This window comes from Lepisma saccharinum, chromosome 12 (assembly GCF_977018435.1).
Source record: "Lepisma saccharinum chromosome 12, izLepSacc3.1, whole genome shotgun sequence".
NCBI classification, from domain to species: domain Eukaryota; kingdom Metazoa; phylum Arthropoda; class Insecta; order Zygentoma; family Lepismatidae; genus Lepisma; species Lepisma saccharinum.
In genome coordinates, this window is record NC_139240.1 from 19697441 (window position 1) to 19769529 (window position 72089).

Below are 72089 nucleotides of genomic sequence, written 5' to 3' on the forward strand. Positions count from 1 at the left end.
TCTTGCACCTTTCGCCACAAACATTGGTTAAAGTGATAATTACAACCACTGATCTGAGTCTCAGGAAATACTTTCTTCAGAGACGCTATTGCTGCTGCTTCGAAATCCATTTTCATAAATTTCGGGTTCCATCCATCTACATTCGCCTTTACGAAAATGATTTTTTTCATATGTAGTCTGACTGCTGCTCCTGAAAGTACCGTCTATGAAACACGTCGTGTGTTCCGCTAAAGTCTGTCTTCCCTTAGCACTGCAGAATATTAGTTCTCTCTCTTCAACGCGATTATCTGCAAATAAGAAACTTGATCCGTCATCCATCTTCAGAATATCGTCTGGTATTGCTATTTCTTCAGCTGTTGAAGGATCTGGCGGTGCTTTCCCATTCTCCCTCCTTTCACGCTGCAGTGTTCTTTGAATAGATTGATATGTGGGTAATTCCATTTCGAAGTCGTAGCCCCTGGAAAACAGAGTTTCACATTCCTCTCTGTAAATTCTACTTATTGGAGTATTTTCCTCTCTCACCCGTTTCTTCATCGCACAAACCTTTTCTCTCACTTCAGCCGCAGCTTCATCAGGCATGCATATACGCGTATGATCACCTTCATTCAGCAATTGATTTTCACTTGTGGTCAATAGTCTCCCTCTACATATCAGCCCCTTCTTTTTCAAACAAAGCCACGCTAAGACGAACACCTGCGGGCCTTGAAGACTTGTGTGCAGAACTGCACGTACGCAAATGTCGCTAATGCTGGTAAACAAATTAGAAATCGTAGGGGAAAATCCAAGCAGTGTCGCTTATGACGATAAAAACAAAACAGTTTTTGCCTTAGTGTCGCAAATAACGGTGTCGGGAATGTCGGAACTCCAAGTAAGTCTACATCATCTGCATATGCTAACAGCTGAGTCACACCGTTTAATTTTAGTCCTTCGTTAGTTTCTTTTACCTTCCTAACAGCGTGTTCTAAGGCAAAATTAAAGAGCAATGGAGATAATGCATCTCCTTGTTTTAACCCATCATGAATTGTAAATTTGTCAGACACATTAATACCCACACGAATTTTACTTATCATATTAACGAGCTTCTTAGGTATTCCAAACTCTACTAATATATACCTATTATATAATTTATATCTTTTGACTGAATCATATACTTTTGGTAAACATATTAACAAACATAGAAATGTGTTACACTTGAGTAAAGTAATGGAACAAGTGCATGTATACATTCGTAGAGACCTTCTCAACAACATGAGATGTAATAAATCAATTTGATGTTCGTATGGTCGTAAATTTTTTTGTTTGATTTTTATTTTTATTTGCATTATTTTACTTTGCTTCTTGTGACACTCTTGGCTAATTTGCGAAGATGGGGATGAGGGATGATATGATGAATTGACACACACAAACATCTATGCCCAGGCCAGGATTCGAACCCGGGACCCCTGGCGTCGTAGCGCGATGTATGGTCGTGAATTATACGAGGGTCACTATTTATATTTTGAGCCTAACAATGAAAAAACAGGAATTGGGCATTGAAAACTGCTTTATTGTTTTTCGAAGTATTCTCCTTTATGGTCAATACACTTTTGCATTCGTTCGAACCATTTGTCAAAGCAGTTTTTCCAATCTTCTTGAGACACCTCCATAATATGGTTTTTGAACGCATCAACGGCGTCTTCCGCCGACGAAAATCGTTGTCCACGCAATTTATTCTTGACATTCGGGAACAAGAAGAAGTCATTGGGTGCCAAATCAGGACTGTACGGCGGATGACCCATCAATTCGATTTTTTGACTGTTCATAAAGTCTGTTAGACGAGATGTGTGACAGCTGGAATTGTCTTGATGATGAATGATCCGACGGCGTTTGTTTGTTTTCAGTATTTGACCGAAGACCTCTGGCAAACAAATTGTTGTGTACCATTCAGAGTTGACCGTTCTACGTTCCTCTAAAGGCACAGTTGACACATGACCAGTTTTCCCGAAAAAACAGGCGACCATTTGTTTCGATGTGCTTCGAGCGCGAACAACTTTTGTTGGATTGGGTTCATCTTGAGACTCCCATACAGTCGACTGCTGTTTACGTTCCGGCTCATATGCATATATCCATGATTCGTCACCTGTTACAATCTTATATACATCTTTTGAAGCACCACGATTGTATTTACTGAGCATTTGTTTGCACTAATTGACGAGCGTCTTTTTGAGTTTTTGTCAAATTGTGTGGGGTCCAACGAGAACATACCTTTCTCACAGCTAAATGATCAATCATGTAATATTTTATATATCCTGGTGGAACTAATGCCTATGGTTGCCTCAATCTCACAGTATGCCACATGACGATCTTGCAGTATTAGGTTTTGCACAGCATCAATGTTTTCTTGAACAACAACTGATTTTGGACGACCTTCGCGAATCTCGTCGGAGAGCGAATGGCGGCCACGATTAAATTCGTTATACCAGCGTTTCACAGTGGCAAAGGATGGGGCTTCATCGCCAAATGTGGAAGTAAGTTGATTGATGCACTCTTGTCTTGATAATCCACGTCGAAAATCGTAAAAAATCATCGCACGAAAATGTTCACGAGTTAATTCCATTTTATTGTTGTCGCGCAATCTCCAATACAACACAAATGAAGCTATTGACAAAACATTTGAAGTACGTTATGATCAATAATGCCAGACGATTCCGTGCAAACGTCAAATCGCGCCTAACTTCAATCAGTGTTGCCAAGGCTCAAAATATAAATAGTGACCCTCGTATAATCATCTATGATACAGTTAATCGATCAGTGATCACAATGGTTGAAATCAGTAAAACTGTTCATTCTAGCAGCAGCATTAGCACTTGAATATTGTGAATAAAATAGTAAAAGAACTTCAAGTTTAAAATTCATGATAAAATAATTGTCTACATCATATACAACACAGTATCAATGTTAACATGTTGAAAGTACTATTATATTTCTAGAAATAATTGTACATGGATCCGAATCTGTTTTAATACAAATGTTCGTGTAAAATACGAGCTATCATTTTGAAACAGCAGCAATATTTTGTAAAAACCTTTTCTTCAAGGTCGTATTTAGGAGGGTTTATGGGGTCCAGACCCCCTACGAAAGGCTTAATAAATTCCAATATTAAATTATGAAAATATACTTGTTAGCAAATGTAAAATATGCCTGTTTCCCCTTGTATATCCGATGGTTATCTATTTATTTCCGTCGAACTTACTGGAAGGCAAGGATTGGATTGAGATAGCACTGCTTGAAATTGAAAGTACCAAAGAAGATAAATGCACACTACTGCTTATAATAATTTGCATAAAATATTAATCAGGAACTTTGCTTTTTGTCGATTGAATAACATTCTAAAACTATTCAATTCTTTATCTCTATGACATTAATTTCCTTGTCAGGACAGTTGTGTTTACACAAATTTTGCCGATCTTAACTACACGTAAGATAGATAATAAACATTCTTAAATTGTATTTTTACCTATTCATGTAATTATAATAAAACAGTAGTATTAACTAATTTACATATTATTATCAATATACCAATAAATTATACGTATTAACGTATTCATTTATATATTTATATTGTTACTATCATTGTTATTAGTAGAGCCCGGAAGTTCAGGCATTTATTTTCGTTAAAATAGGCAGGCGAAAAGGCATTTATAATGTGGAAAATAGGCACTAAAAATGAAAAAAAGGCAAAATAAACCGAAAAAAGGCACATTTGGAAGTCACATACTTTTATCTATAATTTCTGGCAAAATGTTAAAATCTAAATTGGGAAGAGCATTTCAATTTTCTCCGTCTTGATTGCTCATAACTACAAGGTGTTTTTTAAAGTTCTCAACATTCATTGATAGTCGTCTGTCAGAGAGAATGTTTATCATAATAGAAAATGATCTTTCTACTTTGACAGAAGTTATTGGAGCATACATAAAACAAGCTAATGTAGCTGGACTCATTTTGGTAACAGCATTTTCACCTTTTAGAATATCACAAATTGTTTTCAATTGTTTCAAGTCCTCATTTGCACTTTTCCGCAACAGCTGACCCCTTTTCTCCTGGCACTTCCATCATATGCTGCATAGATTCCTCAATAGATTTTCATGGATGCTATAATTGTAATTGTCTCTGGCAATGCACCATAATGTGCAAAAATAAACTTGAATAGCACAGGAGTTTTTCCACTGAAGCCGCTTCATTTTCTGGAAGAGCATCTATCACCTCACTATTTTTTTCAAGGTCGTTAGCAATATATAGCTGCTGATATCCAGGTTACCTATCTGGTCAAGACTGGTTGCGGAGGTAAACTAAGCTCAGATGCAACTTCCTTAAATTTTCGGGTTTGAGAGGGAGATTTCAGAAATATCTTCTTTGTGTTCGAAATCAACCTGTCCACTTCAGCAGTCAATCATGCACAAGGAAATGTTAACCGAAAGGCAATATCCTAACTGAGCATGAAATACATTTTTCTCACACTTTTCTCCTTCAGCAATGTTGAAAGATGTACGAGTTCAATATTACTTAAATAAGACGAAAATTACTCACATAATAAACGGAAGAAAAATAAATGCCAACAACGTTTTTTCGGAGAAAAATAATTTATATACACATTTTTTTAAAAAAGAAATGGTCAAATTTCATTGAAAAAGGCAAAAAAGGCATTATAATTAAAAATAGGCAGTGGGGTCCCAAATAGGCAAAATAGGCAAAATGAAAAGGCTTCTAAAACATTCGAAACAACGCAAGAAACGTATATCCGGAAAAAAATTATCAATATATGCAGTAGATAAAAAGAGGTATTTTGCCAAACTTCCGGGCTCTAGTTATTAGTATTGGTATTAGTAGTAGTAATTTTGAGACACGTGCCTGCTTTACTTTCTTCCAGAAATCATAAACACCAGAAGCTTACTGGGCAAAGGCTATCGCTTTGGGAGGTACACCTACTACAAGGACGAGCTGATGACGTGGGACCAGGCGTTGGTAGTCTGTGCTTTGCAGGGCAGCCATCTTGCCATCGTGGACTCCAAGGGGGAGGAAAAAACGCTGAGCAACATCATTAACAAGATCGGCCTCCCTGCGGGCATCCCCCACCCGACGGTGAACATTGGGTTCCACGACAGGAATAGGGATGGCATCTTCGAGACTATTTTCGGTAAGCTCTTCTGGTACGACTGGAGGCTAGTCTAAGATAGTAACATTGATTCTTCGAGGATTTTTCCTTCTTAATCTGAAAGAGGCTATTGTGTGGTTTAACGATGGTCCGCCATCTTGGACGAGGTGCCCATCCCTCTTGTCACCCGAAAACTCAATCCTCCAAACTCAATCCTAACTATCCGAGGAGGTACCAAAAAACCGGAATTTTGTCACCTTGTTTTATTTTGACCGTACATGTACATGTAGGCAGTGGCGTAGCGTTTATAGTACGCCCATACACCCGGCGTTCCCTGATTTAAAATTTCAAAAATACGTAAATGCTGAATATAAAGTAAATCTTGAGTAATTTCATATATGTTTGACGTTCATGGCATTATAATAGCTATTTTTCGCGATCCGCTTGCAACGCTCCACTAACAACACTCGTTCCAGCATTTTTTTCAATGCCTTTCCTGCCTGGACGCCGGGTAGGTTCGGCGTAAAGGACTCTATATTCCTTGCTGCCTTTCTGGAGGGAAAGCTTGGATCTCTACAGCACGCGCGCAAATGCTCTCTCGTACGCCAGGCTATGGAGCAGAGGGCTACGTGATTGGTTCATGTGACCCTCCCTGCCTTCTGAAGCAGACGACAACGGTAGAATTCCTACCCGCTTCTTCGCGCACGTGCCACTCGTGCTATGTGATGCTACCATACACAATATTGACTGACGTAACTTTACCAAACTCAAATATACCATTTATTAATGACCACTTTATTGTATAATTTATCGCACGAACAGCGATGTATATTAAAAACTAAAACATCAACAAAGTTTTTGTCAAATAAGTTGGTGAAGTCCTCGTGGTAGAAGTTCAGCCTGTGGATGCTCTACCACTTAACCCGAAAAACTATTCATTTTTTATTATTATTATTTCGTTAGTATCTAACTGCTTCATATTGTGTCAATGGAAATGTTTAGCATTCATTTGAAAACTCTTAACATCGAATGGTCTGTGGACAAAATTATTTTAAAATGTTTATCACCATTCCAAGATGCAATAAACAGTGGTCTGAATTACTAATCGGCACTGTTACGTCAGTAGAGTGTACGATAGTTTGATCATCCACCAACCTCCGTGTCAGAGTGTTTTGCACAGCGCGCCAAGACGACAGAGTTCCCTGGTTCGAATCCCGGCGTTAGCACGTGTGTTCTTTATGAGTGTCCCTTCATCAACTTCATAAATATCATCACTCATATTCATATTCGCCATTAACCAAAAGTGGTAGAAAAGCGAAGTAAAATAAACCAAATCAATCAGTAGTTGGATCGCCCACAACAATGACGTTTACTGTTGTTCAGAGGCGCTTGTGATTGAGGTAGGTTTTCTAATGACTTGCGTCATACCGAAAAGTATAAAACACCAGAGTTCAAAACATTTTCTAGCTAAAACATGCATGGATGATGTTTTATTGAAAACCCAACTGACTTCAGGCAAATAAACAATACCTGTGGCGACTAATTACATAAGTAAATTATTAAGCAAAGAAAGGCCGACCCTTCCTTTGGACTTGGCGTTCCCACCCGAAATGCCCATTCTACGCCACTGGTTGTAGGTACATTAAGGTAAGCATGTCTACTCTAGTCACCTTCAAAGTATTGCACATGTGCTTTAACGCAATTGTCCCAACGTTTTTCCCACTGTTGATACAGTTTCGAAACTTCTTTGCGCAATATTCTTCAAGGTTTTGTCCGTAATGTCTTTGACCTCATTGACGTCATGGAATCGTTTCCCTTTCATATTCCTCTTCATCCGCGGGAACAAAAAAAGTCACAGGGCGATAAATCGGGTGAGTACGGGGGATGGGGCACAAGCACCATGTTGTTCGTTGCCAAGAACTGTCGCACTGACATGGCCGTGTGGGCTGGGGCGTTGTCATGGTGCAGTAACCACATTCCACTTCTCCACAGTTCTGGACGCTTCCGTCGCACATTTTCACCCAATCTTCTAAAGACATTGCTGGTTCACTGTCTGGCTGGATGCTTGTTTTGGTTCAGGATCGTACCCATAGCACCAGGAACTCATCCCCAGTCACAATTCGTTTGAGAAAATTTGGGTCCTTGTGCAGTTTAGCCTTCAAGTCGCGACAAACATTCACTCGATTCTTTCTCTGCTCCTCTGACAGCAAGCGAGGCACAAATTTAGCAGACACCCGTCTCATCTTCAAATCGTCAGTTAAAATGCGCTGGCAGGTACTCCAGGACAACTCCACTTCTTCAGAAATTTGCTCGATGGTCTTTCGACGATCTTCATTAATGGCATCTCTAACTTTTCCAATGTTTTCTTCATTTCTGCCTGTCGAAAGACGGCCAGGCCTTGGCAAGTCTTCAGTTGACATGTCGCCATCTTTGAACCGCGAAAACCACTTGTAGACTTGTGTCTTTCCCAAAGCAGCTTCATTAAAATCTTGGCAAAACATAACAACGGCCTCAGCAGCCGTTTTTCCCAACAAGAAACAAAATTTAACACAGGTCCTTTGCTCCTTGTGGTCCGCTATCTCAACAATCACTCAAAAATCGCCAGACTCTTGCCGCAACACCACAAACAATGCAACACTACGAACGAACAGCTCAACACAGAATAATGCCAACTTCCAGATTGATGCAAGATATCCCATACTAATGACACCTAGCGGCACAAGCCGTAAACTACATCGGTAATCCGCGAACATTATTATTCCGTTTTTTTTTTGTTTTTTTTTTTTGGGTACCTCCTCGTATTCCACTTTCCCCCAAAACCACAAATCCAACCATCCGCCAGCGAGAGATGCGCCGTTTGCTGTTTCACAGTCAAATGACTTGACGATTAATACCAAAGAAATAATCAAAATATTATACTTAAAAAAATGGTTCAAGTATTTCACAAACAACCTGTACTATATTTCACAGCAGAACATCAATTATTTCAACCTAGAAATCCAGCTGAGCACATGAGGATGTTGCATTCTGAGGAATCACCAACTAGTATATATAATTTATATATATATATATATATATATAGGCTATATATATAATGTGTGTGTGTGTGTATGTATGTGTGTGTGTGTGTGTGTGTGTGTGTGTGTTTGCCACAAACTTTAGGCCCCCCCTGTATCTCTGAATTACATTAAGACCGGACTTTATACTGGTAACACATATCTTACGACAAGAATGTACTTGAGCTGAATTTGTACTGAAAGAAATCTTATCACCCCTTTTTGTGATTATTCTTGTATTTCCCTTTACATATATCAAGCTGGAATACACATGTGCAGATTTCTTTAACCTGGGTGGTAACAGGAATTCAACGTCCTTATTGATGCAGATTCACTATTTCTGAAATTTCTTTCCCCCCAATTTTGCCCAAAGATGCATCACTTCCAAGCACACACATGGGCAGCCATCTACTGAAAGATAACAAAGAAAATTATGCAAGTCAACATAGGACAACTTATGTTTAAATTAGGTGTCTGCATAAAGAAGTGATACTTGCACATTCATGATGTTTATTATCGGTGCATACAAAGTAAATTTAAATTAAGCTTCCACACTCTCGACCAGAACCAATGGTCCTGTTACTTAAATTGCAATCCACAAAACCAACATGGTTTGCGCAGAAGTCTACATAAATACAAAGATTATTTGAGCTTAAATGAAATTATGACAGGCTTGATCTAATTTACAGGATCTATATTCATACAGTCCTCTCCAGTTTTTACAAATAACAAATGTTCCCTTCTTTTGTTCTTATTCAAACATCATTTGATTTCTGAAAATGCCAGAAATAATATTTCAATAACTAGTTTCTTCCTGTGTAATCAATACACCAAACTATGACATGTATCTGATGTCAGATAGTATAATAGTCAAATAGTATTCGCGTCGGTTGTGAAAGTAAAATTACAGTATCACAGTACAAAATTTAGACATACGAAATATTTATTTAAAACCATAATAATTAGTAGACTCTTCACTCAACAAATTAAATATTCGCAAAAACCATATATATAGCTGTATTGGTCGAATCTTGATCTTCGTAAGCTCCCTTGAATAAACAATCGAACATCTATTGTCTTTCTTCTTCTACTACTTCCTACTTCAGCTGCCAGTGTGCTCCTCAATTCTGATTGGTAGTTCTATGGTATTAACGATGGATTTAGAGACTGTTTCTAATTCTGTCGGGAACTGAATAAGAGAAAGCGGTCACATGATCGTTCGGTAACGAATTTAGAAGCCGATGGCAAAGTGAGGACGTACCTAACTGCCGTGTGAGACTGGCTTAAGAGTAGAAAATACCTATAGGCATGAATATTCTCAGGATGTTTTACAGGGAGGGACAAGAAAGCAATTTCTAAGAACAATGCTGCCTCCAAACATTATTCAAGTTTGAATCCATGCAAGGAGGACTGTCGTATGCTGATTGAACTCGAACGCCAGACCTGATTATTAAATGTTGTTGGTTTTTAGTCTGTGCGTTCATCCTGTCAAACATGTCCAATATGATATAGCCGTCCTGTGCGACTCAACTTTGTATCTTCATATCACAATGTAAGTTATTGTGCTGATTATGTTACTGTGTTCCTAAATTATACATTTACGTTCGTGTTGCTAATACTGTTTTATTCCTGACTCCATTTCTTGTGTAATTGAAGAACTGAAAGAACCCGAAACTCAACAATGGCGACGAGGATCTTGGAACATACTTACTTCTCGTAATTCTACATTTCTCGTTATTGTTCTTCAAGTTGTCTGTTGGAGGTAAGAATCTCTATATACAATGCAGAGGTTGTCTCAATTTTCCGAATTCTGCAGGGAGCAGGAAGGTATTAAGCAATATTTTGATAGATTCGAGCATTTCTGCAAAGGTTCAGACATTCCAGATGAAAAGGCTAAGCATATTCTATTAGCAGCAATAGGGCACAGAACGTATGCTGATTTATATAATCTCATACAACCAAAATCTATATCAGAACTCAGTCTTACCCAAATTCAACAAATGTTGATCCGCCATTATGAGCCCAAGAAAAATCTCGTGCTTGAAAGGCATAAGTTCTTTCTTATTAAACAGAAAGAAAATCAGAACATTCCGGATTTCATTGTGCAAATCAAAGAACAAGCTTCAAAATGTGATTTTGGTGATCTCATCCACTCAATGTGTCGCGACGTATTTATTCTTGGTATGAGAAGTGTGCGCGTTAGAAACAGACTGTTATCAGATCCTGATTTGACCTTGAAAAAAGCAATAGATACGGCCATGTATCTCGATGAGCTAGAATTAAATGAGGGAATTATTAATCAAAGTCGCTCAAAGAATGCTGTGGAATATTCTGAAACTCCAACTGAAGTCACTTCGCAAATACAAAACAGGTACAAGGACAAATTCCTAATGAACATCAGACAAAATAGAACTGATTCAAGGTATATTGGTAACAAATCAAACAATGATTCTGGTAAACCGTGTGGTAATTGTAATTCTTTTCATCCTAACTGGAAATGCCCAGCTTTTGGGGCTACTTGCAGATATTGTAAAAAGAAAAATCATTTCTTGACTGCCTGCAAGAAGAGAGAATTTAACAATTCTAGTAAAAGCAAATTGGTTTCTGGCACTAACATTGTGCTTAACACGGGTATCAATGAAAGATCTATTGATATGCAAGATAATTCGAAACCTTCCATTGTACCTAACAATCACAGCAATTTCAAACATATGGTCCGAGAATCATCCATTGATTTTTCAGATTTTAATGTGCCGTGCATTCCCATAGATCACAAATTTGCAGATGATCAAGAAGAAAAATCTAAGAGCGAATTTGTTGATTACAGCGCCGCTAGTGTCCAATGTAATGCTCTGTGTCCAAAAATTTTCACTACCTTCATCACTAAAGAGAGTGAATCTGTTTGGCAAACACAGGGATCGTTGTTTGTCGACTTACAAGTCAAGAATTCTAAGATTCCATTCCTAGTGGATACAGGTTCTGTTTATACTTTAATTGATAGCAGACAATTTGAGTCTTCATTGCGAGGTTGCACTATATTCAATTTTCCTATCGTCTTGAAAGCAGCAAATGGCAACAATCTTGGTGTATTAGGAAAAGTTAATGTTGAAGTTATATTTCGAGGAATGAAACATAACTTAGATATGATTGTTGTTAAGACAAAATTGAATCGTTCGATTATGGGTTTGTCTTGGATTGATGTTTTCATGCCTGAATGGCGAAACATCTTTGTTTCACATACTCTTCAGACGGTTTCAAATACTCTTGAATCGTCATCAATAAAGGAACTGGTTGCGAATCTAAAGAAAGATTTCCCTATACCTTTTGATGGTGACATGTCCAAGTCGATCAAGCGTTTTGAGATAGATTTGCCATTAAAGGACGATGCTACACCAGTATTCAAGAGATATTATGACGTCCCGTACTCGCTAAAGGAACCAGTCAAAGATGAATTACAGAAGTTGGTTAGCGATGGAGTCATTGAATCGATCAAATCATCATCGTGGGCTTCTCCTCTTGTTGTTGTTCGTAAGGGAAACGGTGAATTAAGATTATGTGTATCCTACAAGAACACTGTTAATCCGCAACTCAGGAAGATGGCATCCGTTACCTAGAATAGAGGATCTTTTCAACAAGATGGTTGGTTGTTGTTGGTTCGTTTCATTTGACCTTCGAAGGGCTTACCTTCAGTTACGCCTATCTCTTCAGGCTCAGAAGGTTCTTGTCTTCAACACGGAATTCGGGTTATTCAGACAGTTGAAGCTTCCCTTCGGAGTAAACTCTGCCAGTGCAATTTTTCAAGCCGCGATGGAGCAGATATTGATGGGTGTAGACAAGGTTTCCATTTTCCAAGACGACATTTTAGTGGGAGGAGTTACTCTTGAGGAGTGCTATGATAACGCACGAAAGGTGCTAAATCTTTTCTCCGATTATGGCGTCCGCATAAATGAACAAAAGTCTGTGTTCTTTGTACAAAATGTGAAGTATCTGGGACATTCTCTTTCACAGGAGGGAATTCGTCCTCTGAAAGAAAACATTGATAAAATAATTCAATGTAAGCCACCCACTAATGTCGGCGAATTGAAGTCATTTCTCGGTATGGTCACGTATTACGCTTCGTAACTGCCAAACCTAGCTGACTGTGTTGCCAGTTTATATGATTTGTTGAAGAATGGGGTGCGCTGGTCATGGACAGATGTTCATCAGAAGGAATTCCAGAATGTCAAGGATCTGCTATCTAAGGACTTAGTACGCACAGTATATGATCCTGATAAAGACTTATACCTCATGTCGGATGCATCTCCTACCGCTACGGGAGCAGCCATAATGCACAAGATAAACGGAGTCCTAAAGCCTATCATGTGTATGGCCGGTACTTTATCCGCTGCGGAAAGGAACTACACTCAATTGGAAAGGGAATCACTTGCATTAGTCCGTGGAGTCAAATACTTTCACAAGTATCTTATTGGACGACATTTTGTCACGTTCACCGACTCGAAACCTTTATCTCACCTGTTGGATCCTAGAAGTAACTTGCCTGCTTTAGCCATCAGCAGAATCAACAGATGGAAGTTAGTATTGGAAGAATATAACTTCAGAACTGTTTACACGCCGCATGTTGAGTTGGCTGGTGCTCTATCTAGAATTTGTGTTGCAGATGATCCAGTTCATGATTATCATGATGATTTCGCATGTCAGTTGACAGCTGAGCCAGTTGTCCTTAATCTTATTGAATCTTCGGTGTTGACACGCATTTCGCTGGAATCACAACGTGATCCTGAGCTTTCTAAAGTCTTCGAATATGTTCAAAGGAGATGGCCACAATCCATAGGGAGAACAAAAAGTCATCCTATCAGGAAAATATTCGACAGGCGATATGATGTCCACATACAGAAGGGATGTATTTTCGTGGGCGAAAGACTAGTTGTACCTGAATCTTGTATACAAAGTGTCCTGTCTCTGTTACACAAATTCCACCAGGGAACATGCAAAATGAAGGAAATAGCTCGTTCATCGTTCTTCTGGAACACGATGAATGAAGATATTGAAAGGGTTACATCTTCGTGTGACACATGTTTGCGATACAATAACAGGCCCAATGTACCAGGTACCACATTCGAAACGTGGCCTATTGCATCGCAGCCTTTTGAGCGTGTTCATCTTGATTTCTTCCATTTCTCAGACATGGATTTCTTGTTGCTAGTTGACGCTTACTCTCATTGGATATATGTGTGGAGAGTGAAGAATATGCGATTTGACACCATGATTGGTTACTTAGAGGAATTTGCCTCATGCTTTGGATATCCGAAAACATATGTTACAGATAATGGCCAACCATTTGCATCTTCAGACTTCAATTCTTATTGCTCAAAGAAGAACATCAAGCTTCTTCACTCAGCTCCGTACACCCCTCAATCAAATGGTCTAGCTGAAAGGAATGTTGGGGTAGTGAAGAATTTACTACAAAAGAACTTTTCGAATCGTTCATACATCACGTTGAGAGAGATGGACAAGTTCGTTCTTGAGCTTTTAGGCAGATTAAGGAATACTCCAGTGCACGGATGTAGTCCAGCAGAACGTTTGCTCAAGTTTCGGCCAAGAACGGACATTTCCGCTTTTGACGCACCAAATGGTTTCGACAATCAGCCTGTTAGTCCCGTTCCGTTTATGCCGGGGGAAAAGGTGCTTGTTGAACAACGCAAGAAACAATTCAGCCATGGATCCAAATACAAAATCGGAGAAATTGTTAAATTGATGGGCCGGAAGATGGCGAAGGTGATTGTGGACAATGACACGATTGTTGTTCATCTCTCGAAGATCAAGAAGTATCCCGACAAGGTCGGAAAAGACATCCTTGTCCGAAAAAACCCAGTGCTTGTTGGAGAGGAAGATTATCTCCCAGTGCCTGCTTATCAGGATCCAGTGGTACCTCCGAATGCGGCCTGCGACAATCAACCGGTTAGGATATCATAAAGACCAAGACGACCGCCTGACCGATATGGGCAAACTACATGAAACGGGAGTCTCTTCAACCTAAGGGGGGAGAGTGTCGTATGCTGATTGAATTCGAACGCCAGACCTGATTATTAAATGTTGTTGGTTTTTAGTCTGTGCGTTCATCCTGTCAAACATGTCCAATATGATATAGCCGTCCTGTGCGACGCAACTTTGTATCTTCTTATCACAATGTAAGTTATTGTGCTGATTATGTTACTGTGTTCCTAAATTATACATTTACGTTCGTGTTGCTAATACTGTTTTATTCCTGACTCCATTTCTTGTGTAATTGAAGAACTGAAAGAACCCGAAACTCAACAAGGACTTGAGTCTAATGCATTTTACTTTCTTCCGCAGGGGACGACATATACACTCCGTACAACTCCTTCCATCCTGGGGAACCCAACAACTTCCTCGGCAAAGAAGAATGTGGCTCCGTTCTCCCGAGCGGCAAGCTGAACGACATCCGGTGCAACATCAAGAACCCTTTCATCTGCGAGAGGTACGGTTACGTTCCCGAGTCCCTGGTGGGACATGTCTATGCAACGAGCTAGGACCAGCAATAAAGTGTCAGCAGTGAATTAAATAGATGTATGCTCTTGTAGGCTGGGACATCTTCTGTTTCGGCCATTCTGTACTTTGCCCACGAAATATACATATATCTTTCTGTTCTTGTCTAATTTTCCATTGTAGCGTCGTTGCCTTGTAATCAAGGGGTCCCGGGTTCGATACCCGGTGGAGGCACATACTGGTTCGGATCCCACTTTAAACTGTAGGTCCAGTCCCGATTAGCCTTACTGTGCTTAAAGTGGACTTAAAATGCTAACTCAAACCAATTTTCCATTGTTTCGTGACTTCAGGATAAGATAACTTTAATTGGTGAATGCAGTACTGGCGATTGGGTGCCAAAACTGGAGAGGTGGGGTGTAAGGGATGACCTTCCACATAGTACACCCAATTGTCAACCTCAGTTCCACGTAGTACAGCCTGGACTGCATTTTGCAGACGAACGATGCTCTGGCGATTGGCACTATGCCAGTATAATTTTGTGTGTGTTGGTCCTTGTGTGTGCTGAGTGCCCCTTTACAGCCTCAGATTTTAACTAAACTCAGAATATTTTAATATTTTAGTAACACGACACTGCAATTATGCTATTTCAGTTATGGTAATGGGCTGGACCCCGTATAATGTGACGGGTGCAAAATAGCCTAAGTGCTGACGCACCCAAAATTTTCAATTGAAATTCAAAAACTGGAGAGGGGTCAAGCACAGTTTACTTTCTCTTTGTAGACAATGCGTAGCATTAAGAGGCCATTGTTACGGGGCAAAAAGTGGCCGGGTAAAGCCCCCCTAATCACTGCCAATGATCAATGTAATGATTATTAAAAATTAGCATGTGAGGTGCCTTTTGAAAAGGTACTGAAAGGTGAGCTTTTCTTCTGGTGCTAACGAGGCTCTGGGGCTTGGATCCACAACCATCCTCTGTTTGATGTGCCCATGTTTTCCTGTTGTCTTTTCCTGTCACCATTCATCCTCACCGTCCCGATTAGCCAAAAGTGGAAGAAAAGCGACTTAACATAAGGAAGTCAATTAAAAACGGCGATGTATGCGTCAGAACTGAAGGTGACTTCACCCTTCACCAACAAGCTCTTTAGCAAAACTAGTCACTCGCATAGAAGAAGCGTTCCCTAGACCGACACACAGCTGAGATGATGACTCTCGGTTAGTCAAGGACAGCTGATCGGTGGTGCAGAACCACTGGACAGATTGGTAGCTATTAGGGATGGCCAGAAAATCCGAATACAGATATCCGGAATTTATATTATTCGATATTTGATATATCTCATTCCTCTGGCCTCCAGGTGATATTTCTCGTACTGATGTTCCCCCATACTCACTTCGGAGTCGCGACAAATGCGGACATCGACATATGCGGACAAGAGGAAATTCCGCGACAAAAGCGGACAATGCTTCGCTATAGGGCCGCAGACGTAAGAGCGAAACGTCACTCAAATTTTAACATGCGACATAAGCGGACAACACCTGCATGTGTCAATGTTGCAAACATATATTTATGTTAACTGATTTCCATCACACTTCTTCCTGGCTTTGGACAGACAAAATGATTACCATTATACTGACAAACATTTTGGCGTGTTTAAAATCAGCTTTTTGTCTCGTCATATTCAACACAAAATTGTTTCGTCAATAAAATAATGAACTATTTACAAATTCATCATAAAATGTTTCGTCACTTCAAAGTTTGTTTTTCACACATCTAATTTTTGAATATAAGAAATTGCTTTCAAGCATGATCTGATGTCGCCTGTTTGGTCATACTTTGCAACAATTCTTCCAATCCTGTCAACCAGCTTAACGTACTTTCTCTTCCTCTTCTTGCCGTCCATGGCCAATTCCATTCTATGTACATATAATTTGTGGCCTCAGCTTCTGTCTTCAAACACTGAACGACGTCTTTTTCTTTAGGTTTTGAATGAAAAAAAATGGTTAATTTTGTTGTGCCAACCCTCTACAGCATTGGTAGTTCTGTGTCTCCTTTAACATGTCCAAAGCGATATAGGTATATCTGCATTTTCTACCCATTGATCGACAAAATAGTCAAAACATTTCGTGAGATTCTCATTACACGGAGCTGTGGAGTGAATCTCGACGAAACCTTCTTGTACGTGTTCTGGCCGTAGAAAGGCAAGGGCTGCACACATCCTAACGTGAACACTGACGTCTTGATCTTCGCGGTAGTCGGTACTGAGTCCTAGTTCCTGCACTTTCCTCCACAAGCTTTTCTTCATATGGAAGTGGCAACCATTGACATCTGTGAGAGGGAACACTTGTCGAATAGCCGATATGGCTGCTGATTCGTAGTCAATATTGATCTTCGGTGGCTTCCACTCAGGAATGAGTTCCAAGATAAGACGAAACATACGGACGTAAGTTTCCTTTCTCTTGTTCGGCAAAAGGGCAAACGCCACTGGATAAACGTTTGTTTCTTCCTGCGTACTTTCGAAGTCCGCATGTATTGTATAGATCTGTTCAAATTGCTTGCTGCAGCTCTTGAACGTTCCATCCATGAAAAATACCGTCGATTGCTTCAGACTTTCTCTACCTTTCTCGCCACTAAAAATTAAAATTCTTTCATCCGAGGAGTCAACACTCCAAAGAAAGCTGCTGCCATCAGTCATTCTCAAACATTCATCCTCAAGAACAACTTCGTCGCGCGTTGTCGGTTCCTTCTGGTTACCTCTAGCAGCGCACCTGTTCCTCTGCAAGGTTCTCCTAATGTGGAGAGGTGATGGAATTTCAGTAACGAAGTCGTAACCTCTTTCAATCATGCCCAGGAAATAACTCCTTTTGTATTTTCACGATGTTTCCTATAAGCATATCCCATGTGATGTGCTGATGGCTTCCCCTTGTTAGTGTTGATAACTTCCATTGCAATAGAAGCTGAGTCTACAACTGACTGATCCTCGCGAATACGCGAGCAAGTTGTTTGTGACCTTGGCATGTGCAGGTGTTGTCCGCTTATGTCTTAGGTGAAAATTTGAGTATCGTCTCCGTTCTTCCCTCTCCCCCTTCCACTGTCCGCTTTTGGCGCGGAATTTCCTCTGTCGGCATATGTCACTGTCCGCATTTGTCGTGAAATCCTCACTTCTCCTACTGCGATTCCAGTAAGACACCCTCCTCCTCTTAGTCGTCTCGAATTTATCATCATGGTGATGAACTTTTAACTGAAAAATGTACAACAAGTATAGGCTTTTAAACTTCCTACCAATCCCAATTAGTAACTTTGTCAACTTTATTTCCTTAACCTAATAACTCTTGTATCCCATTCCATACAAATTACACTAAGAAAGTGTTTAATTTCAGATTACTAACCTGTTCTCTCTAACTTTGAGATCTTTAAATCAATAATTGTAGATCTAACACAATAACATCTTAACCCTACTAACACTATTATATGTAAACCAATGATTATTCTGGTCTCCGAATAATCATTGGTCCTTTTTCTGGTAGGTTAAGGACGGGGCAAACGGACGCACTAAGCACAATTTTCAAAATAACTGTGAAACATTTTATTGAAGAATGAAAATAACTATTGGCATAAAAGGTGTGAACCTTTAGTTAACACATGATAGCACATAGTATTCAAGCAAATGAACATCTGTCTGAAAATAGTCTGATCAATCCCCGGATGCGGAAGTGTCCGTTTACACCGCACGTTCGGGGCAGACGGACATTTGATTGGGGCAGATAGACACGTGATGATTTATGAACTATCATCACTCTCACAATAACACCACACATAATATGGGTCAAACACAATTGACATGGAACCAGAGAGAACACTCTAAGCACTGCAACCAATTTTGACCCTGGTTGTACACATCTTTGCATTTACGGCACTCATCACTTGTGGTGCGTTTAAACTTATTTGATTTTTTGCTTCAGCTTTCAGTTTTTTGCACTTGAGTCAAGCGATGAAGGAAGGATCCCTCAATACATGTGATTGCCCAGTTTTGCGTTTCCTGATGCAGGTCCCAGAAGTTGATGGCAAAGAGTTTAGCTCATCAAAACTTCACGAGATGACACATCCTCTTCTCTTGCTGTAGGCTCTGATGATCGCTCATCTTGAACATGGACAGTTGCAGGAACAAAGACATGCCCAGACAGTCGTTGTGGATTAACGGGATATATTCCATAAGCATTGAATCCATTTACAGTATTGTTCGTTCTCGATGTCTCACAATCCTGTATCAAGGGCACATTTTATTAGAAACACAAACATTTGAAGGGTACAAAATGCATTCTATACAATTCACACTTGCCATTTCCATTACTGAGTCAAATATACATTAGTATCTCAATGGGGTGTAAGGGGTGACCTTCCACGTAGTACACCCAAATGTCAACCTCACTTCCACGTTAGTGCACCCTGGACTGAAGACTAACGAGGCTCTGGCGACTGGCCCCATGGCCAGTATAATTTTGTTTGTATTGTGTCCTGTTCTTTTGTCCTTATGTGTGCTGAGTGCCCCTTTACAGCCTCAGCTTTTAACAGAAGTCAGAACATTTTAATTTTTTTAGTTATGCAACGTTAGGGTTGTTATATGTCATGGTAAGGGGCTGGCCCCCGTATCATGTGACGGGAGCAAAATAGCCTAAGTGCTGACGCTCCTAAAATTTTAATTTCAAATTTCAAACAAAATTAGTATCTCAATGAAAAAGTACCTAACAATAGTTAAATGCAATACAATTCATCTATGTCCGTTTGCCCCAACGGCAACCTGTCCATCTGCCCCACTTGTAGCCTTTGACTTTACATTCTGGAAAAGTCCACCAGATGGCAGCACAATGTTGTCAACACGTGTGCATATATAAAGGAATCACTGCCTGCACCCTACTTCAAATCACAACTTCGGCGGGACTATAGTAACCTATGCAATCCTTGTGTTCGCAACACATTTTTTTAGTATTCAAGGTTTTGCACGTACATTTTCTGCTTACCTGGTCAGGTTTTTATGCTGGATTCGCATTTCTTCTTTACGATTTCTTCCGATGCTCAACACAACTGCTCGCAAACGTTCAGGTTCGTACACAACTCCAACTGCTGTACTGTTGCTAACTTCAAACCGAAAATATTCGTACTTTTCTTATGGGATGTCCGTTTACCCCAGTGTCCCTATGATATTTAATCATACCATCATGTAAAACAAATGGAAATTTAGAATAAAGAACAAGGATATACGGGGGAATCTGGTAAATACTTGGCGTTACTGACGTTCCGGTATAATTTAAGGCACACCGAGACAATAGTTCATACATCCGAATGTATGCTGGTGGAGGAGGGCATTTACCCGGAGTACCCCCTTTATTATTATTTTCTTTATTATACTTGTGTATCCGCTATAGGTTTCGGATGTAATGCATAATCGTGACATCCGAATAGATAATTCAAATATTCGAAATAAACAAATATCATAATATCCGGATAATATCTACGAATATTCGGAAAATCCGAAAATGTGGATATACGAACAGAATCAAACTAATAACGTTTATTCCTGATATCCGAGTATTCAGATAATTTCAGTATGCAAATCGCTATTTAGTTTTTCAAGTTCAGTAAGTAATTCTAGTAAGAATGGTGTCCAAATGAAACATCGGATTATGTATTTTCTTTCTTTCGGCAGAAAACTTTGTGCATTTACACTGAACTTAGTAATGCAGAGATCTGTTTTAGGCAACAAAAAAAAGAAAGAAAGAAAATAAAAAGAATATAGTAAACATTTAAAAATGTATGCGGAATGCTGCAAGTAGTTGAATTGAATTGGTGTTTCAAGTCCACTTTATGCGCAGTAAGGCTAATCTGGACTGGACCAACAGTTTAAAGTGGGATCCGAACCACTGTGCCATGTTCCTCCACCGGATATCAAACCCTTGATTGCAAGGCAACGACGCTACCACTGCGCCATCGGGAAGGCCCTGCTGCAAGAGTTACAGCAGTAGAAGCTCACATTGCACCAGGCCTGCCGCTCTACACATATCCATTGTTAAGGGGTGTAAGGGGTACCTTCCACGTAGGCGCCCAAAAGTCAACCTCACTTCCACGTAGTGCACCCTGGACTAAAGACTTACGAGGCTCTGGCCACTGGCACTATGGCCAGTATAATTTTGTGTATCTTGTCCTGTTTTTTTGTCCTTGTGTGTGCTGAGTGCCTGTTTACAGCCTCAGCTTTTAACAGAAGTCAGAACATTTTAAGATTTTTAATTATGCAACGTTAGAGTTGTCATTCGTAATGGTAAGGGGCTGGCCCCTGTATAATGTGACGGGAGCAAAATAGCCTAAGTGCTGACGCTCCCACAATTTTAAAATCAAATTCAAAATTCAAATGTCCTTTGTTAAGTTTCAGTGAGAAATTGAATGTTATTACAAAACTAATTAGCGGTTATCAAAATGGACGATATTTAAAATCATTCATTGTTTTGACTTAATTATAGAGAAGACTGAATCAGTGCTTATTATTACGAAAAAGGCAGAAAAGCGAAAGAAAGAAATCGAAATTGAACATGGTTGCCAAATTTCTTACCTATTGTCCGAATGCTTCGACAGTTTCTTGAAGTTTTCGGGTGGTGGGACTTTTCTATTACTGGAGCCTGGAGGGGTTACACCACAAAATAGTGTTTTCACATGCATACGTGTATAGAAAGTCTGGATTCCAGGTGACATGTATTTTCTCATTATTCCCGCCATCCATCAAGTTCAGCAGCGTCAGTACAGTGGGATGCTCAAGTATTGCTTGGCAAATTGTGTACGACTATTTTCATTAATTTTTCTCTTGCACCCTGTGAATTTTTAAGGAATAGTGATACAGAAGTTGTCAGCAGCTTATTGAGAGTTTTGTTTCATTGAAGCTCTCATTACGTCAAACAAATAGGAAAAAATGGTAGTGGACAGTTTGATTCGTAATATATATGCATCCCACTCTACGTGTTTTAAGTAATGGACTGCGCTGTCTGAAGTAATGGATGGGAATGAAGTCGTCTATGAAATTATGAATGCACACATTGTTGTTTTATCATGCAACCGCAGACACATTTTTTACGCCTTCGTACTGAGATTAAGCAGTTAGGACATTGTTTTATCTGTCACTTTTCGAAAGACTTAAAAGGTAAGGCAACCGATTCTATTATTGCGAACAAGCGTGAACACCGACGCAATCTAGAAAATAGTAAATAGTCTGTGCTTTGTCATTGATTCGTCACAGTATGAATCCATTCCATTGTCTACAGTTCTGCAGATTAATGTAGTTTGAGACGGTGATCAGAAATGCTTATATACGCACGAGCAAGTGTTATTATAAAATACCGTGGGAGATTGTTCAATTTCTCGAATGTAATGTGGAATTAGCGCACGTTCGATACGTTGACGTGTGGATGTACTGTTGCGTATCACAGTGTGAAGGAAGGTAGGAAGCACACAGGCTGATAATGTTTTATAATAATTTCTTCTATTAGATATACATTTAGACTTATATGCCCTTGACTTTGTACAGTGCTTTTCACGGTCGAGTTGGCCGTGGAGCTGCGGTTAATGCGCCGGGAAGTAAGGCGCATCTGCCGGCAAACTGGATGCAAGTTTTCGAACAGTATCTCTGTGTGAAACAGAAATATTTGGGAATTTAGCTGCAAAATGTATTCTAACTTCCCTACAAGAATTCCTAATGACGTAAGAGTCGTGCATTTTTGTTTTAAATTGTACGTATAACGTGGCATTATTAGACTGCAGGAAAGCACCGGTAATACGTAAACTACAACAAAAAAATCTAAAGCATTTGTTAAAACCTTGACACTTCACAAACACGTGCAAATTGGACACCAGCTATCTGGACTTCGGTGTTGCCAATCTCCGAATGCAGGATTTCCCTTTTATCAGTGTAAAATTTCCCTTTTTCGACCTAAATTTCCCTCGATTTTCAAAACACATTTGAAGCTGTATCTTTGGGCTCGGGTACCCTTTTCTACACCCTCGATTTTTCGCACATTTCACTACTATAACTGTTAATCAGGACCGTATATAAGGGGGTTTAGTGGGTTCAAACACCCCATTGAATAAAATACTAGAAACTGATCATAGTTTCATAATATAATTATTTTAAAATAAACATTTGGATTTTAAAATAAAACACTAATGTATTGAAAAAATCCCCAAACAAAAAAAAAATTCTTCTGCAGAGCAATGATTGTCGGACTTTGAAACCCACCCATTGTCAAAGCTTAGCTAGGTGCCTGCTGTTAATATTTTTCTTTTGAAGCCTGTTTTGCCTAAGGAACAAACTTTATTATTATTATTATTAAATATTTATGAAAATCATAAAGCTACGCACCTACATTTACACTCATTACGTTTAACTGGTTGTAGCCAGCCTTTGAACTGCGGGTCTTCCTGCCACTCAATACGAAATTTTTTCACATGTTTCCCAGATATCTTTTCATCCGCAGATAAATCCCCACGACGTTTTCTAACCTTTTTGGGAATTGCAGGTAGCTTCAGTCACCTCTTCCATTCTCCTTGCAACGACACAGGACACACAAAGTCACACACACAGCCACTAAGACACGTTCTGAAATGATGGATGGAAGAAGGAAAGAAGTTGAAAATCGCATCCCAAATTCTTTCCAGGTGCAGCGCGGCTCGTGCCTTGAGGCCTTTCTAGGAAACGCGACAAATATAAGACTGACCGGTCAAGGTCATCTATAACAGGGAGAAAGAAAGCTTACTGAAAAATGTCACTGTTGCTAACTATTCATTTGGAAAAAGTACACACTGAAAAAAAATATTTTCGAACTTTTTAAAGAACGAAAATGTGAGTTTAAATTTCCCTGTTTTTTAGCTATTTTTCATTAAATTTCCCTTTTCCCTTTTCACCCTCAAATTTCCCTGTGCCGAGGGAAATTTCCCTGCTTTTGGCATCACTGTACTGAAGCACTAACGCAGAATGAAAGCACAGGGCCCGCTACAGCCAGCTACAGCCTTTCAACCTAATACCACGTGACTGGACGAATCCATTCGCTCCAGGGGAAGTTTGGCTCTCATCGGAAGATATCTTCTATGCCAGCACTGATGCCTTTATATGAAAATTTTTATTTTCTAAAAATTTCTGGAGGGGCTTTAGTAACTTTAACTCTCCCTCTGTGTACGCCAGAGGGAGGAAACCCACACTCTCTTGCAATAAAACTCATGCTGTTTTTCACTAAATACAGAGAGTACCAGAAGAGTGTTTACACTTTTTGAACGTTAATATTTAGCAGGAACACTTATAACAGCACGTATGAACTTTTTTTGGTGTCGCATACCTTAAAGTTATAGATGTCATTGCCAGCAATGCATCGTCTGGAACTCTGTAGAAGAGATCAAACTGCAAATATGGTTTCCACGGGAAGAGAAGCATGGGTAGTCTCAATCGAATGTGTCATCCATCCAGTGTCCGTGGCTTTGTGGCTTACACGTCGTTCTTCACAGTTCCCTACAGGTAGAAATATAAAGGTGTAAAATCGGGAGATTTCGGTGGATATTCAACACTTCTTACGTTGCTCGAAAGAAAAATTTCTCACTTCTGCCATTTTGTGTACAACAATGCCTGGCCTGGCGGGCTGTGACGAAACTAAAAGCAACAGAATGCCTGCACGTACTCACACACAATCAACGTAGACATTGTAACTTCAAACACAAACTTCAGTCAAGTTATGTTTAATAGTTTCTCTGTTATTAACGTTCAAAGACTGTAAACACTATTTTGGGACACCCTGTATAAGTGTAATATATATTAACTAGTCTTGCTCTGTTATTTTAGGTGCATCATTTTAGCTTCGAGTCATGAAGAAGTCCCTGGTTTTCCTTGGTGTCCTAATAACTGTGTATGGCGATGCTAAAAACGGTAAAAGTTATTGTGTATTTTTTCGTTAGTTTTTATGCTCAGTTAGATTTATACTGTGGGACAAAAGTCACTATCGGATACTATTTACAGTGCAAGAACGTTTTATTTGCAGTGACGTGCGGTGACTTCGACACTTGGGGTAGCAATGAGTGGCGTGCCCAACGGGTCATAACCCCCGCCCCCCCCCCTTTTAGGGCCCAGTATTCCTTAAAGAAGAACGTCAAATACAGGAAAAATTGCAAAGTTAGGAATGACTACAAAAAATTGTACACATAACTTCCACCCACTTTCGAAAATCAAAAACGATTTGATTTGACTACTGAGCCAGAGATGCCGGGTTTGAATCTCGGCTTGGCAATGGGTGATCTTTGTGTGTCCCTTCATCAATTCTATCGTATCGTCTTCGCGATTAGCCAAAAATGGCGGAAAGCGAAGTAAAATAAACCAAATCAAACAATCACTCAATGAATGATTTGATTTGATTCGCTTTTTTGACACATTTGGTTAATCGCGAAGATGATACGAAAAAATTAATGAAGGGACAAACACAAAGAACACCAATGTCCAGGTAGGAGTTCAAACCCGGAACTCCTGGTGTTGTAGCGCGTTCTGGTAACCACTCTCCCACGGTTGGTTGATTTGATGGTTGATTTGACGTTTTAAGTCCATTTTATACACAGAAAGGCTAATCGGGACTAGACCTATAGTTTAATGTGGGATCCGAACCACTACATGCCTCCATCGGGTACAGATCCGGGACCACTTCCACTCCCCCACGGAGGTCGGCCGACAACAAACGTGTGAGGAAGGCGCTAACCATTCGGATACGTGGGTATCGGTAAAGCAAACTGCATTTTTCCTGAGTAGTAATTTTCAATTGAATTTTTGAAATACCATCTTTATATATGATTAATGTTTTTTCAAAAATTTTGCATTTCTTGATTTCCCTAATTTCCCCTGAACTGAACTGAAGGATCTGGGCTCGAGCCCTGGCCTTTGCATGAGTGTTTTTTTGCAACCACTCTTCACCCGTTTAATTTAATCAACGTTCATCGTCATGGCAGAAATTAGGTAAAGCGATGGAAGAGAGAAGAAAATGCAAATAATTTCCTCCCAGTGCATCTGCAGGGCACTGTGAAATCAGGAGCCTAGAATTATCTCTTTATGATTGTCCCTCACGACTTTCCAAGCTCTTAGCTACTTATTCCGATTAAATCTATACAGCAAGAAAAATCGATGGGGAACAAAACACACCTTTAAACAAATCTTTTTTCTACTTTCTTCAATGATATTCAATTGGCTTTTTGAGTTCGATGATACATTTTTCATTTCTAATTTTTTCATTATTCGCTGCAGACAGAGTACAACATATAAGAACAAGAATGCACGCTCGTCACGAATTCCGGCCTGAATTGTTCATTGTGAGGTCCGTTCATCAGTTTAATCATATCATCACTCATCCTCATTTTCGCGATAACCTAATGTTGCAGAAAAGCGAAGTAAAATAAACCAAACCAAGAACAAGAATTAGAACGCGTGTTCACTTGCCCAAATAAATACATCCGTATTTATGATTGTTAGCTTATCCATTTTTTTTTATTTGAGGCCAAGAGATTAGTATATTTAAATAAAACACTACTAAAACGAGAACCAGAGAGAGCGTGAGCAAATATTTGTTATTTAATCATTATATATTCCATATTTTTAAAAAAAGCATAACATTTTTGTCTGCACATAAGACGTTCCAATTGCATAAATAATAAAAGTACATCCCATATTATACATATTGTACAACATGTAAAAAGTAGTGTAAATACAGAGAACATACGTACTGCAGAAACATTTCCCCTTAGTACTTTAGAGGATTTACAAAGGAAGCGAAGGGAATCCAATCCCCTATATGTCCTATAGGAGATAGACTGGAGGACCTGAAAGCACGGGCTTTCAACCATTGGAGCGGGGGCAAGGAGGCAAGGGAGGTAGAGGCAGAAATATTCCCTCTCCCTTCGGAAACCTGTTTCTACCTGGAACTGTGAGGCGGAGAAAGAGCGAGCTAGGCCGCTGAACGCACCGAGGGACGAGAAGCGCGTGAAAAAAAGTGTTGCATATGAACTGTGGCTTCAACAAAACAATAAATATTGTGATTTGAAAATAATTAGAGATTTGAGATTGATTGATCTATCTCTGCTAGACTAGCTACTCCTCAGTGCACGTCACTGTTTATTTGCAAGCATAATCGAAGTAAAGATATGTCATAGCGTGAGAGGAATATTTCGTTTGTTTTCCGATAGAGGTCAGCTAATCCCAATACTGTGGTTAGGAATCAGGTTTTCGGGTAGGGGTATGTCCGAATACTACAGCTAAAAGCCACATTCTGAGACAATACAGGTATTCTTGCCCTAGTTCAGTCTTTAATGTTCAGTTCAATACAGTTTCCGCACTCATTACCGCATTTTCTTCCACGATAATGATATTATTTTAAGCATTCGACACATTCTCGTTGAATGTGTCGATCTTGCTTACCTCCGGCAGACTTTTAACCTTTCCGGCTGTTTGTCATCCCTCTTGGGTGATGACAGCAGTATTTTATCACATGTTTTTAGTTTTTTGCGAAGAGCTGGACTCTTCCACCATCTGTAAGGAGGTTTTTAGTTTGTTCTGACTTTTTAATGTGTTGTGTTTGTCTCGTGCAGGTCTTTTTACAACCTTGCACTTTTAGTTTTTCCCAAGGGGCTATTTACTCCCCTTTTTTTAAGTTCTCAGTCAGAATTTTAGATAAGGGATATTTCCTCGTATACATAGAAGGGTGCGAAATGGCCTTAAGTGCCGACGCACCCAGAAATTTTAACTCAATTCCAATTCCAACAATAATGATATTATATCAATATCCGATCGTGACTTTTGGTACTCCCTGTATATTCCCAACAGACTAATTTTACCATTAAAACTATTTCCGTGTTTGCATACCGCTTCGTCTGACGCTTACACACCCTAGTAGTGCATTTTTACTTAAGGTTTTTATGTGATGGTCTTAGACATTAACCACTGTTCCACGTATTTTGCTGCAGACTAACGGGGCTATGGCGTCTGAATTCCTCTGTGTGAGGCTTGTGTTCTGTCCTACATATATGTGTATGATTATCCCTTCATCTGGTGTGAAGGAAGTGACTTGTCGGTAAGGTAGGACACCCGAATTAAACCCTTCCACCCGCATACATTCGAGGGATATATACCAGGACATCAGTTGCTATGAATTCGAACGGTTCCCCCATCTTTATATTATTATTTGTTACATGTAAGATTACAATACATAATACATATAATAGTAAGAAAGATTTGGAATGTCGAGACACGATGGAGTTTGCGAAAGAGATTATGTAAAGTGAATTTTCTGTTCTGGTGGCCAGAACAGAGACGTAACATTGTGAGCGACGCTTTCATTTAGTGTTAAATTGGTATAGTGACGTTTGTGACATTTGCAGTATTTACTCCAACATTTACACTACATTAATGAAATTTACAATTGCATTTGTATTGATTGATTGAATTGGTGTTTTCAGTCCACTTTATGCACATTCAGGCTAATCGGTACTGGACCTACAGTTTAAAGTGGGATCCGAACCAGTATATGACTCCACCGGGTATCAAACCCGGGATCCCTTGATTACAAGGCGACGACGCTACCACTGTCCCATCGAAGAGGCCATTACATTTGTAATACTTACATTAGTAACAATAACAGTTTGTGAATAATAACAGTATGCCACACACACCAGCACATACATATTTCCCATTAACATCAAAGCGTCACCTCGATATTAGTAAAATTTTTGAACGTGTTAACATAACATTAACTTATAACAATTTACAATTTGACTAGATATCAGAATATAGATAATGTGTTATAAAGTAATTGTCAATCGTGTGCAATTGTTTTAATTGCCTGTAAGCACCCAAATGGCAACCTCTATTCCACGTAGTACACCCTGGACTGCATTTTGCATTTTTCATCTTATCATAATTCATCCTCCTCTTCGCAATGGCAGAAAATCGAGGTCAAATCAAACAAATCAATCAATCGTGTTCCAGACGTGTGTGGGCTACCCGTGACTGACCTGGCAACTGGCTACAGGGCCGGAAGGTACACTTACTACACCCAGCCGAGGACCTGGGACGAGGCGGTCGTCATCTGCGCCATCGAAGGGAGCCACCTGGCGGTCATCGACTCCCCCGAAGAGGAGAGGGCGGTAGCCAGCATCCTCAGGGCCAAGGGCGTTCCCCAGAACACGGACGGGGCGCAGTTTGTCTCCGTCGGCTTCCACGATAGGAACTCCAACTGGCTCTACGAAACGGTGCTGGGTGAGTTTATTATGTGGGCAGTTACTTAGGTAGGGATTGGTTCAAATTCACGTTACTACTACTACTAATGATAATAATAATAATAATAACCCGTGGAGCAACAGCCTACCTACAACCAGTGCCTACCTACCGACTTCCAGCCTCATTCCCACGTGCCTCAGTAGAGGTGACGTGTGGTCAGCACGACGAACCACACTGAAAAAATGTTGGTGTTAAAACGACACAGAGTGTGTCGCTGGAGGTCTACACCACATTTTGGTCAACATTTATCCTCAGTGGTGTCAAAAAGGTGTTGATTGCAACCATTTGTCTCTGTTATTTCAACACCAGTGAGGTTAAACGTTGACCAAAATGTGGTGTAGACCTCCAGGGACCATACTCTGTGTCCTTTTAACACCAACATTTTTAACAGTGCACAAGTCGTTGCAGGCTTTCCATGACCGGATTATAGTATTCATTCGTAGCTCCCCAATTCCCTCACGATGGTGGGTGTCCACTGGTCCAGGCAGAAATTTCAGGAGAAAGGTTTTCACGCTTCTCCCCAGGAGACTCGAACCTGCGCGCGTTCCGTAGCCCGAGCCAAAAGCGTAACCCTTAGACCATCAGGCCACTGTGCGGGACAGTTCACAAATGCACAAATTAATTCTCGTTTTCTTTAAAAGAAAGATAATTACTATTCATGAAATATAGTCGTACATTTTTAGAGGCAAAGTAATCTCCAGAGGAATTTATACACTTTTGCTACATACTTCGGACAGCTGGGGATATAATGGCGGCGGTTTACTGTCTATAAAATCAATAATGCTATTTTTCACGTCTTTAAAGTATCCGAAGTGGGAATCCACTAGGTGCTGCTGTAGGGATCAGAACAGGTAGTAGTCTGAAAGAGCCAGGTCAGGGGAATAAGCAACATGAGGCAGAAACTCCGACATCAATAAATAGAGTGTATTTTCAGTTCCTTTTCTCGTGTATGGCCTGGCGTTACCTTGCAGCAATATCACCTTCTTTGTCCCACTGCGGGTAAATGGCCTTTTTCTCTCAATTCTGTTACCCAAACGAATAAGTTGACCTTTTTGTACATTTGTTCAACATTTGCTCAACTTCTTTGGTTGTCATCTTCCAGATTGAAATGAATCTTCAGGAATCGCTGAAACCACTTCTTGCAGTTGAGATATGATACAACAACATATGCCAAACAAATCATTTCCTTTGCTTCAGAGGCATTTTTAATCAGTTGATATGCAAAGAGCATGCAATGCCTGACTTACTGCTTCTTATGTTACGTTGTCTGCTAGTCGGGCATTTTACCTTATTAGGTTGGTATTGAAGGTAGGATAACACTGGACTGGACCTACAGTGTGATCCGAACCACTATACAATGTGTCTCGTCTGGGAATCGAACACAGGACCGCTGAATTTCAAGGCGACTACCACAGCCCTTTCGATGTGGGAGTCTTTACAAGAATATGCAACATCGAAGGGTGGCCGTGTGTGTTTGTGATCGATCCTTCATCTTATCACAATCCATCCTCATCTTCGCGATTAGCCAAGTAGCTGAAAAGAGAAGTAAAACAAAATGAATCAATCAGCCAATGAATTAAACTGTAAGGCCAGTATTCCGAGTACTCTAAGGTTTTTGATTTGGTTTTGATTTGTTGTTTTAAGTCCACTTTATGCACAGTAAGTCTAATTGGGACTGGACCTACAGTTTAAAATGGGTTCCGAACCACTTGTGCCTCCACCGGGTATCGAACCCGGGACCCCTTGAGTACTCTAAGGATACACATACACAGACACATTTTTAGTCAAAATATAGGACACAAATCTCTTTTACTTTGCTTTTCTTCCACTTTTGGCTAAACGCAAAGATGAAGATAAGTGATGATAAATATCGATGAACGGATAATCACGAAGAACACTCATTCCCAGGCAAGGATTCGAGCTCGGAGCCCCTGGCGTCGTACCGCGCTGTGCTAATCACTCTGACACACAAAATACATACATGCACATGTATATATGATGTAACTAATCTTCTAAATCTACAATCATCTCTTTTCTTAAGATATCTTAGCAAGGAGTAATATCTCCCAACCAAACACCATATAGAACCATCAATATATCTCTCGTCGTACCTTCTGATACAGAAAACAAACGCAGTATTTAGCTACATTAAATATATTAAAATCGTGATCTTATTTAAAAGGGGGGAACCCCCCGAAGCAGCCCTCCTCCACCAGGACGTATTTTGCTCACAATTTATCGGTTCCCCCGCTTTCTTTTCCTTTCTTTATTGTTGTTTATTTATAATATACAATTACATACATGCACATCAAACAATATATACAGTATATATGTATATATATATATATATATATATGTATATATATATATAATGAGAATAGATAATTCAGTTACATATAAATTATTTAGTTATTATCTCTCTCTTTTTTCTCTCCAAGATTCCTAAAATCCGTTTTGTTATCAACTTTTCGAGAATTTGCATAAAATGTTTATCAGATATATCGGATGGTATGATTTGAGTGCGGTTTCATGTCAATGCGTATCTTTTTTATGATTACGACGTTTGCTTGTTTCCATATATAATATAATATCGTTACCGTATTGTAGACTACAATTCATTTACAATTTTTGTTGCTCTCTTGCAGGGGAAGTCCTGGCAGGAATGTACCACTCGTGGGGTAAAGGCCAGCCGAGTCAGCCGGCCAAGGAGACATGTGGCTCTGTGTCTCCCGACGGGAAACTCAACGATGTCTCTTGTTCCGTAAGAGGCGCGTTTCTGTGTGAAAGATACACGAATAGAGGTTGCTAAACGTTTCTTGTTCTTCCACACTTTCGATCAGAAAATACGACTCACGTGAATAGTTAATATTTAGAAGAAAAAAAAAGTATTTTCTTGAACAGGAGTGTAATAAAAGAGGAAGAAGATAAACGTCCAGGATGTCTACCCGCTTGTTTAACATTTATCAATGACTGCCTGCATGACAACATGAAGACTTCAGCAGCTGGCCACAATTGGAACATACAAGGGTGTACATGTTTTCGGAAATATATTTATTATAAAAACCAATAACGTCTTTCATATTGTGAACTCCTTTAGTTATTTCTCAACGCAAGATATTCTCTTTCGTTTTTGCCAATGTGATGTAAGGAGTAGCCATTTCAGACGCCTCTCAAGTGTCAGCCTCACTTTCACGAGTACACTCTGGGCTTCGTTGTTGCAGACTAACAAGGCTCTGGTGTGTGGACTTTCATTTTACAAGTTGGGGTGTAAGGGGTGATCTTCCACGTAGTACACCCAAATGTCAACCTCACTTCCACGTTAGTACACCCTGGACTGAAGACTAACGAGGCTCTGGCGACTGGCCCCATGAACAGTATAATTTTGTTTGTATTGTCCTGTTCTTTTGTCCTTATGTGTGCTGAGTGCCCCTTTACAGCCTCAGCTTTGAACGAAAGTCAGAACATTTTAATATTTTATGATTTTAGTTCTGCAACGATAGAGTTGTTATTTGTAACGATAAGGGGCTGGACCCCGTATAATGTGACGGGTGCAAAATAGCCTTAGTGCTGACGCACCCACAATTTTAAACTCAAATTCAAATTCAAATTTTACAAGTTAATCAAATGAAGGAAGATTTTAGGAAACTAAACGAAATGTGTTTTCGGTTACCAATCCTGGCAAGCAAAAATAATTTACTTTTCCAGGTTCTTTTGGGCCTCCCCGATGGCGCAGTGGTAGTGTTGTTGCCTTGTAGGTAATCATGGGGTGCCGGGTTCGAAACCCGGTGTAGGCTCCTACTTTAAACTGTACGTCCAGTCCCGCTTAGCCTTACTGGACTTATTTACACCAAATGTGTAAGTGGACTTAAAACACAAAATCAATCAATCATTTTCCAGGTTTTTAATTATTTTAAAAAAATCCTGCATTTCTATGACTTTCTCACTCTTGGCGTGGTTTTCCTGACGTCTCCAGTTACTCCATGATTTTCAGGTCAGTGCGAACCCTGTAAATGAATTATCTGAAGTGAACAGTTAAAATAAGTGAATTCACTCTGACAGTGTCTCTGCTGGCATAATATTGTTTCCATGGCATATTTTGCTTTAGAATCTAGACAGTAAAAAGAACGCCCGTGGCAACCATGAAGCTATTAATGGTGGTTGTATACTAAATATTAGACACAAAATGTCATTTTTCAATGTCCCGTAGCATCGCATTTGTTGGTCTTGATATTCTGTGAAAGTTGTCGGCTTCACACACCTCCGTAGACGGTTACAAGAAGAAGAAAAGAAAAAAAAAGTGCCAGTAAAATACATTCCTATTGACAGAATCTCGTAAATAATATTGTACTTAATTTATTGAGTGTTTTGGAAAATCTAGCAACTCTTCTGCTATAAAGTGTATTCTCCTATTTACAGTATAGCCTATTCATTAATCCTACGCCATTCTATGACTGGGAATCGACATCAGTTGCAGAAAAACCCTGATGTTAGAGAAAGAAGACTTTTTTTTAATCCTTCTGCTCAGTGGTGGCAAAAAGAGACCACAGACTTTGCGGTGCGGGTTGGTTTTGTATTGCAGTCATTGAGGAAACTTTACTCCATAAAGTAAAGAGTATACAAAATTCCCCTCTATGAATATTAATTTGAAATATTAATGCCCGTATCCAGGTGAGAGTACCATGGGGGCCATGTCCCCCCTCGAAGTATAAAGCATTATAATGTGAACCATAAAATCCTACCAAGATAACACTAACAACATTTTTGAGAATTTCGATATCGTCCTTGTACGTACAATGCGATTAAAAATCCACGAACTCTGATTTCATTTTTTTTTCATGAAAATAGTAAACCCCCTCCATGTAGGACTGCCTTGACGGGGCGAGGGGGCTTAGTAGGGAGGCCAATTTCATCCCATCATTTCACCCATTCTTCACATCCATATCTCACGTTTTCACCATTCCATCACGTCATTCATCTCCATATCTTTGACCTCCCTCTAAGAAACTAAGGTAGGGAGGTCATTTTCATCTCATCATTTCACTCATTCTTCACATCCATATCTCACGTTTTCACCATTCCATCACGTCATTCATCTCCATATCTTTGACCTCCCTATAACTAAGGGTCCTGCTAGAGGAGACAACCTCGATAAAAAAAAACCCTATCCCAAGGTGTGAGTTGCACGTGCCGATGGGACAGTGTTGGCTGCAGGGGTAGGTGCAGTCGCGAACGTGGCCTCGGGGATTTCGGTTTGGTCCTCGAGTAGCCTCCATTTTTGGGGGTAGGCCTTCCTCGGCATAGAGGGCATGTGGAGGCGACAATTTATGGACCCTTCTATATAAAATAATTTTGTATATGGGTACAAAAAACAACTCAAACGGGGGGAAACCCACAAAACGAGCGCGGCCTTCCAATTAGTGGAAAAGACAAGTAACGTGCCACGTTACCTTGTTATCAGTATTGTTGAGAAGACCGATAGTAACGATGTTTCTGCAACAACAAAGAAACACGGAGCTGCTACATTAAAGGACTTGTCACCATTCCTTATCAAGAAACAGCTAGACTATGCCGCTGGTTCCGATGTTCCAGAAATAAAGAAGCTGAGAAACGGGAGTCTACTTATCCAGACCAACACAGATCGCCAGACAAACAACCTTTTAAAGCTAAGATCTTTGGGCGACTTCCCTGTTAATGTTGAACCCCACCGTCAACTTAACAGTAGTAGAGGTGTGATTCGCCACTGGGATCTGCTAAATGCTGAGGAGGAAGAGATTCTTGAAGCACTCTCAGACCAACATGTGACCGCAGTACAGCGAATAAAGACTCGTAAGTCCGGAGAACTAGTACCAACTGCTTCACTCATAGTGACCTTCCAAACGACCACTCTCCTAGATATTGTACGGGCTGGATATTTGAGACTCAGAGTCCGTCCGTACATCCCTAACCCGATGCGGAGTTTCAAATGCCAGCACTTTGGGCACACTCAGCCTTCCTGCAAGGCCACTACCGCCCTTTGTGGTAAGTGTAGTAAGCCTGATCATGGGAGCGAACCTTGTTCTTCAGGTCCCAAATGCATTAACTGCCAAGGCGAGCATCCAGTCTGGCATCGTGACTGCCCCTCTTTCCAACAAGAGAAGAAAATCAGAGAGTTGGTCGTCACAGAGAAAATCTGACGGTCCCGTGACAGTATACACACAACTTTACCTGTGCCATTCGCTACAGTTGCTGCAGCTGCTCTTACCCGTCGCAGTATAGGGGTACAAAGCAGCGACGTGTCCACGCAAACAACAACGCTTCCTGTAGTAGCTCGTCCTGCTTCGAGGAAACCAGCAACCACTCCTCGCTCCACAGAGAAGAAGTTGAAGCAGGTTCACACAAAAGAATAGTTCCTGAAGACCAGTAGCTCTCCAGTCAGGGTGGCAGCCACCACCCTGAAACTTAAGGCGCAGCTAAAAGCTGCCCGGCGGGCGCTCAAAGCACCCGCCCCCACTCCTCCTCCTTCATCCCCTTCGCCCTCTGTGTCCTTACCCGAGGACATGATACAGGACGAAGCCGCGGATGAAGAATTTATCAAGGTGACAGGGCCTAGAAATAGAGTACGCCTTAAAAGGTAACAATCACACCTACAGCTATGGCTTATTGTCTCCAATAGAACCTTAACGGTTTCCGTACACATCTCGAGGAACTGCAAATTCTAATATCTGAATTTGACCCTGCCATTATATGTCTCCAAGAGACACATTTTCGTCCAAATGTATCAGTGATTCTGAACGGATACACGCTTTACCGCACCGACAAGCTTCCTGAGGGTCGTCGTGCACACGGTGGTGTTGCAATCGGTGTTCGAGATAACATCCACTCAACGCCAATCTTTCTCACCAACCCCCTCCAAGCTGTCGCCGTGCGGGTCCATCTACCACAGCCAATATCTGTGTGCTGTGTCTACATCACAAGGGAGGAGCGATTCTCTCTTGATGACCTCCTTTCTATATTCGAACAACTTCCGTCTCCTGTAGTTATTTTGGGCGATTTTAATTCCTACCATTGGTTATGGGGCTCCGTTCGTACAGAGCCCCGGGGTCAAATTGTAGATCAATTCCGTGAGGCATCACGTTTAACGTTGCTGAATGATGGAACTCCCACATATTTCAGTCCTTCCTCTGGCACATATTCTGCGTTGGACTTGTCCTTCTGCAGTCCCAGCCTTGCTCCTACCACATCTTGGAGCGTTCATCCTGATCTCTGTGGGAGTGATCACTTCCCTCTCATTCTTACCTTCGAACATCTTCAGCAATCACGTGAACACCACCCTCACTGGAATCTCAGTCGGGCCGACTGGGAAGCCTTCGAACGTGCAGTGGACCTTGAAGTCGATCTTGCGTCGACTTTACCACCAATCGACGCCTTAGATGTCTTTGTGTCAGCAGTGCATGATGCTGCACGCACCTCCATTCCACATCCCAGTGGACCTGCGAGGCGACGCCCAGTCCCCTGGTGGACTGCGGAGATCGGTGCAGCCATCAAGAACCGCAATCATGCTCTCGATCGATTTAATAGGAACCACAATGCCGCAAACCTCGAGCAGTTCCGCATTAAACGTGCCCGTCCCCGTCACCTCATTCGAGCCAGTAAGAAGGCGTGCTGGGTCCAATACGTGTCTTCTCTGACGAAGCAGGCTTCGTCGAAAGCCGTTTGGACCAAAGTACGTCGCATCCAGGGGGTGCCTCTACTCCTCTGAGCGCTCTGGAGCACGATGGGACGTTGTACACAGATTCCGGAGACATAGCTAATATCTTGGCCACACAGTTTTTGTGGTGCGTCTAGCTCTGTAAATTATGAACCACGTTTCCGCCGATAGAAGGGCCGTCAGGAACGACGCCCTCTCGTTTTTCGAAGTCATAACACCGAGCCATACAACTCTCCATTCACTGAACGGGAGTTCGATCAGGCACTTCGAGATTCTAAGAACACAGCTCCTGGAGTGGACAAGATCCACTATGAGATGCTTCGTCATCTGCCCATTGGAGCAAGAAATTTCCTTTTGGCGGTATTCAACAGGCTTTGGTTGGAGGACTCTTTCCCCACTTCCTGGAAAGAAGGTATTATTGTTCCCATCCTGAAACCAGGTAAACAACGCACCGCAGACTCGAGTTACAGGCCTATTGCCTTAACTAGCTGTGTGTGCAAGTTGATGGAACGCATGATCATCAAGCGTCTCACCTGGTTTTTGGAGGAAAACTGCTTGATAAGTAATTTTCAATGTGGTTTTCGCTCCAACCGTTCCACACTGGACCATCTGGTTCAGCTGGAAACACACATTCAGGTTGCATTCCTCAACAAGGAACATTTAGTTGCAGTTTTCTTTGACCTCCAAAAAGCATATGACACAACGTGGCGTTTTGGCATCATAAAGCAGCTCCATTCTTGGGGCGTCCGTGGCCATATGGCGTACTTTATTAAAAACTTTTTATCTGATTGTTTTTTCCGCGTACGTGTTGGGAACTCCTTTTCGGACCTTCAAGAACAAGAGAACGATGTGCCGCAGGGCATCGTTTTAAGTGTGACTCTGTTTGCCATAGCAGTGAACAGTGTTATGGCGAGCATTGTTGCCCCTGTACATGGTCTTCTGTATGTAGACGACCTCACGATCTTTTGTCGCTCACGGAATCTCGCGTCAGCTTCTCGTCAACTCCAACTGACGATAAACCGTTTGGTTGAGTGGTCCTCCCAAACAGGTTTCACCTTCTCATCCGAGAAATCCGTGTGTGTTCACTTTTGTCGTCAACGTACATGTCATTTCGATCCTGACCTGTACATGGGGAAATCTCCCCTGTGCTTCGTGAATGAGGTCCGCTTCCTGGGCCTCATTTTCGATAAGAAATTAACATGGCTACCTCACCTTCGCCAGTTAAAGTTCTCTTGTCTTCGAGTTCTCAACCTTTTACGTGTTTTATCCCATACTTCCTGGGGTGCTGATAGGATGGTACTGCTTCGATTGTATCGTGCACTCATCAGGTCGAGGCTTGATTATGGATGTGTTGTGTATTCTTCTGCCCGCCCATCTAGACTTCGCATCCTAGACACCGTCCACCATGCTGGTATACGTGTGTGCTCTGGTGCTTTTCGGACCAGCCCTATCGCCAGTTTGTACGTAGAGGCATCTGAGCCGTCGCTGTCTCTGTGAAGACAGCGGCTGGTGGTGAACTACTTCCTCCATCTTCGCTCGATGCCTTCACATCCCTCATTTCACACCATCTCAGACATGAATAGGCTGGAAAGGTATCGGCTCCATCCTAGTGTCACTAGACCATTTGGTGTTCGTGCAGACGAGATCCTGTCAGCACTTGGTGTTGACAGTGATCTTCCTGGCGTCTCTCCACTCATTCCGCCTCTCCCTACCTGGGAGTTTCCTGCACCTTCCATAGATTTTTCTCTAACTGCTCTTCCAAAAGCAGAAACACCAATGGTTGTATACCAGCAACGGTTTTTAGAACTTCGTGCGAAGCACCCCAATTTTAATGTGTTTTACACGGATGGGTCCAAGACAGTGGAATCAGTTGGTTGCGCCTTCGTCCTAGACTCTCAAAGTTCCAGTTACTCGCTTCATCCTGCGTGTTCCATCTTTACGGCAGAGTTATACGCCATTCTAAAGGCACTGGACTTTGCAGACGTCAATGGTCTGAAGAAAGTCCTTCTGTGCAGTGATTCGACCAGCGTGTTGCAGACCCTGGATTCGCCGTATTCCCGGCATCCGATAGCGCAACGCATATTCAGACGGCTTGTGTCCTTATCAGCCAGTGCGGATGTACACTTCTGTTGGGTCCCTAGCCACGTGTGCATCCAGGGGAACGAAGCAGCTGATGCTGCCGCCAAGTCTGCTGATGCAGATGGCGATGTTCTCGTCCACCTTTTGCCTGCTAGCGACCTGCAGAACGTGTTCCGTTGTCGCCTTCTTGACACTTGGCAGGCCGAGTGGGATACGGAAACGGGGAACAAGCTTCACGCTGTTAAACCCACCATAGGTGCTTGGCGTTCCTCATCCCGTCCCTCTCGGCGAGAAGAAGTTATTCTTACCCGCATGCGTATAGGACACAGCCGTCTAACGCATGGTCACCTGCTCCAAGGGTTGGACCCTCCGTTGTGTCGTGCTTGTAATGTTATTTTAAGCATCCGACACATTCTCGTTGAATGTGTCGATCTTGCTTACCTCCGGCAGACTTTTAACCTTTCCGGCTGTTTGTCATCCCTGTTGGGTGATGACAGCAGTATTTTATCCCATGTTTTTAGGTTTTTGCGAAGAGCTGGACTCTTCCACCGTCTGTAAGGAGGTTTTTAGTTTGTTTTTTTTTTCTGACTTTTTAATGTGTCGTGTTTGTCTCGTGCAGGTCTCTTTACAACCTTGCACTTTTAGTTTTTTCCAAGGGGCTATCTACACCCCTTTTTTAAATTTTAAGTCAGAATTTTAGATAAGGGGACATTTCCCCGTATACATGGAAGGGTGCGAAATGGCCTTAAGTGCCGACGCACCCAAGTAGTGGTATTGATGCTATTATAAACCCAAGAAAGGAAGAGCCCCCCTCAAGCAGATTTGCTACACTTAAAACAAGCTCAACATGCCCATATGAGCTTTTTGCTCTAGTGTGGAACCCCGTCTAATCCAAGATTTTTGTAAAAATGCCCTCGGGAATTTTTCAGAAAGGAAGAGCCTCCTCAGATTGATTTGTTTACACTTACAAAAGGCACTTCTGTGAGATTGTTGTCCATAAACCTGTCAAAAATATGCCCCTCTTGATATTTTTTTTGGCCACACTTAAAACTAGGCCACCCACACCCACACACACCCACACCCACCTACACCCACCCACACCCACCCACACATATTTACTTCCGTCCACTTCCGGTTTACTTCCGGTCCACTTCCGGTTTAAGTTCAATTGGACACCAGGCTCATCTTGCATATCTAGTACTAAGACAATGCAATATGCAGAGACCCTCTAGAATTGCTCCGTGACTCTCTCATTTCTTACATCATAAACTTATGATTTTTCACCTATGAGAATAACACTACATATGGTGTCATCAGGTAATGCCTCATGGAATTCACAGATAATTTTAATGTTTGTCCTGTCATTAACCACAACTTGTTTTCTTTTTGAGGTGTTGATTACAAACATAGGTCTCTGTGCTTTGAATTCATCTGGTGTGTAATACATGTCAGTATTGCCAGTAGTGACCCTTTTGAATGCCGTAAATGCCTCATATAATTTGAGGAAATCATTCTTGGACATGTCTAAATTGTAATTTTCTCTAGGGAATACCTCATTTCTGCCATTTTTAAGATATATGTTCTTGATGTTGCAGTTATCAAATCTACTTGAATTTTTTTCCTGATTATTGTGTCTCCCAGTCTGAAACAGTACCACCACAAAATCAGGCATGTCATATTGAATACTGGAGAATGAATTTGTAGCATCAAACTCATAATAAGAACCAGTTGCGGGCTTCTGTACACATTGATATGTATAAAATTGCAAAAGAACCTGTGGATTTTTTATTATATCTGCTTTGTATTTAAGAGCATAACTGGCTTCATATTCAACAACCGGGATTCTTAGCTCCATAGTCTGAATAATGCACTTGCCCTCATCAGGTAGGGTATTAGGCAAAGCTTCCCCTGTAGAGTTTAATGTGCTGTACCTCATCAAAGCATTATTATCATTGGCAGCTCTTCTAAATGTAATTCTTAAACCACCCTTCCACATAATATCTTTGTAATCTGAGAAGAATCCTGGCAACAGGCGCATGGGGAACAGCACTGTGTGGCTTTTGGATAATATTTTATCACCAGCCTCAAATCCGCCTATTTTGAAGTAAGAAGCCTCGGTTTTGGATAATTTTAATGTGGCCAAAGCTGTGGAGGTAATGCCGGGATAATCTATTCTGTTTATAACAACACCATGTTTTCTGATCTCAATTTCAGAGAATAGATGCGGCACAAAATTATCCACCAATCTTATATTTGAATTTGCCGGATAATCTGTTCCATCGAGCTTTACAACATCAAATTTGATGTATAGATCTGCTCTGTGGGGGTGTATAAATCCATCCCCAACATCAAGATCAACTTCAATTTCTGTGTTGGGTTGATTTAAATTTGCAAATGTCCTCCTGTTTGGGGAGAATGATTGTAGCTCATAACTCTCAATATTTTCCATTTTTTTTGTATGTATTTTTATTTAAATTTTAATCTCTATGATTGCAGTTGTTGTGGCTCCAGCAAAATCAACTAATTCTTCTTTTTCATTAGTGACCATCAATTCAATGTTATCTATTCTATTATGGCACACAGGAAAATATAATGTTGGGGATGGAGTGTAGATGATTGGCTCCATAAATTCGGAATTAGGTTTAAATGTTGCAATGATGCCAGTTTGTTTGTGAGTGCCTATGCCATTTGATTTGGTGATCATACCCTCGGCCACATTACAGTGAATATTCAGAGTCTCTATGGCTAAGAATTTAGGTATATTCATAGCAGTGTGTTTGATTGCTGGTTCAAGTTTTGTGTTGTTCTCAAAGCCTAACAGCTCTCCTATAGTACCCAGATCCACTGTTTCTGTAGCAGATACAATCTCTACTCTGTGAGTGACAGAATTTTGAGTTAATACTATACCTCTGGGTAACTGAGCATTTAAAGTAGATAGATTATATTGCCCTGGAGTGATGACAATTTTTTCATCCCCTACTGCAATTTTGTTGTTGTGGTGTGTAATATTAGGGATCAAGTACATGCCATAAAATGCTCTGAGAGCTATTGTTTTGGGATACACTATGTCATCATGCAATTTGAGTTTCAATATTGAATTTTGGCTGGTGAGATGGAATACCCCCATGATGTTTTAAATACCACAAGGCTTTTTGAAAATCTTCAATTGATGGTTTATTTATTTGAGACATATATCTGAGAACAGATAAACACAAATGTCCACAATTAACATCTTTGAAGTTTTGAACACGGGCATTATTGTAATAAAGATTAGTTGATTTTAGATATTTTATTAAATTTTCAGGTGGAACACCTCCAAATGAATCAAACACAAATGCCTCATTGTTTAAATATTTAAGATAACAGATCCAGTGAGTGCCCTGATTTTTGTACTTATCCAAATTAACAATGCCACACTCTTTGTTGAGTGGTTGTTCTGGTAAAGAATCAGACATGTACACACCCCTAAAATTTTTGATGCCCAGTGGCTTGATTAAAGCTTCAATATCTTGGTTTGTAAGCGGCTCTTGTTTTTTTTAAACTTATTCATGGCTCTCTTAACACCTTTGCCTTTTTTCTCCATGGCCAGGTTATGGCGCCTCTGCTCATCTAATTCTGCCCTATTTTTCTTGGCATCTATTACTGTTTTTGCTATGGCAGCTGATCCCCCAGCCAAGCTCCCAACAGCCCCGAGAGCAGCTAAGATGGCAGGGATGGTAAATATGAAACCCCCTACATGTGATTTTTTCCTTGATTGTTGTAATTTTTTTAATTGGGGGGTACTAAGCAACAATTTCATACCATGTCCCTTGGCAAGACAAGAATTTTTTTTCTTGCGCTGCTTTTTGGTTAAAAGACTGTCAATAGTTTTAAGAGATTTAAGACCTGCATAAGGTATTTGATACATAACACCCTTGGCCTTCATCCTAGGTTTATTATATACATATTCACAGCCCCCACCCCAGTTTTTGTTTGGTGTTCATAGCTATGGTGGTCCCCAATGCTGCTATTTTTTCACTCAAAGATGCATCTTTGCTTACAAATCTGCCAAATGCAGCCTCTTCTAATTTCTTGTCTGCAACATGTCTCTTGCCAAGATCAGAATGTGTGTTGTATGCTATGTCATGGTCTCTACAAGCAGCATCTAAAGGATTAACACCAGGATCACCTCTGTTTAATCTATGGTCCAATTTTGTGCCTGGACCACAATACTGATAGCCTGGAATATGTAGTTCAAATGGCAGCTTGTTTATAATGTCATTAACCAGGCCCCGACCCTCAGAAATATTCCAAAATTTGGGTGGTAGAGTATTAATAATTTTTATAAGATATCCAATCCCCTTCGTGTCATTCACTATAAAATTAGACAATTTTGTGCTTATCATGTCCATAATTCCAACCTTTTCATTGTAAAAATTGTGGTTGCCAGCATTTTCCTCCCCAGCTATCACCAATAACCTATCTACAAGTTTCCTGACATCATCAACCCAGACAAATTCTTTAGGCAGGGTGTTGTATTGTTTGATTCCACTGCCTGTCTTAATTTGTGACCATATGGGCTTGATTAAATTGTTGTATTTTGCTCCACTGCTAGACTTGACTCTTTTTTGTGTGGGATCATTGTTCTGGTATAGAGCATCTGATTTTATTAATATTTCTTTGTAATGTTCATAATCTTGATCTGTATAGCTGCCAGGCCTTTTCCTAGTCATCAGTTCCCACAACCCAGGTGTGCCGGGGTACTTAACAAAAGCACCTTTTTCTCCGAGACGAGATTCTGAATAAACAATCAGATCATCCCCCATAAAAGTTACTCTGAAATTGCCAATTCTATGTATGATGCTGCCATCAAGCTCTGTGTCAGCATATAAGCCAAAGACCTCATCTTTATTGTCTTTAGGTGTGGTTAAATATTTTTGAGCAAGAAGACCCAATTCAATAGGATCCTGAGTAGCTTCAATTCTTCTAGGAGCAATAGGACTAGGTGTATGAATACTGGAAAGTGGGGTGATTGGATAATCTAATATGTTCCTAGCAGCTACAGGTACAAGCTCTGTGATCAAATTTTGATTTTGCTCTGTAACAGTTTTGATATTCTTACCTAAATTATTAATAGCATCAATTACAGGCTGCTCTGTTTGTTTGTGTTTTTCATAAATTCCCCGGTTCTCTGATTTCCATCCCTTAAATCTTTTTACAAGATAATCTCTTAATTTAAGATCATCAATTATTGGCCTTTTCATGTTTATTTATTTATGTTTCAATGTCTAGAAAATTGTTGATTTTATTTCTGTATTTGCCACTATTGGGTGTTCTTGTCATATCAATAGTGACAAACCCATAACTGTCCTGGTTCCAGCACCTGCTGCAAAACTTGGAAAAATCATTGTAGCTCAAGTCCCCACCTACATATTCATCATGTATGTGTTTGAGGTTGGTATGATCTTGATGAAACACACATATAAAATTGCTGTTGTCTCGGATCAGCTGCTTGGGTATTTTAGAAAAAGTCTGTGCCAGGTAGAAGCAATCAATGTTTTTGTGTCGGCCCTGTGTAAAGAAATTTCTAACCTTGTTTTGATTATCCAGTATAATGTCATCAAACACAACAACAGAATTATCGAGACATTCGTGAAGTGGCTTAACATCTGGTTCAAAAGTGGCTATATCCAATCCATCATATAGCTTCATCAACTGCTGATATTTTAATTGTTCCAAGCTCTTAGAGAAGATATACAAGTGCCTGTTTTTCCAGTCTAACCAGTTGGGTGCTAATAAAAAATTATCAATCATTAGTGTAGTTTTACCACAAGCAGATGGCCCAACAATAAGACACCTAATATTATCAGGCAGCAATTTGCCATTTCTCTTATTCTGTTGTTCAGGTTCTGGCAGCCTTTTTATAACATCCCAGGTGCTCATATTATTATTTTGTTTGCATCGATCCAGCTGTGTTCTGGGAGTCCTAGCCATTTGACAAGTAACTTGTTGCCTTTTCTGCGGATGATTTTTTCTACTAGATATGTGTCAGGCTGTTTAGTTTTGCTGAGCTCTTGTTCATAGAATCGGCCTTTGAGAATTTCTCCTCGATGATCTTTTATTATATATGTGTTAAGGGTCCCAGGTTTAACTTGAACCACTGTAAATAATTCAGTGCTCCAGTTTCTTGTAAAGCCTCTTTTGAATAAGTGCTTATATTTGCTGATTCTTACTTGTTCACCCACCCTGTATTTGGCCTTTCTTGTTGTTGGCTGGTATCTAGGATAATAAACAGTCCTGATCAATTTTTGCTCATCAGATGGAGTTACTTCAGAGGGTTTCATGTTGATTGTAGAATGAACCGAGTTGTTATATTTATGTAGAAGTTCTGGAAGAATATTAATCCATTTATAATTACCTTGGAGGGTAAATTGTTTATAAAAGGTAAAAGGTAAAGTGTTCCCCTGTGCATAGCACCATGCCATGAAGGCATATAGGGGGTGTGGGGGTAACGCCCCACACTTTCTTGATCCGGTCGTGAGTAGGGGTGATGTGATCAGCATCACGCACCTGACCGCCTTTACCCCCCAGGGTTTCCCCCAGGTACCCATGTTATTCGACGCTGGGTAGGCGCCGGGGCCGCTTCCACCGTTAGAAAAGTTCCCGGATTTGAACCGGCCGGGGATCGAACCCGGGACCTTGAGCATGGTAGTCAGACGCGTTACCGACTGAGCCACCGCGGTAAATTGTTTATACATAAGATTTTTTAGGGTTTTGTTGAATCTCTCTACAATTGAGGCCTTGAGGTCACTGTAACTCGAGTAATATTTTATTGCCTGGCTTTTAATAAATTGTTGAAACACTGAATTATAAAATTCTTTGCCATTATCTGTTTGCAAATAGCGCGGTGATCTTCCACTCTGATTGATGATTGTTCTGATGGCTTCTGTAACACATTTTCCAGTCTTGGATTTGAGTGGCACAGCCCAGGCAAATTTTGAAAATGTATCTATGACAGTGAGTAGATACTTGTAGCCCTTGTTGATTTTGTCCAAGTTTTTCAACTGTCCACTTGCCATTTCAATCAAGTCGCTTTGCCATAAATCATCTATGCCCTTTGTGACTACTGGGAGTCTCTTAAAATTATGTCTGGCTTGTCTGTGTAGTTCATCAACAATAATTTCTCTAGACATAATATGTAAACAAGAATATTGCAACTATGGGGTGTTCAGCAGCTGATACTACAGGATTTTCTAAATATAATTTGTCCCCTATTTGTATTTTAAATTCCAGAGAGCCATCATCTTCAGCATAAGATGTTTCTAATGTATTGGGATCTGTAAAATCCTCTAATTCTACACTGGTGATTTTTACTTTGTTGTCAGCATTTGTTATTGATAAGGTGGGGTAGTGGTGTGCCTGTGGTTGAAGCCAATATTTGATCTTGATTGGTCTCAGTGTGCCCCCAACAAAAAACTGGTAATAAAATTGTGCAGGGGACAGCATATATATTTTGCCACCTGGTGTAAATGGTGAATCATATTCTTTGTTGGGAATGCTGTACAATTCAAGAATTACTGTATGTTTTGGATTCTCAATTATGCCTGTTATTTCTTTTTCTGCTGTGAGCAATCTGCTTGTTACAGATTCAAGGTGCTCATTGATGGTCCTAACAACATCATCATGGCCTGGCTTGATTTTTATGTCCACAACAAGTTTCTTGTATTGTTGCACAATCTCTTGAAGCTGGGTGGCAAAAACAGACAGAGCATTTGCTTGATTGGATTCCATGGTCCCTAGCTGTTGCTTGATATTAGCTACAATTTGTTGCAAATTTTCAACAACTGCCAATTTTGAATTTTGAGCAGTAAGATCATGGACCTGTCTTCTGATATCCTCAAACAGGGCATGCAGTTCATTAATATGTTGATTGGTTGGTAGAGTGGCCACTGTCTGAGTGAGTTGTTTGATCTCTGTCTGGATATTCTTGATATCTTCTGATTTCAATATGCGATTCACTGCCCTCTTAATATTTTTAAGTTCCTGTGATGTGGGAAGATTTGATACTGTATTTTGCAAAGATTCAAGTGCCAATTTCACATTGTTTAATTCAGAAGCATCAGCCACATTTTGCATAGCATTTTGGAGCAGGGCTATATCTGCCTGAGAGGGTGTTGATTGTTGTAAAATTTCAAGTTTTGTTTGGATATCATCGATCAAGTGATGAAAATGAGATAGCTCAGATTCGGTGTTGAGGTTTTCAAGCTTTGTGATTTGTTGCTGGACACTGACAAGAGTGTCTACAATACCGGGCAGGCGAGATTCTAGTACATTTGCCAAATCATTTTGCACTGCTGCTATTGTACCTTCAAGATGGGTTATGGAACTTTGAATTTTTCCAAAATCTTCATATGTTTCAAGTTGCAGCTTAATATTTGCTACACTCAGAGTTATTGCACTCAAAGCATCAGAAGATGGCAAATTGTTCATAAAATTTCAAGTGTCTCAATTTTTTCTTTAACCTCGGCTATGGCATTGTTCAGGGGGTCCAGATTAGGTATCTGGAGTTACTGAATCTGTTCTTTTAGAGTGGAAATCACTAGATCAAAATCTTCTTGTGATTTTATGCTTTTGACAATTGTTTGGAGCTGTGCCTGGACATTATTTATCTGCTCTTCCAATTGTTGTTTCAATTGCTCGGAGTTGGTAGCCTGGGTCTTAAATTTGGCTTGAAGAGCTGCTACAGCTTCTTCCAAACTTTGAAAATTATCCAATGTTGCCAGATCAGTATATTTCTGAAGCAGCACTTTGAGTTCAGAATCAATTTTAAGAAGAGGGTCCATGCATTGTGATTGTAAATTTGTAATTTCTAATTGAAGACTGGCATTGAGTGTGGTCTGTAAAGCTTGTAAATCACTTCTTAATTTCTTGACTCTGACATCAAGCATCAGAATCTCATCACTGTGATCTTCATGTCTTGTATGGCCAAATATATCATTAGGCATTTTTGTTTTAGTGGTTATTTATTATAGAGTATCTGATTCTTAATTCTATAAAAAAGGGTATAAGCTTGTCATATGACCCCGGGACCTCAATATATAAGCAGTCACCAGCAGAAACAGTATATACAGTGCCAGAAACCATGTTTGAGTGCTTAATTCTATAAATATTTCTCCCTACTGAAATCTTGACATCACCCTCAGGGGTTGTAATAAATTGTAATTGCCCACCTACAGGTAATTGGTAATGATTTAAATTATTGTTAAATATGTACAATGTTTTACCTGTTTCATCATCAACATCTGTAAGTATGCTGTTCAGATGAATAATTAACAAGCCACTCAGTTTAGACAGCATATCAGAAGAGGGTTGTGGTGTTGGCAGCTCCATAATAGCCTGTTTTTTGAACCCAAATAAGTTCATAGGCATGTTTATTTATTTCAAATCATGCTCTGTAATTGGGCATTGATTGCCATTTTTCAAATCACAATGACCCCATGGTAGAGTATGTATGCCACATGATAAAATGCATCTCTTATCATCATGTGGGTCCAGAGCCACTTTTCTTACAATATTTGAAGTCAATAAGTGATCCACACTCTGAATTCTATTTTCTGATGTTTTGATTAAATTCTGGGATTTGAGGCAATTTTTATAATCTTCAAATACAAGCTCTTTTTCAACAGTTACTCTGCCAATACCCTTGGCCTTTTTGGCAACAGCGCCACTACATGTTTCAAAAGTGTACATCTTGGCACTTAACCCAGCACATTTCACAATAACATCACCAAGTGTCTCATCTTTTAACTTGCCAGGCACCTTTTTGTTGTGGTGTTTAATTATTGTATGTTCACTGGTATCAAAGTATTGAAACAATTCAGGCTGTGACATATCTTGATAAACATCTTCTGTTTTAATATCAAGAATAAAACTATCCGTGTCCATGTACATCAATTTTATATTATCACCATAAAAAGGTTTCAACACATCATAATACAATGTTAACATATGTAATTTGGCCAATTCCAATATCACAGCCCCTACATAAATAGGTTTATCAAACTTAATCTTTGTTTTCTTCATGTTGAAAAGTGCCATGTGCTCATCATAAATTCTTCTATAATTGAAATTAGGCTTTGCAACCAATTTTTTGCTCAGGCTGGGGTCAGTAATTATTTTAACATCGGTATGTTTTCTGACATTTTCAATAGTTTTGCCATATACAGAATTAACCATCAATTTAAACAAGCCCTTATCAAATTGGCTCTTTGCAGATGTTCGAAGCTCTGTATTTGTATCAATGTATGGTTTCAACCATTCTGAGTGCCTGAACCTCAAAACTTTTCCAATTTTGGTCACTTGGACACCATGTTTCATCAGGAACTGGAGGTTTTTGTAATATATGACATAGCCTTGTTTCGGCTCCAGAGTCATCATGAGCTTCTTCTGTTTAGAGCCAGGTGAGCACTGAACCTCGGGAATTGGGGGCAGATCAGAAAATTTATTGTGCAAATCATCAGGAATTATCAGATCAGCCTCTAAGAATAGGCCATAGTCACTGTCATCAAAATCCTTAAGATCTTCAATATTGAAATCTTCAACCCATTCAAGCCCTGCATATGGCAGTTTTTGCATCATGGCATGACCATAGAGGCTGTTTGCATCTACATACACTATATAATTTGATGGCCGTGCTGGATCATAATCAGGCATATATTTGTTATTTGCTCTGGCATATCTCTGGGAACATTGCACCATTCCCCCTCTTATACATTGTTCCGTAAACAGATACGTATCTTGATCTTGGATCAGATCCAATGGCATTTTGGTGTTGAAAAACATTGCGGCCCATGCTAGGCCCGGAGCACTGTAAAAATACATTGGATCCAGTTTATAATTTTGCATGGAAGATTTTCTGAATGCCTGCAATATATCAGCTAAGAGGGTGACATCAAGTTTTAAATATGCCATGTGATAATCACCAAATGTCTTGCATTTTAAATTGTTCCACATCAATTGGGCATGGTGATAATCTTCATCAGTGATTCCAGATCCTCTGATTTTGCTGTAAAACTCTTCTTGTGGTGGCAGGGAACACTCATCAAATTTAGAAAAATCTGTAACATAGTCATATGGATATACACCCTTCCGCCTAATTAATTTCAGGTCCTGATTTGGAAACAATGCACTTGTGATTTTGAATTGATCATCAGATAATTGATTTGCCAGTGTAGCCAGGCTAGCAGATAAAATTCTGTAAGAATCAAGAAATCTTAAGTGAATAGGAACACCATTAACTTTAATTATTTTGCTAATAGATATATATTTCTCATCATTTTCAGCTAAAATGTTTAAATTCTGCTTGTCAAACCCCTCGTATCTGATCAAATGATGAAAATCATAATTGGATGCTCCATGGCAAAATATGGGGACAAATCTTGGTCTCTTGATCTTAATATTACAGCTATTACACAGGGCCATTTTGTATTTACCATCTGTATGAGAATGGTGCTTCACCTTGATATTTGTATCTGAAAATTCACAATCACATACCGGGCATTTTTCTGCATTGTTGAAATCTTCAATCTGTTTCTCTGTTAAAGGCAACATGGGTTTTGATTTTAATAAGATGTTAGATGCTATGTCACGGCACTCATTTTTTATTCTATGTGCAAATATTTTGATGGCATCTGCTCCCATGTATAAATATTTTTTACAAACAACACCATCCTGTACAACCACATAATAAAAACTGGAAGGTTCATGTAGCTGGTATGGTGTAATTGCAGATTCTTCAGGATCTGGATTGCAGAATGCAAAGGGTTTGAGGTTTGATTCAAAATCACAGACAATATATGCTGGGTGTTCCAACAAGGCTTCAAACTTTTTGAATTTGCAATTTTCACTTGGATTGGGCATCACCATATGAACAGGTTTATGGTTGCCACAGTATTTCAGATGCTCAATTAACTTGTTTTTAGCAATTTCTGCATTTTTTTCACGAACCCCATTTACCATTTTTTGACCATCAAATATAGTCAAACATCTTCTGCACAACTTAAATATTCTATGAGTTTTGTCTAGTTGTTTTCTGACTAAAGCTTCAAGATTATGTATCAGAGTATAATGGTGTGTATCATCGCCTTCAATTAAGAGCAGATCAATCGGAACAGCAGAATCATCATCAAATGTACTGATTCTGAGAGGTGCTATCGGGCAATTGCCAGTGGAACAAATAAATACATTAATAGATAATTGTTTGCCATTGATATGCTTGGCCCTTTTTTCAAATTTATCAATATTCTGAACAGACATTGGATATTCTAAACCCTCCATTGCATCGTCAAAATCATGTTCATGCTGTTTGTAATAACTTATTCTCTCAGGATTCCTTGAAACTGGATACAAAGCAGCTAATATACACCACAAAAAGCATTTCTGGTCAGTATTCTCAATATTGACCACAGCTCTTTTGTTTTTGATATTGGCAGGTAATGGCAAATATGTAGATCCTTGCAATGGGCTGAATTCAGAAATATTAACATATAACTTGTGTGGAGAGCCACATAGGCTCCATCCAGACTCTTTTGCCGCAAATTCAGAGTGTTTGATGTTCAGTTGATCCATCAAACTGCTTATTATTCTGTCTAAATTTGCATTTGAATATACCGGTACAGTTTCTGTTATGTGGGGCTGTGTAAATTTTGTGCCATTTGGTTTCTTATATTGTGTAAACAATTTGAGGGAGAGCTTATAAGAGCCATTTTGTGCATTTAGAATTGCCTGCAGATCAGAATTTATACTGTTCAAAAAATTATTAATACCACATTTTGACTCTGATACAAACCGGTGATCTCTTAATTGGCCGTTAAAACTGCTACGGATGGGTTCATAGCGTGGCTGTTTTGCTGCTCTGGCATTAAGAGGTGCTTCATGCTTTCTTTTCAGACCAGATGTGGATGGTTGTGTTGATGATTGTGCAGAGCAAGTATTTTTATGTGTGTATGTGAAGTATTGCATGCTGTATTTTCTATTGCATTTGGGGCATATTTTTGTGGGAGTTCTGTATTTGTCTGGGTTACAAATCTTTTGGTGTCTGGCCCAATTAGAGCTAAATATATTCTTATTACACTGATTGCAATATTTTTGATTCGGCATTTTTGCTGTTGTTTATTATATACAATTTCCTGGGTTTCAATTCAAAACTTTATACTGAATAAAAAATATCAGTTGGGTTCAGCTGTGTGCTTTGTATGTGTGTGTATGTGTGTATGTGTGTATACACTTAATATTTTTGGCATTGGTATTTATATACAATTTCTTGGGGTTCAAATCAAAACTCTATGCTGGATAAAAAATATCAGTTGGGTTCAGCACTGTGCTTTGTGTGTGTGTGTGTGTATGTGTATGTGTGTGTGTGTATGTGTGTGTATGTGTGTGTGTATGTGTATGTGTGTGTGTATGTGTGTGTATGTGTATGTGTGTGTGTGTGTTGATATTTTTGGTATTGGTATTTATATACAATTTCTTGGGGTTCAAATCAAAACTCTATGCTGGATAAAAAAAGCAGAAATAGGCCACAACTTGGCCACAAGTGGACCGGAAGTAGGCAAACCGGAAGTGGACCGGAAGTGGACCGGAAGTAAACCGGAAGTGGACCGGAAGTGGACCGGAAGTAGACCGGAAGTAAACCGGAAGTAAACCGGAAGTGGACCGGAAGTAAATATGTGTGGGTGGGTGTGGGTGTGTGTGGGTGTGGGTGGCCTAGTTTTAAGTGTGGCCAAAAAAAATATCAAGAGGGGCATATTTTTGACAGGTTTATGGACAACAATCTCACAGAAGTGCCTTTTGTAAGTGTAAACAAATCAATCTGAGGGGAGCTCTTCCTTTCTGAAAAATTCCTGAGGGCATTTTTACAAAAATCTTGGATTAGACGGGGTTCCACACTAGAGCAAAAAGCTCGTATGGGCATGTTGAGCTTGTTTTAAGTGTAGCAAATCTGCTTGAGGGGGGCTCTTCCTTTCTTGGGTTTATAATAGCATCAATACCACTACTCACCCACAAAAAAAAATGAAAATAGTAAAAGACAATTTAATTTAAATACTTTTACACTGTAACCCATAAATTTATTGAAATTCGTGATTGCTTGTAACCATACAATATTTAGCCTACAGAAGATGCTTGAAATGCCCTCCATTTTCTGGAATTCACAAATTCACACGAAGACTCATGTTGGATCCTTCTTTTTTCAATATGTTGCTTGGGATGTTCCTCGCGGCTCTGATTATGTTGTTCTGCAGGTCCTGCAGCGTTATGGGGTTGTTGAACTACCATTTTTAGATATCCCCATAAATTAAAATCTTGAGGACTGAAATCTGGTGAGCGAGCCGGCCACAATTTTTTCGAGGTCAGCCGACCTTGGAAGAACTCACGGAGCATCTACACCTCCATTGTCTCGTTTGAAAAGTGGCAGGTTGCACCGTCTTGATATAACCAACAATAACGGTCCTCTTCTTCAAGCCTCGCCACGAAATTATGGATAATTTCTCCGGACATAGCTGAATTAACATTTTTTAATGGTCACACAATTTGCAATGTTCATTGAACAATCGTCCATTTCTTTTAATCCCTGTCCCGACTTTTTTCGAACTGGAGTCGTGATGCAAAAATGTTCTGTTTTTTAGTTAACTTCCATTCACGTATACATATCCTTTAAAAATAATCATTGCTAACAAGTATCATTACATTTAAAAATATATATATTTTTTAAAACTTGCAATTATCATGGCTGTTCAGTGGTCCTGGCATAAGATAATTAAAAGAAATTTGAGAACATTGTTACTCTTCTTGTAGACTATAATATTGCAACTCTATACTTGTACGTTTAGCTTTACCTGCAATACTACCATCTAATACTCATTTCGCCGACCAGCATGGTGCAGTGGTTAGCACAACGCGCTACGACTACCGGAGTCCCTTGTTCGAATGCCGCCCTGGACATGGCTATTCTTTGTAAATATCCATTCATTAATTTTGTCATATTATCACTCATCCTCGTCGTCGCGATTAACCAAAAGTGGAAGGAAAGCGACGTAAAATTACCTAATTCAATCATTTCGGATCTTCTCTTTGTTCCATATTTTTGGATCTGTACCCTCCCTCAAAAAAATACTGGGTATAGGCCTGATTGGTTTCGAATGTCAAACAACTGTTTATGGCTCATAAAAAAATCAAAACAATTTTAAAAATGTACACAGTGTTCTGCAGAATGTCCTATATAACCAGTACAATGCCCGTAGTGATGCAAGAGTATGTCTTTGTATAGCAAGTAGTGTCCGAACCGAGACAAGGAAAGTGTGGACATGAATTAAAAGGAAGGGACTGTCCCAACTAAATCGGGATATATGGTAGCGTTGCATGCGTAGTTATAAATCTAAAATTACCAAATATTACAGACTGCAGACTTCTGGATACTGCCTCTCTCTAGAAACAACCAATTCATTTGTGCAGGACAAAATCGAAATTCTTCAAAAATTTGAAAAATATTCAACGTTATTTTCGTAGGTTTTTAAACATATTTCGTGCCTCCTCCTCCCTTGGGCACGAGCCTGGTCCAAATGCTCGAAATTTCCTTTGTGCCTGATATTTCCATAGGGAGCATTAAGATCGAAGCGACAAGCAACACGTGCCGTTCGAATAACTATCGGATTAAAAATTATAGATACTCGAGTTTCGACTCCAATTAAAAATTAACCAGTAAACCTACAAAAAACGAGTTACATCGAAATTTAGCTTATTCAATTCTGCGTTCATCTATGCTAACCAATTTTTTTCGAGTATGCCTTATATTTTTTAACGTCGTGAGAACAAAAAAAGGGTCTGTTTTTGGAGTTTTGCAAACGATCGCTCATTTTAAATTCCATAAATAAAAAAACGGGTTATCCGATCGTGATGAAATTTTAGTATGGTGAAGGCAGAAAGGTTTTAAACATAAATCGTAATTTTCAGATTTTGAAAATTTGTCAAAAAGCCGTTATCATCAATTTTGAGAACTTTTTTTCATATTATTGGGTAGTCCTACAAATACAAAATTGGTCTTGTTTTGAAGCTCTTTGCATCTGTTTTTAAAATCCATTGTCACTGTTAATTCACATCGAGAAACCGATTTTATACAGATTTTTATTCAGCGGAGTAAAGATGAGCGCGAAACGTGGCAACATGGCACACAGCGATATCCGTTAAACCGTGGAAACTACAGGGCTTGCGCTGTGAGCCGGTGGTTGCGGTGTTGCCACGTTTCCCGCTCCGGTCTGAAAACTCACTTATCCTTCCATGCTTTCAATAGATAGATTTCAGAGGCATATCAGTCTAACCATTTACTGAGATGAACTTGAAACTTAACGACTTCATAAGGAGATCAACAACAACGAAAATGTATTATCTATCTTAATAGCCATCATTGTCAATGAATATTGTCAACAAATATAAGAAAAACATACTAATTAGAGATTTATCGCTTTCGCTACTGGCGTAATGGTGTGAAGGAGATCTTCAAAATTAGTTTCCTGATCTCCTTGTATGTTGCTGTTTCCTCGGTAAGTTTTTGGACCTAAAGCTAGAGATATTACGCAATCATGTTGTGGACTTCAGAATATCTGATACAAGGACGGATTTAGAGGGGAGTCCTAGGGGTCCGGATCCTCAGGAAGACTAACAAAGTCAAAAATGTAAAAAGCAAAATACTTGTATAATAAGAAGTTTATTTACATAACTTACATAGAGATGAGGGGTGTAAGGGGTGCTCCTTCCACGTAGTACACCCAAATGTCAACCTCACTTCCACTTCCACGTTAGTGCACCCTGGACTGAAGACTAACGAGGCTCTGGCGACTAGCCCCATGGCCAGTATAATGTTGTTTGTATTGTCCTTATGTGTGCTGAGTGCCCCTTTACAGCCTCAGCTTTTAACACCAGTCAGAACGTTTTAATATTTTATGATTTTAGTTCTGCAACGATAGAGTTGTGATTTGTAACGATAAGGGGCTTGACCCCGTATAATGTGACGGGTGCAAAATAGCCTTAGTGCTGACGCACCCACAATTTTAAATTCAAATTCAAATTACATAGAGATGAGAAGAAAATTGTGAATATAGAGCTTGGTGTTGACAATTGCTGCGAGAATTCATACTACCACTCACTACAAGTACCAATATGCATAATAATACTGATCAGGGACTTTAGTTTCTATCGGCTGGATGTAACAACTTTTTTGGTATTAAATAAATAATCTGACATTAATTTATTTTGTAGTACAGCTGTTTTTATGTAAAGTTTAGGGTTAGATATAAGATAGATAATAAATACGCCTTGTTACTATACATATCAATTCTTGTATCATCTATTTACCTTTTCATGTAGTAAAAACAATTATTAATTGACCAATGATATCATTAGTAATAATAATATATATGTTATTCTTATTAATATATTAATTCAAAATTATATTAATAATAATAATAATAATTTATTATATATTGAGACACTTGTTTCAGACCCTTCCCGAAATTCAGTCCTAGATGTGTGCCTGACCTGACATGAATTCAACATCACATAATTAATTTTTCTATTCTTTTAGAAGCACTTGAAAAAGACATGGCTATTCTACTAATATTCGCTGGAACGCTGCTTGCGTCCCTTAGTGAATCTGCCGAAGTTTCAGTTCAAGGTGAGTCAAACAGGAAACCTAATGCAATGCAGTGATTTATCTAAACACCTCTAAACATTTTCACAAATTCCAAATTTATGGTCATTTTGTTGCTGAATTGACCCTTACACCCCTAAATATAAACTCAACACCCCCGTAGATGGAAAATTCTGATAACCCCTAGTAGAATGTCTTCTGCCTAATAGGGGTGTAAGGGGTGACCTTCGACGTAGTACACCCAATTGTCAACCTCACTTCCACGTAGTACACCCTGGACTGCATTTTGCAGACTAACGAGAATCTGGCGACTGGTCCCATAGCCAGTATAATTCTGCGTGTTGTCCTTTGTTTTGTCCTTATGTGTGCTGAGTGCCCCTTTACAGCCTCAGCTTTTAACCGAAGTCAGAATGTTTTAATATTTTAGTTACGCTACAACAATTGTGTTGTTTTAGTTATGATAACGGGCTGGACCCCGTATAATATGACGAGTTCAAAATAGCCTAAGTGTTGACGCACCCAAATTTTGAAATTCAAATCAAATCAGGGGTGTAAGGGGTACCTTCCACGTAGGCGCCCAAAAGTCAACCTCACTTCCACATAGTGCACCCTGGACTAAAGACTAACGAGGCTCTGGTACTATGGCCAGTATAATTGTGTGTGTGTTGTTTTGTTTTTTGTCCTTGTCTTGAGTGCCCGTTTACAGCCTCATCTTTTAACAGAAGTCAGAAGATTTTAAGATTTTAGTTATGCAACGTTAGATTTGTTATTTGTAATGATAAAGGGGCTGTCCCCCGTATAATGTGACGGGAGCAAAATAGCCTAAGTGCTGACGCTCCCACAATTTTAAATTCAGGTCTCCTCGATGGCGCAGTGGTAGCATCGCCGCCTTGTAATCAAGGAGTGCCGGGTTCGATTCCCGGTGGAGGCACATAGTGGTTCGGATCCCACTTTAAACTGTAGGTTCAGTCCCGATTACCCTTACTGTGCATAAAGTGGACTTAAAACAACAAATCAATCCAATCCAATCCAATTTTAAATTCAAAATTCAAAAATTCAAATCAAATCAAATCTTCTGCCTAATATGATGCTTCGTTAGAAAACTGGTAGAAAAAATACAAGTATAAAACACTACTCACTGCATTACATTCAAGGCACCCAGTGTGTGTGTGGAGTTAGAGCTCCACACGTTCTTGATTTCGGCCATCGTGGAGGTGATATGGTCACCACAATAGCCCCGTTGCACTTTTTGACACTAGGTGTAGTGCAGGTGTATCCCAGTGTCAGGCTGGTGCAAGGAAGTTCCTCTATGATATGACGTTCAACCAAGTAGACGAATAGTGGTTTTCAAGTTCAAAAGATTTAACGAATGCCTGTCTGCTGCTTTAAACATTCATTTGATTAGTTAGCACGCACCACATGACCATACACTACACCGTTCCAGAACATAGTGCAAACGGTGAAGACACCAAATACAATGCTTGACTCCAAATCAACGAAGTTGACGGATCGGTGTTGCACTGTGTAATCAACTAGACGCGCGAATGCAGAGTGTCAAGAAGTGCAGCGAAATTGACGGGCCTAATGTGTCAGGCCCCATAACTACCAGGTTGACCTCAAGATTGATTACAGGACTCACTCTTGAACCGCCAATCCTCCGCGATCAAGGGGTCCCGAGTGCGACCCTTGATTAGCCTATCTGTGCATAAAGTGGACTAAAAACAAAGCAACCAATAAAGGCATTATAAAGGCAACTAAATGTCAGCCTCTTTTCCACGTAGTAGACCGTGGGCTGCATACTAACAAAGCTCTGGCGTCTCGGATCCACAACCAGTATAAGCCTCTGTGTAACTTGTGTTCTGTGCTGTTCGTGTGTGTTTGTGATTATCCTTTCATTCATCTCATCTTATCACCATTCATGCTTATCTTCGCTATTATCCAAAAGTGGCAGAAGGGCTAAGTAAAATAAATTAAATTAATCAGTCAGTCAGACCTTTCTGTGTTATTCTTTAAATTACACCTACCCTCGAAAAATACGTAACAGACGAAGATGAACAAATACGTTATAGCAGGACACATCTGCCAATAAAAGAAAAGTTGCCTTGAGTCGCTATATGCAGGAAGAATGTCGAAAAATATGCTATTCATAACTCCGACCCTTGAAATTAAATCCGAGACGACCACAAATATATTTATTACTTGGGGTGTAAGGGGTGCCTATTCCACGTAGTGCACCCAATAGTCAACCTCACTTCCACGTAGTACACCCTGGACAGCAGACTAACGAGGCTCTGGCGACTGGCCCCATGGCCAGTATAATTTTGTTTGCGTTGTCCTGTGTTTTGTCCTTATTTGTGCTGAGTGTTCTTTGCAGCCTCGGCTTTTAACGAAAGTCAGAACATTTTAATATTTTATGATTTTAATTAAGCAACGTTAGAGTTGTTATGTGAAACGGTAAGGGGCTGGACCCCGTATAGTGTGACGGGTTCAAAATAGCCTTAGTGCTGACGCACCCAAAATTTTAAAATCAAAATCAAATCAAATCAAAATCAAATATTTATTACTTATTTATTTACCAACAGTTTCAGATACAGTAGAGAATGGTCATTTTATACTGAAACAGCAACAGCAGAAAAACAACAAAACAATAGCGTGCAAGATGGCACAGAAAATAAATTAAGAATACACATTCTGGCCAGTATAATTTTGTGTGTATTGTCCTGTTTTTGTCCTTGTGTGTGCTGAGTGCCCCTATACAGCCTCAGCTTTTAACGAAAGTCAGAATATTTTAATATTTTAGTAACATGACATTGCAATTATGCTATTTTAGTTATGGTATGGGACTGATCCCGTATAATGTGACGGGTGCAAAATAGCCTAAGTAGACCCCTTGATTACAAGGCGAGGACATTACCACTACGCCATGGGGGAGGCCAGTCTGTCAGGGAGATCATCCATGTATAGAAGGAACAAAAATGGGTCTAAGACGCTCCCCTGGGAGACTCCCGACAAAAGAGAACGAAGAGGTGCCAGGAAGGATAACTCGCTGCTTTCGTGCACGCAGATAGTCTTGTAGTAAGGATAGAAATTTCCCATGAATTTTATATCTGGATTGTAATTTACGAAGAAGGAGATTATGTTTAATTTTATCAAAGGCTTTTGAAATTAATGTCCAAAAATATAACGTCAAGCTGGGAATTATTTGAAATTGATTGAGTAGCATGAGAAAGTAACACTGAAAGGTTGGTTGCCTGGAAGGAAACTTAAGCAACCTCCCTTTGATTATTTTCTCGCAGACCATAGAGAGAGAGGTGACAAATGAGAGATTGGTGTGTAAGATTTTCTGGAATTTTTGTCTCCAGATTTATAGATAGGTACAATATTGGCACGATTGAACAAGTCAGGAAACACACCTGCATAAAAACACTTAAGGGGCTCAAAGGGTGTGCCAAGGAGTTAGCAGTTTTGCAAAGGAAAATTGCCGGAATTCCATCTGGGGTTAAGGCGAGGAGGGACAATTACCCTAGGAGGCACTTTATGCAGCCTTCGTTAATCTAGCCGCTTGAAAGTCATATTTAGCTATATTAATGATGAAATGTAGGTTTTTTATGCACATCAGGATTGGCAACACTGCCAGGATGGCCGTATGAGGCAAGGAGAAATGCGTTAGTTTTATGGGACCATTATTTTATTCGTTCTCTCGGGAATATCAAACATACAATGGCGTAGAAAAGTACATGGACGGAAAAAGGACACGTTGAACTATGTCATAGTAGTTCCAATTCTATTCCGATAACAATTTATTTTTTGTACTAAATACATGCTGTGAAGATGTTTGTGGATGCTCTCGATGTTGCAATATATGACTTTGGTTTGACAGTGAACTTACTCTTATTTTGAAGAAAGAACAAAAAAACTGGCTTGGAACTTGTGGAAACAGCACCCCAATGAACGTACTTATAAAACGTTCTGTGATATTCGGAGTCATTCAAAATATTTATTCAAAAATAAGTATATTGACTATGTAAATAATTTAACAGCAGAATGTACGACTGATCCAAATAAGTTATTTTCGCTAGTAAATTCAAGAAAGCAGAACCCTCGTGTGACGATGGAAATTGATTGCGCATAATTCTACCACCGCGATAGAAGATGAGAGAGCGCAACTTTTTAATTTTTTTTTCTCCTCAGATACAGTTTCTGAATCTCTTCCTCAAGTCCATATCTGCCAAAAGAAAATTTGCCTTGAGTCGCTATATGCAGGAAGAATGTCGAAAAATATGCTATTCATAACTCCGACCCTTGAAATTAAATCCGAGACGACCACAAATATATTTATTACATATTTATCTTCACGGCATGTATTTAGTACAAAAAATAAATTGTTATCGGAATAGAATTGGAACAGAATGATAGTACCCAAATAACCACAACTGTTGGCCGAACTGCAGTTTTTACGTTGGTTGGAAAATTGAAGTTGGTCTTAAATTAGGACAACTGTTGTTGCCAATTCTTGCCCAACCATGAAAAAGTGAGTCAAAATGAGTTTTAAAAACTACTATCTGTCAAAACAACTTTCAAGAGTAAGTTGAGGGGTGTAAGGGGTGCTGCTTCCACGTAGTGCACCCAAAAGTCAACCTCACTTCCACGTAGTGCACCCTGGACAAGAGACTGACGAGGCTCTGGCGACTGGCGCTATGGCCAGTATAATTTTGTGTGTGTTGTCCTGTTTTATGTCCTTGTGTGTGCTGAGTGCGCGTTTACAGCCTCAGCTTTTAACAAGTCAGAACATTTTAAGGTTTTAAAGTTTTTAGTTATGCAACGTTTGAGTTGTATTTTGTAATGGTAAGGGGCTGGTCCCCGTATAATGTGACGGGAGCAAATTAGCCTAAGTGCTGACGCTCCAAAATTTTAAATTCAAATTCAAATTCAAAAAGAGTAAGTTGAAAATTCTAAGAGTGTAATATAAGAGTGTAATATAATGTAATATATGTAATATACATGTAACAGTATTTCTTTTCATATATTTCAATTACAGCACATACTGGAACGTTCGTACACATAGAGGTGCTGACTGTGCCAGTGACCATTATTTAGTAATTGCTAAATTAAGATAAAGACTCTCAGTGATAAATCATAAGCAACAAAATCTAAAAGTTCTAAAATTTAATACACGAAAATTTGCTGATGAAAGAATTAAGAAAGATTACCAAGTTAAACTGTCAAATAGATTTGATGTTTTGCAGGATTTAAATGATGATGAAAATATAAATGAAACAGACGTAAATAAGAATTGGGAGCACATACGTAATGCAATAGAATCAGCAGCTAAAGAAAGTATAGGATACCATAAACCAAGAAAAAGTAAGCCATGGTTTGATAATGAATGTCATAAAATAATAGAAATAAGGAATCAGGCTAGACTTAGGTGGTTAAATAACAATGATGATACAAATCTAAGCAATTATAATAGAATAAAGCGAGAAGTTAACCGCACGTTTAGAAGTAAAAAAAGAGATTACTTGAAAAGCAAAATTAACGAAATTGAAACAAACAGCAAAAACAAAAATATCAGAGATTTATATAAAGGTGTAAATGAATTTAGAAAGGGGTGGCAACCTAAAGTAAACTTGATAAAAGATAAAGACTGATTTTCTAGCTGACCCAAGCGATATTCTAAATAGATGGAAGAACTACTTCAATGACCTTTCAAATGTTCACGTAGGAGATAAAGCAGAAGTAAATGAAGTGCACACAGCAGAACCTTTAGTTCCAGAACCTAACTTGACTGAAGTTAAAGATGCTATTAAAAGGCTAAAAAATAACAAAGCACCTGGCATTGATTTAATACCAGCTGAGTTAATTAAATATAGTGGAAATTCGTTAATATGTCAAATTCATAAATTAATTTGTTTAATATGAAATAAAGAAGAAATCCCTCAACAGTGGAAAGAATCCATAATTGTGCCTGTGTTTAAAAAAGGTGATAAAATGAACTGCAATAATTACCGTGGAATTTCTATACTCTCAACAAGATATAAAATATTATCTAACATTCTTTTAACAAGACTAACCCCATATGCTAATGAAATTATAGGTGATTATCAATGTGGATTTAAACGTAACAGATCAACTACAGATCAAATTTTTCACATCAGACAGACAGTAATTTTGCCTGTAGTATTATATGGGTGTGAAACTTGGTCCCTTACATTGAAAGAGGAACATAAATTGAGAGTATTTGAAAATAAGATCCTTAGGAAAATATTTGGACCTAAAAGGGATGAGGAGACAGGTGAGTGGAGAAGGTTACATAATTTAGAAGTACATAATTTGTATTCATGTCCAGATATTATTAGAATGATTAAATCAAGAAGACTTAGGTGGGCAGGCCATGTGGCACGAATGGGAGAGGAAAGAGGAGTTTACAGGATTCTTGTTGGGAAACCTGATGGTAAGAGACCTGTAGGAAGGCCAAGACGAAGATGGAGGGACAACGTTGAGATGGACCTAAAGGAAATCGGTAGAGATGGAAAAGAGTATATAGATCTTGCTCAAGATAGGGACAGATGGAAGGCCTGTGTTGCTGCAGCCATGAACCTTCGGGTTTAAGAAGGCTAGAGAGTTAGTTAGTTAGTTAGTTGATAATGTAAGTAGACCTACAGCTATTTTCAACTTGTAGTCACTCAAGAGTACTTTGTCAGACGCCATGGATGAAAGATAACTCTGTGCTGGTAATTGCTTATTGTTTGTCTGTTTAGGTGCAGCAGAAAAAGAACATTCTTACATATATTCTTGTGACGGAGGTTCAAGAAACAATGTTATGTGCAGACTAAATTTCATGAAAGATGAATAACTAAGTAAACTCCAGATAGCTTTCGTGCTACCACTTCAAGGTACCTTGAAAAGTTTGTGTTGGTGTTTTAAGTCCACTTTATGCACAGTATGGCTAATCGGGACTGGACCTACAGTTTAAAGTGGGATCCGAACCACTTGTGCCTCTACCAGGTATCGAACCCAGGACCCCTTGATTACAAGGTAATGACGCTACCCCTGCGCCATGGGGGAGGTCCGTACCTTGAAAACAATGATACTATGTATGAATGAGAAAGTGCTGTGTATTTTTTTTTATTTTACACAAATAATTTGTTCTAGAGTTTATACTTGATTTCACAATAAATTATATTGATGAGGTATAATGAGTGAAGTTAGAGAAGAGACTCGTTTAATGCTCTCTTTACTCTGTTCATTAACCTGTCGCCTTCATCGATTGCCTCCAAGTTATCCCAGGAATGCCCTGCATTTCATTTTGCTTCAATACTGAAGTTGTACGGGAGGTTACGAAAGTAGCCTCGCGATAGAGGACTGGAGGAGTAACAACCTCAAGTCCGGCATGAGTATAAATGCGAAGTCCGGGAGGGCATCGCTCTCATTCGCTCACTGTTTTACTCAGACACTTCTTCGATACACTTGGCGCTGGATAACGGAGGACAAGTTGGTCAGAGTCGAAGTACGGACTCTGACACGATATGGACACAGCGTAGATCTTTATCTGGGACAGGACTCTGCAAGAACTTCGGGCAGGTATGATAAGTGTGGAGAGGGCATTCTCACTCAGTTATAACTCATCTCACGCCCGTTTGCAATTGTTATGAACCATAAACCCCTAGCATTGTAATTTGATACATCCTGGTGACTCTTGATCCCCGTCTTCATTTGAGTCACACTTCAATATATATATATATATATATATATATATATATAAGGTATGCCCAAATGAAAAGGAGACCTTTGCTGTAGCGGCGTTGTTTCTAATCGAATAAGGTAAATATGTTTGCCGATAGATGGCGCGGTGTTTGTCCCAGTTTGCAGGTGTAGCGAACGACTTCGCCTGCTGTTTCCTCAGTTCGCGAGAGTGGTTTTCCGCGGATGGGTGCATTATGGATTCCTCCAAATCAGTGCAGAGAGCTGTAATCTAGTTTCTTCGCGCAGAAGGCGAGCATGCTTCACAAATTTATCGCAGGATGAAGGACCTCTACTCATCGCCTGGCGGTACTGCAACACGTTGCTGAGGCTTAAACATGCCATCAAAAAGAAGCGCTGAGGTAAGCTCTCGAAGGCGATAGTGCTGTTCCAGGACAACGCTAGGCCACATGTGGCCAAGAAGACCCTCGACCTGGTGAGAACATTTCAATGGGAAGTCCTCACACATCCTCCATACAGCCCCGATATTTCCCCACGTGACTCCCATCTTCTGCCCCTTAAAACAATCACTGAAAGGTCAACGATTCACCTGTGACAAGGAAGGCAGAACACCGTGGAAAACTGGATCCGTAAGCAACCCAGGAGTTTCTATACTGAAGCCATCCACTCCCTTCCTACGCACTGGGATCAGTGCATCAATATCAATTACACATTAATTGTAATTCACATATTATGTAGTGTAAATATTCTGTACTGTATAATACTCTTTAGATATAACCGTAGTCTCCTTTTCATATGGCCCGACCCTGTAGCCGAGTGGTTGTCGACCTCCGTGGCAGAGTGGTTAGCACAGCGCGCTGCAACGCCAGGGGTTCCGGGTTCGAGTCCCGGGTAAGGCATGGGTATTTGTGTTTGTCCAAACGTGAAAAACTGAGAATACTGTAAAAATTGAAAAGTGTAAAAGTTGAAAAATGTGAATGACGGGGAATACCACCGCGTAGGGGTATTCCTTTTAATAAAAAAAAAAAGTGGTTAGCACACCGTGCTGCGACGCCAAGGGTCCCGGGTTCGAATCCCGGTCGGGCTTGGTTGTTTGTGAATGTCCATTCATCAATTTCATCATTTCATCACTCATCCCCATCTTCGCAAATTAGCCAAGAGGCACAAAACGCGAAGTAAAATAAACTAAATCAATCAATCAATCCTTTTCATATGGGCATACCATATATATATATATATATATATATATATATATATATATATATATACCTATCCATACTTTAGTTTTCAGTACATTGTTCCAAAGAAAAACCAAATGTTGGCCTAACGTTGGTTACTTGGGTATGCGGAAAGGCAGTGGATAAACTCACGTAACGGGTAGCTGTTCGATATCGAACAAGCTTTTGGCTACTTCCTGATTCCGAAGGTACTAATGGTATTTTTGCAGGTCGCTACACAAGCAAAGATGTTTCCTCCGTCGAAGTGGGCAAGTACACCTACTTCCTCGACCGTGCAATGTGGAGCGAGGCGCTGGAGACGTGTGCCATGAAAGGACTCCACCTGGCTGTCATCAACTCCCTCGACGAGCAGCGCGAGATCGCGGAGATGTTCAACCGAATGGGATTCCCCGAGGATGCCCCTGTGGAAGCCGCGTTCGTGGGGTTCCACGACAAGAACATTGAAGGACTCTACGAAACGGTGCTGGGTGAGTGGTGATATACAGAAGTGGCTCTACGTTGGCAACCCCCAGCTAAGTCTCGGCTTGATCTTTTGGGTTATGGGAGGGTAGAAGTTTTAGAATATTCCTCTTCTTTCAAAAACCTCTGTAAGATTCCAAAATCTTAAAAATTACATCCACGTGAATTTTCATGTGACTTGTTTTCGCTTATATCTAAATATTATCAATTCTTTAATTGACTTGCATAGCCAGAAAACTATTGAGAATGTATGGGAACAGCGAAAGCAAACCACGTGAAAAGTCACGTGAACGTCGTAGAACGAATTCTAAGCATGTGTAATTTTTAGATTTTGGAATATCATAGCCTTTTTTGGAAGGAGAAGGAAGATTTTGAGAATAGCAGCCCTAGCATCGCTCAAAGGTCCAGTCGATTGAGCTTGTGGTTACCAGGGGGCAGATCAAGATAAGATTTTACCGAGGCGAGGTGGAGTTTGGGACCAGCTGCCCTCCTATTTCTACACTGCCACCCAGGGTAGAACTTTCCTCCCTGGCCCTCTGCTTTCCACAGCCTCTCAGTAATGTACGTATATATAACGGTCTTAAAAATAGCAGCCTTATTTTTTTCACTCTATTAAATAACTCGTTTATTGTAAGTATGTATCTATTTAATCCGAGCTTACCCGAGGCGGGGAGGGGGGGGTGTCAGGTCACACTTGGTGCATTGTTACAATATATTATTGACTGTTGTTGAATTGTTATTTTAAGTCCATTTATGCACAGAATGGCTAATCGGGACTGGACCCACAGTTTAAAGTGGGATCCGAACCACTATGTTCCTCAACCAGTTATCGATTATACAAGTCGACGACGCTACCACTACACCATAGGGGAGGCCTCTTATTGATTGTAATACGCATATTTCTCAGTGACGAAGAGTAAACAAATTACTTCTGGCAATATTTTCTTACTAATCCTGATGTTTTCCTGCAGGGGATAACTTGACGGATGTGTTCCACGACTGGGCCACAGGACAGCCGGACGATTCAGCCAAGGCGCAGAACTGTGGTGCGGTGAGTGGCTTAGGGAAGTTGATGGACGAGAGGTGCGACCTGCGACTGCCGTTCGTCTGCGAAGAGTACACTGACGCTTGTCGCCAGTGAGTCCCAGGCATCTTTTATGTATTGCATAAAACAATTAAAACGAGCTGCTCAAATCCTAACACCTGTTTTAGTACTACGAGGTGCATCCAGAAAGTAAGTTTCCCTATTTTTTTAAAAAAAAAACAACAACACAGTTTCAGGAAACCATTTATTGGCAACAGGTACAGCAAAGGTTCAGCTATTTTTCAACATAGCAACCACCAGAATTGAGACACTTGTCGTATCGTGGTATCAACTTTTGGATCCCACTGTCGTAGAACCCTGGCGCCTGTGAATGGAACCAGCGTGTGACAGACGTCTTCAGCTCTTCGTTGTTGCCAAAACGCTCACCGGAGGACAGGAATTTCTTGAGGTGCAAGAAAACGTGAAAATCGCTGGGAGCCAGATCAGGACTGTAAGGTGGATGATCAGACAACTCCCAGCCAAATTCCGTCAAAACAGCTGCTGTGCGCCGAGCCGTATGTGGACGAGCATTGTCATGGAGGAGCACAACACCTGCAGTAAGCATGCCACGTCTCTTGTTTTGAATGGCACGTCGCAATTTCCTTAGTGTTTCACAGTAATAGTCAGCGTTCACCGTTTCACCTCTGGGGAGGAAGTCAATGAGCAAAATGCCCTTCCTGTCCCAAAACACGGTGCACATCACTTTCTGTACCGACAGCGTCTATTTGAATTTTTTCTTGACCGGAGATCCACTATGCCGCCAATGCATTGACTGCTGCTTGGTTTCCGGGGTGAAGTGCGAAATCCACGTCTCATCGCCCGTGACGATCCTGTCGAGGAAATCATCGCCGTCATCATGGTACCGTTGCAGGAATGTCAGTGCTGCTCCTGAACGTTTCATTTTGTGTTCGGGTGTCAGGTTTTTCGGCACCCACCTGGCACACAATTTTTTGAACAGCAGGCGCTGCGTGACAATCTCATGCAACACGGATCGCGATATCTGCGGAAAAAGGCTACTCAACTCCGTAATCGTGAAGCGACGGTTCTCTACGATGCGCTGCCGCACCAGCTCAACCAGATCATCAGTGATGAGGGACGGACGCCCACTGCGCTCTTCATCATGGACACTTTGACGACCTTCCGAAAACTGCCGACACCAGCGACGCACCATCTGCTTACTCATAATGTTCGGCCCATAGACCTCACAGAGCTGACGATGAATGTCAATTGGCGCAATGCTTTGTGCATTCAGGAACATTATCACCGACCGAACCTCGCATGCGGCGGGAGAAGGAATACGAGCTTCCATTTCGGACCACTGCTGCCTCGCTACTGGCATGCGGCGGGAGAAGGAATACGAGCTTCCACTTCGGAACACTGCTGCCTCGTTACTGGCGCCGGGCGGGATCTGTCCGCCTGGCATATGATTGATACGTCTTAGCTCTTCTGCGCATGCGCAATTTACACGACTCATTATGTTTACTTTCACGGGGAAAAAATAGGGAAACTTACTTTCTGGATGCGCCTCGTATAATCTACACAAGCGTTGTTCAACGAGATTTTAGGCGTCATCAGAATAGCTGAGAGAGAGAGAGAGAGAGAGAGAGAGAGAGAGAGAGAGAGAGAGAGAGAGAGAGAGAGAGAGCGAGAGAGACAGAAGGAAAGTACAAGTAAAATGTTTCACTCTGAATTTTAATTATTATTGTATCCTTGCAAGTCATGATACTTGGAAACCTCTATTGTGTGGTCAGTAGGGCGTCTTAGTGCCATGCCGGAGACCTGGGATCGATTCCCGGGGTGGGTGATCTGAGGTCGGAATTTTTCCAGTCTTGTCCCTGCATAAAGTGGCTCTGGGGGTCACCCGGCCTCAATTCAAATGTTACCTGGCGAGTAAATTGGGTCGGAGCGTGGTGCTGATCACATCTCCTCCAAAACGGTAGAGATCGATAGAATGTATGGGGCCGTACTCCAACAAGCCCCTATATATACCTCATGGCATGGTGAAAATTGCACCGTGAACTCTGCGTTTAACCTACAAATGAAGGTGTGTAAGAGGTAATGCTGCCAAGTAGTACACCCAATTCTCAACCTCACTTCCACATAGTGCACCCTGGACTGCATTTTGCAGACTAACGAGGCTCTGGCGACTGGCCCCATAGCCAGTATAATTTTGGTTGTGTTGTCCTGTGTTTTGTCCTTATTTGTGCTGAGTGCTCCTTTACAGCCTCAGCTTTTAACGAAAGTCAGAAGATTTTAATATTTTATGATTTTAGTTATGCAACGTTAGAGTTGTTCTGTGTAACGATAAGGGGTTGGACCCCGTATAATGTGACGGGTGCAAAATAGCCTTAGTGCTGACGCAGCCAAAATTTTAACTTCAAATCAAATCAAATCAACATTCTATTCCGCATTTACGTCAGAAGGCGAAATGCAGAGATCGACCAAAAAGTTGCGTGAGAATCGTGCGATCAGTTAACCCGATGATTATACTCTATCCCGGAATTGTCTGGAGTGAACGAACGAAAACAAGTTTCTGCGCAAGTAGCGACTCGAGAGGGCTAGACCAATGATCTCTTGGGAGGAGAAGTGAGTGCAGCTACGAACCATTTGCAGCAGCGCGCACTGCTTTGCTCCACCAACTCGCATTCTCTTCTTCTCTTCCGCCATGCTCCACATATTCCAGTGACGGAGTATAGATTCACCCGGGAACCAGGCTGCTCTTGTCCACCCAGTTCCCCTAAGCTGGCAGAGAAGGACTTAGCTGGGATAACTTCAACACTTCAAATAACAAAGACTTATTTAGTGGGGGTCCCGGGGGGTGTGGACTGACCCGAAAGATTTAACAAGTCCAGAATTAAATAACCAAAACATTTATTTATCGTTGTGTAATATGAAGTTGATTTTCTCCTGAAGAATACGTAAAAGGAAGGATTGTTGATAGATTGATTGAATTGTTATTTCTTCGCTTTTCTGCCACTTTTAGCTAATTGCGAGGATGAAGATGAGTGATGGTATAATGACATTGATGAAGCCCAGACAGGACTTCGAACCTGGAACCCGGCCGTGACGTCGCAACGCGCTCTGCTAACCACTCCACCACGGAGGTCGGCACAGGTAATTATTAGATTCTGATTATAAAGCTTTGTGTTGTGAAAATTTATGTTTACTACTGATTATAATAATACGCAAAAAATCAATGATTAGGAACTTGGCTGTTCATCAGCTGGAACTACCAACCAATCTAATATTCAATTAATAGGGCCTCCCCGATGGCGCAGTGGTAGCGTTGTCGCCTTGTAATCAAGGGGTCCCGGGTTCGATACCCGGTGGAGGCACATAGTGGTTCGGATTCCACTTCAAACTGTAAGTCCAGTCCCGATTAGCCTTACTGTGCATAAAGCGGACTTAAAACACTAAATCAATCAATCAATCAATATTCAATTAATAATCCACTTAAAATTGTTCTTGGCACTAATTTCTTTGGAAGGACATAGGTTTTTATAAATATTTTAGTTATTTTATCTAGACATAAGCTAGATAATGAATGTTATAATGTCTCTATTCTTATACAAGTTTTACCATTTCGTTTAATAATAATAATTATTAATGGACCTAAATTAACAAAATATTATTAACAATTTACATATTGATCTTATTAACCCATAAATAATAAATGTTATTATTAGACTCCAGATTTTTATGTAATATCAAAGTACAATATATGTACGTACATAAATGTGTAATAATAATTGATAAAATATGTACATAAATACGTATTATCAAAAGGATGTGTAGCTAAATATGTAGTATTAAAAATATGTAATATTAATAATAATCGAATATCCAAGCAATTTCAAGAATTCTGCTACATATTTGAACACGTTCAACATAATTTTAAGGACATAAGTTGTTCAAATTAAAAAAAAATCAAATGTATACACTAAACAAAGCACAGGAACGTCTACATATTTAAGAAACCAATATTGTCAACTATTAATTACTTTTCACATCGCAAATTATTGTAGAAATTCTTCAATAATTTGCGATGTGAAAAGTAATTAGAATACGTAAATGTAGGGGACTTCTTCTTCAAGAAGAATTAATGCAGGACTTACTTATGTTTTGTTACAGAGTGAACCACTAAACTCCAGCATCTTTCCATAAATAACAGTTCACTTATTTTGTCTGCAGCCTTGACGGCAGTTGAAGGTGACCGTAAGAACTATGCATCTCATTGATTAGAATATATGACATCACATGAGCTACTTTTTTTTATCGTCATGTTTCAGAGATCGAAAATTTAGGGAAAAGGCACAAGATAGGGAAAAAATACGAAATATGTTGTTTTGTGTAAAGTAAATTACCGAACATGTAAAATATGTAATATCCTGGCAAATTTGTGAAATATGTAACATGAAACTTATGCAAAACCATGTCAGTTACGTATGTACGTATAATTCGTTGACGTGTTCCTGTTCAAGTTGTGTATCTAGATAAGAATAGAATATGTAATCTTATAATATATAAAAGATGTATGTGTGTGTGTGTGTGTGTGTGTGTGTGGTTGTGAGTGTGTGTGTGGGTGTGTATGTATGTTTGTTTATTCCGGCATAATTCTCGAACTGCTAGAGCGATTTCAACCAAACTTGGTACACGTATCACTTGCAATCTCGAAAGAAATACTGTGGGGTAAGACACCCCTGGCAGCCCCCCTAGGGTTAGGGTGAGAAGAGGGTAACATGTAAAAATAATCGAAAACGACCTATATTAGTGTGGAATCCATAGTTTTCGCGGTCGCTAAGATGAATAGTGACACTCCCAATGCCATTCAACTCAAAGTTCATCACCTATCGGGATGGAGGGTGAGAGGTGGTGAAAAATAAAATGGAAAATCTGAAAAGAAATACTGTGGGGGTAAGACAGCCCTGGCACCCCCCCCCCCCCCAGGGTTAGGGTGGGAAGAGGGTGACATGTAAAAATAATCGAAAACGACCAATATTAGTGTGGAATCCATAGTTTTCGGGGTCGCTAAAATGAATAGTGACACTCCCAATGCCGTTCAACTCCAAGTTAATTTTACATTATAGTTAGAATTCATTATATTCATGTCTAATAGAAGATTGGGATAAATAAACACCCG

The 72089-nt window shown here is 40.1% G+C and overlaps 2 protein-coding genes across 2 annotated transcripts; both read left to right on the forward strand.

Annotated features, from left to right (window-relative positions):
* The first annotated feature begins 22024 nt into the window (after window positions 1-22024).
* Window positions 22025-32101, forward strand: LOC145996398 (hemolymph lipopolysaccharide-binding protein-like). Its single transcript, XM_083132845.1, has 4 exons — window positions 22025-22169; window positions 24555-24638; window positions 28728-28997; window positions 31664-32101. Exons 2-4 carry the CDS (start codon window positions 24578-24580, stop codon window positions 31825-31827), a joined length of 495 nt encoding a protein of 164 aa, XP_082988971.1. The 5' UTR covers window positions 22025-22169; window positions 24555-24577; the 3' UTR covers window positions 31828-32101.
* A 24303-nt stretch (window positions 32102-56404) lies between these two features.
* On the forward strand, window positions 56405-67045 carry LOC145996399 (hemolymph lipopolysaccharide-binding protein-like). Its single transcript, XM_083132847.1, has 3 exons — window positions 56405-56488; window positions 65616-65873; window positions 66837-67045. The coding sequence occupies exons 1-3, from the start codon at window positions 56416-56418 to the stop codon at window positions 67004-67006; spliced, it is 501 nt and encodes a 166-aa protein (XP_082988973.1). The 5' UTR covers window positions 56405-56415; the 3' UTR covers window positions 67007-67045.
* The last annotated feature ends 5044 nt before the right edge of the window (window positions 67046-72089 follow it).

What these genes read in the sequence shown, in the direction of transcription:
- LOC145996399 (XM_083132847.1), top strand. Translation starts at nt 56,416, where the DNA reads ATGGCTATTCTACTAATATTCGCTGGAACGCTGCTTGCGTCCCTTAGT. An exon ending in TGCCGAAGTTTCAGTTCAAG is followed by an intron (nt 56,489 to 65,615) that starts GTGAGTCAAACA and finishes GTATTTTTGCAG; the next exon opens with GTCGCTACACAAGCAAAGAT. An exon ending in ACTCTACGAAACGGTGCTGG is followed by an intron (nt 65,874 to 66,836) that starts GTGAGTGGTGAT and finishes GTTTTCCTGCAG; the next exon opens with GGGATAACTTGACGGATGTG.
- LOC145996398 (XM_083132845.1), top strand. Translation starts at nt 24,578, where the DNA reads ATGAAGAAGTCCCTGGTTTTCCTTGGTGTCCTAATAACTGTGTATGGC. An exon ending in GTATGGCGATGCTAAAAACG is followed by an intron (nt 24,639 to 28,727) that starts GTAAAAGTTATT and finishes ATCGTGTTCCAG; the next exon opens with ACGTGTGTGGGCTACCCGTG. An exon ending in GCTCTACGAAACGGTGCTGG is followed by an intron (nt 28,998 to 31,663) that starts GTGAGTTTATTA and finishes GCTCTCTTGCAG; the next exon opens with GGGAAGTCCTGGCAGGAATG.